The 64,739-nt window shown below is 42.3% G+C and overlaps 1 protein-coding gene across 3 annotated transcripts; it reads left to right on the forward strand.

The window, feature by feature from the left end:
• Positions 1-522: 522 nt before the first annotated feature.
• On the forward strand, positions 523-44,523 carry LOC110493725 (homeobox protein OTX1 B). Of its 3 annotated transcripts, XM_021568145.2 has the most exons (6): positions 523-718; positions 941-986; positions 38,045-38,163; positions 40,175-40,350; positions 40,864-41,066; positions 41,970-44,523. In XM_021568145.2, exons 4-6 carry the CDS (start codon positions 40,254-40,256, stop codon positions 42,759-42,761), a joined length of 1,092 nt encoding a protein of 363 aa, XP_021423820.1. In that variant the 5' UTR covers positions 523-718; positions 941-986; positions 38,045-38,163; positions 40,175-40,253; the 3' UTR covers positions 42,762-44,523. The 3 variants fall into 3 exon arrangements, with proteins under 3 accessions (XP_021423820.1, XP_036805621.1, XP_021423821.1); XM_036949726.1 differs by lacking the exons at positions 523-718; positions 941-986 and adding an exon at positions 37,739-37,832; XM_021568146.2 differs by lacking the exons at positions 523-718; positions 941-986 and having other exon boundaries at positions 37,839-38,163; positions 40,915-41,066.
• Positions 44,524-64,739: the final 20,216 nt, after the last annotated feature.

A 64,739-nucleotide genomic window follows, 5' to 3' on the forward strand; every position in this document is an offset into this window, starting at 1 on the left:
CCCCACATTGCACCTCTTTGCGTTGTTTTGGGGGTTGTTGCCAAAGCTCATTTGGTACATTGTTGACTGAATTCGCTCTACTGCAGAGAGCACTGTTCATTTTCTTAATCATGTTTCTCAGATCTCTATGTTGAGGGACCCAGTCTTCCCTCGTGTGACATTACAAATCACATTCCCTCTGTAAAATGTTTGTTCTGTTCCTCATGAAGAGTGTGCATCATGAATGCACAACCACCCCTACCATTTGCCTCCATGTTGTCTACCCCCAGCCCCCTGTAACCCCTCCAGCCTCATCCCCCCCCCCCCCGCCGTCCCGCCGCCATATCATCGGCACACACACACGCCACATCATAATTAGGCCGTGTACCGAGTTCCCCGATAACATGTACAGTTTATTTCCCCGTCTTAATTCCTTATCAGATGCATTGATCGTGCCGCGCCTGCATTGATCTGGGGCCACTGTCTGGAGAGCAGCGATAAGCGGTGGCTCGTCTCCCTCTCCCCGCGCCTCACCCTCGGTGTTCACCGCGCCTCCGCGGGCCGGAGGGGGGAGCGGAGGCCCGGGATTAGCACCTTATTAGCTTCACAGGAGGCTTCGCATTTTTTTTAAAGCTGACACCTCGACAGCCGCGCCGAGGCTACGTTACCGATGGGGAAACATGCACACCGGCTCGACTCCATGACAATACGCGCTTCAAAAGGCTCAGAGGGATGAGAGGTTGGCTGTTTTTCATAGACGTTTTTTTTTTTTCCTCTTTAAAGATGTGCTGTATATTTACATAGAGTGACACTTCAATACGGACACAAACCTTTAGCAACTATTGTCATTCTACCTGTTCTTCACCGAAGGCAAAACATGTATTAGCAATTCAAATTCTAAATGCTTTAGATGTTGATCTCAGAGCGATATAACCATTTGCGCTTATTTTCGTTGTTGCAGGATTGTCGGTGGCACGGTCACACACAGCGACAAGAAGACTGCTTGGGTGAGTGTCATTTCAGACCTACTGTCCATGAAGTGCTTGTTTGCAATAAGCTTTGCTCTTGTTTGCCATTAGTCTTAGACCCGGTGAGAACAGGTGACGTGTATGTTTGCGTTGAAAGGAAGTGGTGATAAGTGAGAATTAATGCACAAGCACACTCCCCACACTATTTGTCACACACACACACACACACACACACACACCCTCTGTCTCTCTCACACACACACACTCATGCACCAACACAAATGCACAATCACTCCTATCTGATCAGCGAAAGATGAACTAGTGTCATTCAGGCCCCCACAAGACAGAGGGGTTTGTTGACGGTTGGGTTTCTCTCTGTCTATGCGTTGTAACCTGCCTTCGTTAAGCCCCAGCTAGGCCTTAAAATGCATCCGTTGCTCCCCGAGGGGAGGGTTGCACCACCAGAGCCTCTGGGCTAATGGCCATGAGCGGCCAGCCCATTAGGCCCCTGTTATTGGGACTCCCTCATTAGCATCTGGGCCCATTGTGTGGCCAAACAATGGCAACAAACAAAACATTAACATGGAAATGGGCGAAATGTACCTAATTAGTTTTCTGTGCTTGTATTGTTAAGCTCTAAAAAGATAGAGCTAAATTGCTTTGGATTTCAACGAGCTTCCAAAGCCCCCCTCCTCCGCTGTGGTTTCTGGAAAGTCACAGAGAAAGAGAATGGTGTGTGTCAATCTCCACTGGTCTATGACTATTGTAAGGACAATGTAGCAACATGTCATAAAAGGAAAGTACATTTAAAGAGTGATTTCTGCATAGTCCATTTCCTGGTTGTAAAAATTATAATGGTTCGCCTAATTTCAGTTTATATGACTTAACAAGAAAGTATAGTGCAGAGAATCATTGGGACCATCTAAACCGCAGTGAAATCTATTTTTCATAACCAAAAATATTGTATTTTCAGCTGTTTGAAACTGGTGTACAAAATCGAAAGTAAGCAAAAAAAAAAAAATGTAAGAACGGGAAGCCTATAAATAGTGCACATAAAACAGATATACCACTTCTTAGACTTGCTTTCAATGCAAATGACAGATCTATAAAACACATTTCTATGTGAATTTGCTTGGGTCGCCCAAAAAGTTACATATGGCAGCTTTAAGTGTTATATATGTGAACATATTTCTTATACATAGTATTGGCATGGCTATTAATCACATCACATCTAAATGTTAGGTCTTACTGGCAAGATGAATACAAGGACTGTCTTACCTATATAGTATAATGCTCCTGTGTATTATGTTCCTGAAGTGTTGTTTTTAGTGTGCATTCATTGGTCTGTGCTTTATACAATTGTGTTTGTCATTGTCTTTGTTCATGTGAAGTTCTTGGGATGTTCGAAGAAGATAACTTTCTGTCAGCAGTTGCTATTTTATGGAAGACCTTTATAAGAGTACGGTAAGTCAAGAGGGCCTTTCTCAACAGCAGTCCTTGTGCTGAATGAACAACCTTTTGGTTTGTGGAATGAATGACCTCCTTCCTCCCAAACGCACCCTGGGCATGTTTATTGAATTTCTTGTCGGCCATCTTTGTTTACATCGTTAAGGCAAAGTGGGAATCCCTGGGCTCACACAGAAAGGGATTAACGACACTTCGCCCATGACCAAACCAGACCGGTGGTACAGAAGAACGACCAATCTTCATAACCATGACCAGCCCTGTTTAGCATTCAGCTTGGAGACTTGGCCCGTTTCCCTGATCATGTTTTATTTTGACCATCTCGCTCTTGTTTAGTGTTGTTTTGACTGTCACTATCCGGGATAATATTCCCTCAGTACATCACAAAAAGGTGGCTGTAATGAGAGAGAGCAGAGAAAATGATTTCTCACTAGCTCTATTTTTGACGTTGTCTCTGGCCTCCTTCCCATTGAAATAGAGACGCATTGACTGACAGTATCAGCTTGTTAATTAGTCGTTATTGGTTGTCCTGAACAAGCTCTTTGACTGGGGAGCCCTTACCAGTGACCTTGGTAACCCCTGGCCATTCTACCTCAGACTCCAACACGGTGGATGGTCATCATTAACCGCTCGTCAATCACCGTTAACACACTGCTCTGCCAATCTGCCTGCCACTACACAGCCGGCATCCACACTCTGCTCTTTTTGTTAGCGCAGTCTGCTGTATGGGCCAGTTTTTTTAACCCGTTTTTACTCTTTGATTGGGCCAGTTTTGGACCAGTTTAAACTCTTAGATTGGGCCAGTTTTGGACCAGTTTAAACTCTTGGATTGGGACAGTTTTGGACCAGTTTAAACTCTTGGATTGGGCCAGTTTTGGACTACTACCAATCCTATATTTTCCGGATTGCTGACTGTCTGGACAACACCAAGGTAAGTCTAAAAAAAAAGGTACAACTTTATTTTAGTTTTACTATCCTTTTAAGTGTCTTGGATTGGACCAATTGGGACACGGCTTTCCTGTTATTATCACCTACTAGCCACCTGGATTATTCTATTGATTGTTCTGGAGCCTTTGCATCACTTTCCTGTGGATCCCAGCAGACCCAGCTGATGATGTCTTTAACTCTCCCTAACATCATACACGAATCCTGGACCCAGTCAACCCATTTTCCACCCAATCAACAGAGGATCATATCAGTATCATATGCATGGTCTTCATGATCCCCTCTGAATGATATTCAATACCTCCAATTGAAGACTGTGCATATCATTACAAGAGGCACCCCTGAGTGATATGATTCACGCCTGTTCCTGTGTAGACACTGGACGTTCTTAACCCCCTCAGATTGCTCCACTACTCTGTGGTGTTTGCATCATTAGGCCTCCAGAGGGCTTGGGGGAATTTAAACAAATACCATTTGTTTGAGTGGCCTCTGGCACCCGAGCGCTTGAGCCAGAGGTTTATCTCCTATGCCGATGAGCAACTGACTGCCGGGGAAGGTTGCAGTGTATATTATGGTTTTAGATTAAAGAGCAGCAAAGCTCAGGAACAAGGCCTAATCCCACTCCTCGGTGCAGCTCACGGAGCAGTCGTGTTGACCGTGACCTTTTTGGAAAGGGACGATTTGGTTGAAGATGCCCCCAGGATTGTGTGTGGGGGACAGGCTGCCAGTTAATTGATTTTAAATGTAGAATATTTTTTTTTTGCTGTCAAATCCCAGCAGGCTGAAGATCGAAGTCTTCCTCTCGCTCTCTCTGTCTCTCTCTGTCTCTCTCTTTGTGCTCTAAATAAGGACAAAGCTCTTTTTGTTGCCGTTTTTTGTCACCATGTTGATGGTGTTATATTTAGATGTACTGTAGTTCCCTTTCCCCCGAGATACACAGCCCGATTCTATGCAAAGTCTTAGGGCCTTGAATGTTTCTTTGTGGGGTTTTAGGGCTAAAGGAGGAGGATAAACAGCTTCCCTGTCCCCAGGAGGAATGGGTATCCCCATGCCCCTGGAGGCAAGAGAATGGGGCTTGGGGAGAACCCTCCTCCGCCCTCCATTGGTGATTGTTCCTATGCTAAGGGCCACTGCTGTTGTTATGTTGTAGGTTGCATAGGGCCTGATAACTGCCTGTGTCACACTGCAGCTCGCCTCATTAGTCACGCACCCTAGCCCCAGCGTGATTTACTATCAAAACACATTGGTGTGTGTGTGTGTGTCTGTGTGAGAGTTATTAATGTTCATCGTTAAAATGAAACAATTGCAGCTGCTTTAAATGTGGTTTATTGTGTTAAGAAAACATAGTAGAACAATTGTAATTGATTCAGTTCAACTACCGAATTTACATGACAGTGTTCAATTTTGTGAAGATACATCATTGAAATCATTACAGCCAATGCTATGCCAGATCCTAGGAGCCATCCTTAGTATCTCCTCGGGGAGATACAGCAAGGTTAGGGAATTTCCCTACCTGCCCCAGTGAAGTGGCACAGGGTTAATAGGTGTTCAACCCTCCCATTATCCAGGAGCGTTTGTGAATTACCAGCCGAGTGATGTTTACCATTGATATCATATATATGCTAATTTCGCCACTTAATTAGTGGGGAGGGGCCGGCGGGCGGGGCAGCAGGAGGAGTGAGGGAGGGGGCGATCATGTGTAAAATTGATTTGTGAGGGGTGATATTTGATAGACCGCAGGGGAGTGGAGGCTCTTTGGAGAGAGAGCAGGCAGGGGGTGCTGCCATGGGGAGTGGGCTCAGAACAGAGACTCATCATAGAAGAAAGTCAGACTTTTATTTAGGTCTTTCCTCCATCCATGACTGTTGAGGTGTAGTTTGGCAGAAACAAAGTTGTGTATCACAGTTAAACCTATTTTTCTGCCTGCATGAATATGATATAAAAAAAAGATGACGGTATGAGGTTTTTGATTCAGGGCTAAGTTGAGTGATTTAACATTCTACTTTACATAATTAAGTAGGTTTTTGCACAATTGCCCTTTAAGGGTATTGTGGCTGCTTTTGTTGTCCTCCATATTAAATAGTAATTGGTAATAGTTCAATTTCCTAATCGTTGGTTGGGGAATTCCCTCTCTAACTACCGTTAATTACAGTAGTGCCTTAACGATGCTCACCAGAGAGCTCAGAGCAGCCAGCATATTTAATTAACTTGTTAGTCTTTCATCAGGGGTTACTGGAAAATAGCACTGGGAAATAATACTATTAGAGGTATTCATAATTGTGATAACAAAACAATAGTTGAATTTGCTAAATGCCAGATTTGGGGGATTGTATTTTTACTACAGAAACACACACACACACAAACACACACACACACACACACACACACACACACACACACACACACACACACACACACACACACACACACACACACACACACACACACACACACACACACACACACACACACAGCAAACCTTTCATGGTAGACGGACATGTCCTAACCTCTATATGCAATAAAATAAAAACACTTATATTAATAAAATTTTACACAGGCCCTCAACTTAAAAGTTTCCTAGATGACTCTCAGGTTTTTACTTTCTATCCTTATTTATTTAAATTCTGTTTGTTTTTTGCATTCGTTCTCACAATTTAAACTGTGAATATTATGTAAAATAACAACTACATGAGAAAAAATACATATATTGAGCACGAATATGTTTTGCTTTGATAAGTTGAAAATGCACTTCTTGTGCCAGCCGGCGTGCTCATTGTCAAGTCCCTGGTTTTAGCCAAAGGTTTAAGCCGCCGTACGTGAGACGCATGGCTAAATGTCTGCTGGCTCTGAAACAAACAGCCCGCACCCAGCTTTAAGTATATTATCAGCCAAGTTCCTTTAGGAACGTATTGCTAAAGAAGCTTACCATTTAATTAATGTAAGTTCGGCACAGATTACACCCAGGCCAGTCTTGTAAGCGGAGGCTAGTCTTATTGACCTCCTATGCAAGAGCTTAAAGACACAAGAATGGCATTTTTACTGAACTTTAATGGGATAACTAGTATAATCTATCCGAAGTAAGGGAGGAATAAAGTGTTTTAAACATAATACCCTTCCAAGTTGTGAGTGGAAGAAGGTCTGTGATGTGAAGTGCAGGGCTGACATAGCTACTTGTTTATTTGGGCATTAACTAGATATTTGACATATTTTTGCCTGCCTGGGATTTTCAGTTGATTTGTTTTGTATTCATTTATCTGTGTCACCATTTTGTTTTTAAATAATGCTGACATTGTTGGGGGGAGCTTTTTTGGAATTCTTTTTTTTTCGATATTTAAAAACTCCTTAATTAACAGGCAAAGTTGGAGATGAAATTACAGAATGTTTATAGATGCTCATTTTGTCTAATGATTTGATAATGTTTTGTTAGAAGGAGATACCAATATCGAATTGTGAATTTATTAAAATTAGAAGGGAAAATCATACAGACAGACAACATAAGAGATGAACATATAGACGTGTTAATAGAACTGTAGAAGTTTGAAGAAGTATGTTTTATATTCACTGGAATGACATTTAGTAAGATTAATAGGGTTTGGTATTTTTGGTATTACTTCAGCATTGTTTGGCGGACACACAAACTCCACAAACGCCAGCATTTCACACGGAATGCAATACGCAAATTATATAATCTAGAACGAAAGCCGTTTTATTTGTTTATTTGCAAATTCTCCACCCATCCCCCCCTCCCCACCCATCCATCCTCCCGAACCCATTTTACCACAGATGTTGCTGTGATTTTTTTCACTCTTCTTTTTTTAGTTTCGATGTCACCCTTTTCAAACATTCTTTAACAGTGGGATAAAGGGATGGGGGATAGAGAAGATTAGGCAACGGGATCCTCCAGGCATTGTCTGAAAATCTGCAGATAAAAAGCATTGGTTTGGTGGAATGGGAGGGGAGCTGGAGGGGGTGGGACTGGGACTGGGAGGGATCCGTAGCGTACGGGGGCAGGTGGTGGTGGGGGCGGGTATTTTGGGGGTGCTTAGAAGCGATAGAGCCAACTGAGAAAAATTATATTGATATTTTGATATAGCAAGCCAACCAACCCTTATCATAAGGACCTTGCATTGCATGTGAGGCTTTCTTCAGCTGCTGAATATTGATGTCAGCAATAAGCTGGTGGAATTTTGGCATGGTAACAGCACATTGCCAAAAATAGGACAGTGATTGGAGCTCATTGTATCATCTTAATGGAACTATTGTGACAGGATTCTTCATCTTTTAATCTTGCAGCATCTTCTTCAGAATTGACCATATTGTCATAGATAGGAATTTCATACTAGGGTTTTCAATGTCTATCAAATCTGTTTGGCAAAGGATCACTGTTAACAACAATCCAGAGCATTTTGTTCAAGTCTCCAATGTTTTATATAAAAAGCAGGCTAACATTCCCCCCCATAGTATTGATGTGCTTTATGAACAGTCCATGTGTATTGACGAACCCATTAGCACCCTCATTTTAATCAATTGAAAGGTGATACTGTTTTCCTAATCTTGATAGTCCGTTCATTGAATCCACATTTGTTTCCTCAGTGTTTTTTGGGAGAAGGATTACACATTCTGCCACATCTAAAGTAGAAGAAGCCAAAGCATAGTGTATCATTAGGTGAGGACAGGGTAACTTTGCCAAATTGATCATCATTTTGTTTACAAATTATGTATTTGACAGTGTAATTGAATTTGATTTATGTGGTCCATCAAGGGATCCATTGACATGTAAACTGATCAAGACGCTCATATCAGTTAATGGTCAATGACTGGGAGCCTGCTAATGATGCCCCTTCATTGACTTGCTAAACTAGCCATTCCATTCCTTAAGTAGTTGTTATTTCCTTTAGCCTAGAGTGGATTTTGACTGATAGACATCCAGACTCCAGGAATTGTAATGCAATTGATCGTTTTCTTGTAAACATATTCACATCTTTGTTTTGCAAGGCTATTCTTGGTGAGCAGGCCAAATGTTAAACTATATTTATTACTTAAATTTAACAGTTAACATTCAAGTTATTTATTTTAGGTGTTGCCCCCCCCCCCCCCTCCCCTCCCCCCCTCTCCCCATTTGATAAGTATAGCACCAGGTACCTTGCCTTTCGAGCCAGGCCCATGTTGGTGCAACAAGCAGCTAATACCAGTTAAACCAGCACATTACATAAGAGATAAGGTAATAGGGAAGGAAATTACCCTCTTGTATTTTGGGAAGAGCTTTTGCCTTCCCCTAGCTATCTCTAAACAATTCAAGGAGATGGAAAAAGGAAAAAAAAACTCCCTGTTGGAATTCTTCCTCCAGATGCTTTGCCGTAGACTAATGGTGTTAGCGCAGCCATTAGCACGGCAGATTCATTCATTAAGCTAATGTGAGGCTAACCCTGTCGGCCCTGCTGAAACGCGTGCAATATGACACTGCTCAAATTTGTTCTAACACATGCCCTGGGGAGCCAAACAGCCTGGTGCTAATGGGGGAGGCGGAGCCAATTATGCTAATTAAATCGGTACTGTCAACAGACTGTAGTAGAACTGACTGACTAGCTATCTCTTCTTTCCACCTCTCTGCTTGCTTGCACTCTCGCTCTATCGCTCTTTTCCTTAATGTCTTTTCACCTCTGTTTTCGCTCCTCTTTTCATGTCTTCTTCTTCCTCCTCTCGTTCACTTCTCTCTTTCTCCTCCACTCGTTTCCAACTCTCTCTTTTCCCCACTCTTTTTCTCTCTGTGCATCTGTAGTGCGATGGGAAGTGTATGGCTTGTGCTAGGAGAGCGATAAGGCCTGTTTGTTTGGGTGTGGGGATGGGTGGTCTGAGTCTTATTTACCTGCAGGGTGAAGAGGCTTTTACATTCAGGTCTCTGCAGGCCTATCTTTACATTGTGTTCCCTGCCGTTCTGTCAGCACTCATCTGGAGCACTGTTGAATTAATAGTCTGCAGCCTCACACCAAGGGCCCTACACAACATATGGCCACCGTCCCCAATACACTCTCCCATGGACCCTCTCACAAGCCACGGCCAGATGAGCATCAGTAGAACCACCTTTCTGAGGAATACGTGTGAGCTAAACTCAAATTTGTTGTAGTAGTAGAATTGCTTTGAAGAGGTATTTGTTTGCTAGAAATTGACAAAAGTAGTGTATAGTCATTAGCCAGTTGTGATCAGAGGCTTATAGACAGAGTTGCATTAAGTCTACTTGATCACTATTGGTGTCAATCTAGCCAACGTTTCCAAACTCTTGCTGCATCTGGTTGGCTGAGGCAGAGGGAGGCCTAATCTGGTGGCTGGCCGGGCCTAGATATGTCACGCAGGTGCTGCTTCTTCCCCCCCGGAGCCCAACATTCTTCCATAGTCATGTGTGTCTGGGCAAACCACGCATACGAGGAGCGTCGTCCCACCGCTGACTAATCAGTGCCCCGGCAACATGCATTGTTGCTCTATGCAAATCCATTGGAATAGGGGTGGGGGGGGGGGGGTCCGAGCTCAGGCAACAGAGTTGGATAGAAAACTGAGGCCAGCCAATAAATGAAAGTTTGCCTTAAATCCGTGGGATAATAGAAGCAGGGTTGGGGCCGAGCCTCGAAGCCGAGATAAACAGAGGGATTACTCCTCGGTTTTGCATCACTCGCTCTCCTCTGGGTGGCCCTTAACCGTCAAGAAAGCAGAGGGGGAGAGAGGGAGAAAGAAAGAAGAAGAAGAAACGTTTAACGCATGGACATTCACACAGCACATGGGGGAAAGGAGTGAGCCTAATTCCATCAAAGACTGAGAAATTAGCAATTAATTTATTCGAGCCTCCTCCCTTCCCCCCACCCTCCCTCTATTTTAGGCCCAATTGTTGGTCAGTTCTGCGACATCTGGTCCTGAGCAGTCCGTGTAGCTGACGACTGATGGCCTCTCCACTAAAGTAGCAGACAGAGAAATCGCCCCTTTTTCATTCATTTCTTTCCCCCTCGGAGATTAGTTAGGAACGAGGAAAGTAATCATTAAAAATGTTGCTCTTTTTCCAGGCCATGCATAACCACAGGCGGCGACTTTATTTGCAATTGTAATTTAAAGAATAATTAAAATAAGTTAAATGATTCTGTAAATGTAGAACAACTTGAGTCTTTGTGCTCAAGGGTGCATGAACCTCCCTCCTATGGCTGGTTGCTCTGATAAACTCGCTAATGAAAGGATGTTGCTCGACACTAATGACAATTTTTAAGTGTTTTTGGATTTGCCTCATCCCTCCGTCCTCCGTGCACTTTCTCTCTGATGGTGGTGGTGGCATGCCTTTTGTAATGGTGTTCAGGGGACAGCAGTTCTAATGCTGGGAATCCTATTTATTTGATTTGCTGTAAACATTGATGAAACATTATTGTAATAATCATTCAGAAATGTTAGCCTTTAAAGGCCCAAAAAATCGTTAACTTCTGAGAACATAGATTGTGTATTACAGATAAAGATAGGAAAGGGAATGAACCCTGTATTGATGCATGTCATGTCTGGTGACTTTAAAGCCTTTTTTTTTATTTTCACCTGGAGCTAATGCTGCTCAATCAAATGCAGATTGTCAAGGGGAGAGGAGATGGCCTGCATAACGATACCAGAACGTTTTTTTTTAATTCAGTGTTTGAGATATGGGCTTTTGAGCAGCAGCAGATTATAGCTCCCTCCCAGCTCTTGTGGAAATGAGCTGTTGACATTCTTTGGGGTCATTGTCCAAGATAGCTGGGCCAACCACCAGGATTTAGTAGATAAACCCTTCCACTGAGACCTTTATCCATTTCACATTTCACCACAACTTGAAAAGGTTAACAAAATGATGCTTGGCAATGTACACCTCCATCGTCCTATCTCCCTCACAAATATTGACGTCAATATGCTGTCTGCGTTAAATAAATAAGAGTTCTGTCAAGCTATTCGAAGGTAAGTTTATATATTTGCACGGGTAGGCCTATGTTAACACGGCTTCTCACATTTATCTTGCTTTGCCTGCAAACCTGCCTCGTATTTTGTCTGATATTGGACCCTTTGGAATAGACCTTCGGCCATGCTTGTCCATCTTGCACCGTTGGCAATTTTGACTGATCTTGGCTTCTCTTTATGATACACATAAGGCTATAGGACCATATATCGCAAAATGGTGTGAAGAGGAGCCACAAGCATTCACTGAAAGGGACTTCTTTAATAATTTGGAAACAAAACCCAAGGAATTTCTCATTAAGAACGCAGTCAAAGTACAGGAAGGCGATGATGTTATTGTTTTTTTCCCATGATCCTTTTGGCAACCTCGGGTCTTAGGAAAACAACCCAGACGACATGACAAAAAAAGAACTTGAAAGGACACAAAAGCACAATGAGGGACGAAGGCAAGGCGCACCACTGGCGGCTGTCTCGGACCCAGCGGAGGAGTAGGCCTCGCCATACAGCCCCGGCCACTCCAATTCTGAGCCGATGCTAATGAGGCCGCTCTGATCCCTCCGGCGCTTCCCATGTTTTCAACACCTTCAAGGACCACATGGCGCTAGCAGCATAAAGACAACTAAATGAGAAATCGGAACATTTTTTTGTGGAGCCGGGACTCTCGGTGGCGGCTTGCTTTTCAGGCTCGGACTGTTCATTGAATATTCCCTCCATGAAAAGAAAAGATAAGAAAGAGGTGCAACAGGGGGTAAGGATGACTAAACTTCTACAAAAAATGGACATATTTGCCGATAATCGATTTATGGGTGCACAAGGCACTGGAGCCACTGATGAAGAAAGAAGAAATTATCCTGAGATTTGAAATCGGAAAGAAAGAAAGAGAAAGAAAGAAAGAAAAGGGAGAAGATGGTCAAATTTTGGCGGGTGTTTCTCACAAGCACCATAATGAGATCACTAACATCTTGAGTCGGCCTCAGCTATAGTGGGCCAAACAACAGCCTGGCAGATGAAAGGTGAATGGGCCCTAGGTTCCCGCTGGCTGTTTTAGACCCCCTTTAATAGCACTGAGCCCTATGAAAGGCTCCTGGGCAGTAGCTCATATTAGCGCCCAGGCACACTGGTTAATAGGATGATGCCTTTTGGCTTTTGTCATGAGATTATTAAGGGTTCTGTTGTCACCGGTGCCTGTTGAGCACAAGCCCCTAGAATCGTCTCCCTGCGCTCATTGTCTGGTTTATGTGATAAAAGGGGTCTTTTGATGAGACACCTCTCAGGGCTCTATCAGGTGAGCTCTGCTCAGGGGTCTCCCATCTACTACACCCTCAGGAAAATCTCAAGTGCTCGGTTCCCCACTAAAGACCCTTGAATCTGTCATCATCTTCGACAAAGCCAAAAGCTACAGAAGGTAGGTAGAGGCCGGAGGAAAAGGGAAATGAATAAAGCGATCTCTCTCGGTCGTAGAAAAATGAAAAATGTTTGAATGAATGAATTCATTTACCCTCTTTCCCTTTTCCTATGTAGTATACTAGGGCTATACAAACTGAAGGAGAGAGGTATAGAATGTTGAACTAAATTGAATCTGGTCTAACAACTTTACATTGTAGTACATCATTTGAAACAGTGAAAGGTTTTAGTAAAGAGGAAAATCCCCTCCTGTGTGTGTGTGTGTGTGTGTGTGTTTGCGTGCGCGCGCGCGCGTGTGTGTGTGTGTGTGTGTGTGTGTGTGTGTGTGTGTGTGTGTGTGTGTGTGTGTGTGTGTGTGTGTGTGTGTGTGTGTGTGTGTGAGTATGCCTAAATGTATGTACAGTGAGGGAAAAAAGTATTTGATCCCCTGCTGATTTTGTACGTTTGCCCACTGACAAAGAAATGATCAGTCTATAACTTTAACTAGCTTCATGAGGAATGCTTTTCCAACAGTCTTGAAGATGTTCCCACATATGCTGAGCACTTGCTGGCTGCTTTTCCTTCACTCTGCGGTCCAACTCATCCTAAACCATTTCAGTTTGGTTGACGTCAGGTGATTGTGGAGGCTAGGTCATCTGATGTAGCACTCCATCACTCTCCTTCTTGGTCAAATAGCCCTTGCACAGCCTGGAGGTTTGTTCGGTCATTGTCCTGTTGAAAAACAAATGATAGTCCCACTAAGCGCAAACCAGATGGGATGGCGTATCGCTACAGAATTCTGTGGTAGCCATGCTGGTTAAGTGTGCCTTGAATTCTAAATAAATAATTATAAATAAATCACTGACAGTGTCACCAGCAAAGCGCCCCCACACCATCACAACTCCTCCTCCATGCTTCACGGTGGGAACCACACATGCGGAGATTATCCGTTCACCTACTCTGTCTCACAAAGATACGGCGGTTGGAACCAAAAATCTCTCATTTGGACACCAAAAATCCCAAATTTGGACTCATCAGACCAAAGGACAGATTTCCACCGGTCTAATGTCCATTGCTTGCGTTTCCTGGACAAAACAGTGTTTTAGAAATGTTTTATTACAAATAAATGTATCTCAAATAAAAAACTGAATTAACTTATTTACATAAGTATTCAGACCCTTTGTTATGAGACTCGTAATTGAGCTCAGTTGCATCCTGTTTCCATTGATCATTCTTGAGATGTTTCTACAACTTGATTGGAGTCTACCTGTGGTAAATTCAATTGATTGGGCATGATTTGGAAAGGTACACACCTGTCTATATAAGGTCCCACAGTTGACAGTGCATGTCAGAGCAAAAACCAAGCAATGAGTTCAAAGGAATTGTCCGTAGAGCTCCGAGACAGGATTGTGGTGAGGCACAGATCTGTCTGCAGTATTGAAGGTCTCCAAGAACACAGTGGCCTCCATCATTCTTAAATGGAAGATGTTTGGAACCACCAAGACTCTTCCTAGAGCTGGCCGACCAGCCAAACTGAGCAATCGGGGGAGAAGTGCCTTGGTCAGGGAGGTGACCAAGAACCCGATGGTCACTCTGACAAAGCTCCAGAGTTCCTCTGTGGCGATGGGAGAACCTTGCAGAAGGACAACCATCTCTGCAGCACTCCACCAATCAAGCCTTTATGGTAGAGTGGCCAGACAGAAGCCACTCATCATTAAAAGGCACATGACAGCCCGCTTGGAGTTTGCCAAAAGGCACCTAAAGACTCTCAGACCATGAGAAACAAGATTCTCTGGTCTGATGAAACCAAGGTTGAACTCTTTGGCCTGAATGCCAAGCGTCACGTCTGGAGGAAACCTGCCACCATCCCTACATGGAAGCATCATGCTGTGGGGATGTTTTTTAGCGGCAGTGACTAGGAGACTAGTCGGGATCGAGAGAAAGCTGAATGGAGCAAAGTCCAAAGAGATGCTTGATGAAAACCTGCTCCAGAGCACTCAGGACCTCAGACTGGGGCGAAGGTTCACCTTCCAACAAGACAACAACCCTAAGCACACAGCCAAGACAACGCAGGAGTGGCTTCGGGGCAAGTCTCTCAATGTCCTTGAGTGGCCCAGCCATAGCCCGACTTGAACCCGATCGAACATCTCTGGAGAGACCTGAAAATAGCTGTGCAGTGATGCTCCCCATCAAACCTGACAGAGCTTGAGAGGATCTGTAGAGAAGAATGGGTGAAACTCGCCAAATACAGGTGTGCCAACCTTGTAGCATCATACCCAAGAAGACTCAAGGCTGTAATCGCTGCCAAAGGTGCTTCAACAAAGTACTGAGTAAAGGGTCTGAATACTTATGTAAATGTGATTTTATTTTTAATACCTTTGAAAAAACGTCTAAAAACCTTTTTTTTGTCATTATAGGGTTTTTTGTGTCGATTGAAGAGGGGAAAAAACAATGTAATACATTTTAGAATAAGGCTGTAACGTAACAAAATGTGGAAAAAGTCAAGGGGTCTAAATACTTTCCGAATTCACTGTATATATACATAACTTTTTAAAATATATTTCCTTTATTATTTTCCACTACCCCTACCACCCCTCCCCTATTTGGAGTAAACTAATGAACAACAACACTTAGGCTTTTACTTCCAGCTTATACACACTATATACCTTTTACGGACATAATCTATTTGACAATAGTTCTATTTTGTTTGTTTTTAGTCATGTCCTTCCTCTACCCTCAACCTCTCCCATGTATTTCTGATGTCCATCCACTTTCTATTTGCAATATATTTTCAACTGTGCTGTGATGCTTCACAAAAGTTCTGATCCTTTCTATTCTCATAGTTTCTACAAAATTAAAGATAAACATTTTGTATTAGTGATGCACCGATATCACATTTTTGGCCGATACCGATATCCGATATTTTCCTTGCCAAAACCCCGATACCGATACGATAACCGATATAAAAAAATGTAGCATCCTTTTAAGCATTCTAGTACAGTTAAATAGTTAACACACATACACGGACGCAGCGGTCTAAGGCACTGCGTCTCCGTGCAAGAGGCGTCACTACAGTCCCTGTTTCGAATCCAGGCTGTATAACATCCATTGGGAGTCCCATAGGGCGGCGCACAATTGGTCCAGCGTCGTCCGGGTTTGGCCGGGGTAGGCCGTCATTGTAAATAAGAATTTGTTCTTAACTGACTTGCCTAGTTAAATAAAGGTTACACACACACACACACACACACACCACACTGACCAAAAAAGTATTTTGTTGGCATTTACGTATGTCCCCATTGCCAGTAAAACAATCAAAACATATTTATTTCACTTACTTGCTGTGCTGTTTCGTTGTTCATTTGTTCTGTCTTTCATTCTCAATCAGGATTTCTATGGAACGCCGTTTGGGTCTGTCAAAAAAGATACATGTCAAATAACACTATTTGATGTGTCAAATAAGCTTGTTGACCAATCAGGATCTGAATATGACTGTCACATAATTATTTTACGCGTTCATAAATGTTTTACATAGTTATTACGCATTGATTACACTATCACTCGTATTTCATATGTCACAACGATTCATTGATATGTATGCTATGATGCTGGTAAAGTTGTCTCGCGCACCTACAGTGCTGGTCACTTAAAAAAAGCTAGCTAGCTAGCTCATGGACGCAAACAATGTTCTTCCCCAAAAACATAGCTAGCTAGCTAACTAACTCTATAGCTAGGTTTCATCACCTTAAATAACCCTAATTTATAAGACAGTTCTTATTTGATTAATGGTGGTTGGACCCATTTATGTGGAGCTAGCCACAATAAGGATTAGCCACAATAGTGGACTTTGTGGTTCGCCTTCAAAATAACATGTCATTGACAGTGATACACATAATACACATAATAGAATGATGCCATAATTTAATAGATCATGCTAAACGAGGTTGGAATGTTGTTATATAAAATTAACAAAAGACAATAATTTGTTAATTTGACAAAAATCTGTTGAAATCACACTGGATGTATTATACTTTAGAATTGCATTGGGGGCATACTTATTTCACTGTACAGCCTTACCTATCAAATCAAACTTTATTTGTCACATGCGCCGAATACAACAAGTGTAGACTTTACTGTGGAATGCTTACTTACAAGCCCTTAACCAACAGTGCAGTTCAAGAAGAGTTAAGAAAACATTTACCAAGTAGACTAAAATAAAAAGTAAGACAATAAGAATAACAATAACGAAGCTATATACAGGGGGAGCCGGTACCGAGTCAGTGTGCGGGGGTACAGGCTAGTAGAGGTAATCTGTACATGTAGGTGGGGGTGAAGTGACTATGCATAGATAATAAACAGCGAGTAGCAGCAGTGTACAAAAGGGAGGGGTGTAAATGTAAATTGTCCGGTGGCGATTTGATTAATTATTCAGCAGTCTTATGGCTTCAGGGTAGAAGCTGTTGAGGATCCTTTTGGTCCGAGACTTGGCGCTCCGGTATCGCTTGCCGTGCAGTAGCAGAGAAAACAGTCTATAATTTGGGTGACTGGAGTCTCTGATGATTTTATGGGCTTTCCTCTGACACCTCCTATTATATAGGTCCTGGGTGGCAGGAAGCTTGGCCCCAGTGATGTACTGGGCCGTTCGCACTACCCTCTGTAGTGCCTTACGGTCAGATACCGATCAGTTGCCATACCAGGCGGTGATGTAACCGGTCAGGATGCTCTCGATGGTGCAGCTGTAGAACCTTTTAAGGATCTGGGGACCCATGCCAAATCTATGGATTGTGGATCATTGACATGAGGTATCAGTCTACCCAGTGACACCCAGAGAGCATTCACATCGTAGCTCTTTTTGCGGGACTCTGAAACAACTGTGAATTGAGCCACATTTATTGTCAAACTATGTGTACTGAACACTATTCCCAAGGAAAAACAATGGATGTTTTGGAGTCTGATAACTCTGAGTAGGACGTTGGGAAAAAATATATTGGGTATTGAGTAAACTGTTACCCATTTCATTGATCCCCAATCCTTAGGTAAATTTGCACAGTGTAATATGAATGTCAATACACACAATAGGCTGACTGGGAGGTGATTTCACACAGTCACGGTCCAGTGATAAGAGCTACAACACACAGTTGTGTTCTGTGGGTGTCACCGAGTAGACTGATACCCCATTTCATTGCTTCACATTCCAACCTTGTTTAACTTTATCTAGTCTAAATATGGCATGATTCCACCAATTGTAACCTTCTGCATCACTTTCAAAGAGGTACTTTTATGTTGAAGGCAAACCGCAAACGCCACTATTGTGCCTAATCCTTATTGTGGCTAGCTTCACAACACATAACCCGGTCGGGTCGAGCCTCACTAGCCAGAAGAAGCTAGCTGGCTGCTTATAATGTTAGCTTTGGGCAACAGGTTTAAGTAGCTGGCTAGCTATTTATTTTCTTGAACTGAAGTTACATTTCAATAGGCAAACAACAAGTGGCTACTTAGCTAATGCTTACTCACAAGGATTCCTAAATAATTTCTAAGAATAGTGAAAATGACTGAAGTTTCTACTGGTCATTGTTTTCAGGCTGGTTGTATTGTTGCTTTCTAGGTACCAAGCTAAAGCTAGCTAGCTACCTCAGAAGTTGCGGTCGAACAAATAATGCTTTATTACCAACGCGGTATTGTAAACACATCGTTCATGGCCGGTGTTTGCTTGTTTGTAGACTTTTTTGTACATATTTGACAGTGCTACTGATAGTAGTGGTGGCACTTGGCTTGCACGTGCAAATTCACACTGAAATGTTCTTATTCTTTCAAATGACTACTCGACTTGTTGACTGCTCAGTCCACACAGCAGACATTGTGGTCTAGGTTAGGAATGCTGTGTTGCACATGTAGCGCAACATTTTACGTGGCGTCTTTTCGTCCTGTACCTACATTATATAAGTATGCACATCAGCTTTGACATCAGTTTTTCACATCGGCGTTAAACTAGACATTGGGCCGATGCCGATGTTGCCATTTTTAGCTAATATCGGCCAATTCCGATATGTTAACCAATATAACGTGCATCCCCATTTTGTATTGTAAAATATTTCCTCAAGCTCTGTCATGTTGGTTGTTGATCATTTCTAGACAGCCATTTTCGAGTCTTGCATAGATTTTCAAGATGATTTAAGTCAAAACTGTAACTATGTCACTCAACATTCAATGTTGTCTTGGTAAGCAACTCCAGTGTAAATTTAGCCTTGTGTTTTAGGTTATTGTCCTGCTGGATGGTGAATTTCTCTCCTAGTGTCTGTTGGAAAGCAGACTGAACCATGTTTCCCTCAAGGATCTTGCTTGTGATTAGCTTTATTCCATTTATTTTTATCCTGGAAAGCTCCCTAGTCCTTGCCGATGTCAAGCATACCCATAACATGATGCAGCCACCTCCATGCTTAAAAATATGAAGAGTGGTACTCAGTGATGTGTTGTGTTGGATTTGCCCCAAACATAACACTTTGTATAACGATAATTTCTTTGCCAAGTTTTTTGCAGTTTTACTTTAGTGATATATTGCAAACAGGATGCATGTTATGGAATAATTGTATTCTGTACAGGCTTCCTTCTTTTCACTCTGTAATTTAGTTTACTATTGTGGAGTTTACAACAATGTTGTTGATCCATCCTCAGTTTTCTCCTATCACAGCCATTAAAGTCTGTAACTGTTTTAAAGTCACCATTGGCCTCATGGTGATATCCCTGAGCAGTTTCCTTCCTCTCCGGCAACTATCTTGCAGTGACTGGGTGTATTGATACACCATCCAAAGTGTAATTAATAACTTCACCATGCTCAAAGGGATATTAATTGTCTGTTTTTTTTTTGTTTTTTTTTACCCATCTACCAATATGTGCCCTTCTTTGCGAGACATTGGAAAACCTCCTTGGTCTTTGTCGTTGAATCTGTGTTTGAAATTCAGTGCTCGATTGAGGGACCTTACAGATAATTGTATGTGTGGGGTACAGAGATGAGGTGTCATTAAAAATAATGTTAACACTATTATTGCACACAGAGTGAGTCCATGCAACTTATTATGTGACAATTCTAAGTAAATATTTACTCAATAACTTATTTAGGCTTGCCATAACAAAGATGTTGAATACTTATTGACCCTAAACCTTTCAGCTTTTCATTTGTAATTAATTTGTAAAAATGTCTAAACACATGATTCCACTTTGACATTATTGGGTATTGTGTGTAGGCCAGTGACACAAAGTCGCAATTTAATACATTTTAAATTAAGGCCGTAACACAACAAAATGTGGAAAAGGTCAAGGGGTGTGAATACTTTCTGAAGGCACTGTAATTACGGATAACATTCTCAAACATCTGTCAAAATGCCATATGTAGCTTTTTCTCATTTTTTAAGAGATTACACAATGATCTGGATAAAGGGAAAATAATTGAGCAGAACTTGGATAACGGTTATCCAGGTTGATGTTAAACAATGAACACTCTATGTCCATTTCGCAATGAAGAACCTTTCAATCACAAGTGCTTTATACCTCGAGATTAGTTTTGGTGACTTAAGGAGCTAGACTACCTCGGTATACCCCACCATCTGCCCCCAACTCCAACCCCTTCACAGAAATAGCGCAAGGATACTGCCAGCCTTTTCACTCACTTCTTAACAAGAATCCTCCAAACACAGGCCCACTTCAAGTAATTAAATCAATCCCTTTGTGCTTCTCCAATATTCTCCTTCAGTGGGTGACTGCCCCACATCTGATTATGGCTCTTCATGCATATTCAGGGTGAAATCCGCTCGACTTCGTCCATAACGAGCTCTTACTTTTATGTTTGTGTCATGAGCTGATCATGTTTGCCAATTTTTCTTCTCCTTTTCTTTTTGGAAATCTATCCATCTACCTCTTAGTCTGCAGTTTGTTTCAGTGAGCCGTTAGACTGTGAAACGAGGAGTGGTCACTTCAAACGGCCATGTAGAGAAAAAAACGTAGATGAGGAGAAGTTAGGGTCGAAGCCCGATAGACAAATTGGATTAGTGAGTATTGGATTAAACGGAAAACGGAGGTATAACAAACAAGAAAAGCTGGCTGTGATCACAGGGTTTAATATATTTATTTTCCTCCGATCCCTTTCTTCTCCCTCCCCCTTTTATTTCTTTTCTTTTGGGGTAAAGACCCCTTGGCTTAAGACAGACTTATTAAAACCCGGGATTAATTTGTAATGCTTCCTTAAACCTTCGGGTCAACTGAAGATTTGTTATCTAAAGCAAACAGGAAAAATTGTACTATAACAAGCTTTAAGTCCATTTCTGTGGGTCTTTTGTGAGATTTGAGGTTTAGAGGAAGGTGTTCTATTTATTTGAACAAGGAAAACGAACCCTAGGATATTTTGGATGTGTGTGTGTGCATATTTGTACAATGTAAAGCCTTGATAGTCCATCCTTAAAATTTTGAAATTGTGCACCTCATGTCTCAATGAAAATAGATAATATAATTTCCCAAACACACCCATTAAAAAAGAACTTGAGCCATATAATACTGAACATATTGAAACATTGAAATAGGAACAATAAACCAGAAACAACAAAGCAGAATCAAGCCTAATTCTATGAGCGTATTCACAAAAGGCCATCATTTTTAATCAGCCGAAGATCCAAAGTAGTAGAATTGAGACACTGGGCCACTCTCATTAGCTTCATCTTTTTAATGTAGCAGTGGCTAAAATGGTAATCTTAATCTTATTTGGTTATTGAGGCTCTGCTCGGGTCTCCCTGGTTGGTTTTTGAAGGCCTTTGGGGACATAGCCCAGTCCCCATAAGCCCGAGCCCCACAAACCACCAACTGCTGCCTCAATCCCTGCCACAGCAGCTCAACCTATTCCACAAGGTCGTAGTTCAAGGGGCTCAAGGGGTTGAGCTGAGGAGCAGGGGGACTGCCTGGGAGTAGTAGACCACCCTCCTCAAAGATCTCCTCTGGAGAACCAGACCTCCGAGGTCTACCGCCGTCCCTGAATCATACGTCAGTCAGTCCAAGCTGTTTCCAGGCCAGTGTTGAGTATTCAGAAAGCAGCTCAGAGTGGGAGTACTGATATAGGATCAATTTGACCTTTTTAGATAGTAATGGATACGTTTACATTGACAGGGCGGGTGGACCTGATCCTAGATCAGCACTCTTACTCTGAGATGTTTTATGAATACCCTAAACTCATCATCTACGATCAAACATTTAGCTGTGATGACCTTTTATTTCCATTCAGGGAAGGCTAGTTAGAATACTACTCCATTTCATTACCTTCTCACTAGCACAAAAACTAGTACAACAATTACATTTTAAAGGGTTTTATTTTTATATAACATTTCACATGACATTGTTCAAACAGTGAGGGTTTTTGCCAAGAATCTGGAGTGGGACAAGAAGAAACGTCCTGAAGGCCGCCTAAGGAGGGAGGCCTCAGTGGGGTTGTATTCAGTGGGATTTTGTCTTGCTGCAAGATACAACAGATACAACCCCACTGAGACCTCCCTCCTTAGGCGGCCTTCAGGACGTTTCCTCTTGTCCAGCTCCAGTTCTCCGCAGTCCTCTGGCTTGTCTTCAGAGCTGTTGTGTATGATTCCATTTGCTCTACCTATCCAATGCATTGTTTTAACTCTTTCATATTTCTGCCTTTACATCGTTTTTTTTATACACTTCACACCTGAATAGGAAAATGCGTTCTGTTCTATTACACGTATATCACTGCCTCTGCAGCCTCTTCCCAGGAAGCAGAAACTTCATACCACTCTCCCACCTTCATACTGAATAGTACAATGACATCTAATGGTATTTGAGTTCTGCTATCTATCTGAGCATGTTGTTATGTGTGTGTGTGTGTGTGTGTGTGTGTGCAAATGCATTCTCTGGTGATGCTACTTCCCACTTGTGCCTAGCAAAGTCACACACCTGCTCTTGCAAGTGCAGTAATCTAAGCTGTTTGCCCAACAAAGAAATACCAGTTTGTCTATTGACATGGGCATCGTCCTAAGTGTCTCGTGTTTGTCTATTTAATACACATTTAGCACACGTCCTGTGGTGCGCTGTCAATCACAGGTGTTCAAACAAAGTCCTCTGAATCACAAATAAAAGTCATCTTTATCAGAGGGCGTGTGTGTGTGTGTGTGGGTGTGTGTGTGTGCGCGCACCTGCCTGTTTACGAGTCTGTACTAGTGCTATTAAAATTGGATTGGGTTTGTTTGCTACAGTGCCTCAGAAAGTATTCACACCCTTGACTTTTTCCACATTTTGTTGTGTTACAGCCTGAATTTAAAATGGATAAAATTTAGATTTTTTTTGTCACTGTCCTAAACACAATTCCCCTATAATGTCAGTGGAATTATGTTTTTAGAAATGTGTACAAATGAATCAAAATAAAAAGCTAAAATGTTTTGAGTCAATAAGTATTCAACTGCTTTGTTATGGCAACACCTTTGTTATAAAGTTTGGATGCTGTATCAATACACCCAGTCACTACAAAGATACAGGCACCCTTCCTAACTCAGTTGCCAGAAAGGAAGGAAACCGCTCAGGGACTTCACCATGAGGCCAATGTGACGTTTAAACAGTTACAGACATTAATGGCTGTGCTAGGAGAAAACTAATGATGGATCAACAACATTATAGTTACTCCACAATGCTAACCTAATTGACAGAGTGAAAAGAAGGAAGCGTGTACACAATACAAATATTCCAAAACATGCATCCTGTTTGTAACAAGGCACAAAAGAAATACTGTAAAAAATTTGGCAAAGAAATTTCACTTTTTGTCCTGAATATAAAGTATTATGTTTGGGGCAAATACAATACAACACATTACTGAGTACCACTCTCCATATTTTAAATCATAGTGGTGGCTGCTTCATGTTATGGGTATGATTGTAATCATTAAAAACTGGGGAGTATTTCAGGATAAAAAAAACAGAATGGAGCTAAGCACAGGCAAATCCTAGAGAAAATCCTGGTTCAGTCTGCTTTCCACCAGACACTGGGAGATTAATTCACCTTTCAGCAGGACAATAACCTAAAACACAAGGCCAAATCTACACTGGAGTTGCTTAGCAAGACCGTGAATGTTACCGAGTGGCCGAGTTACAGTTTTGACTTAAGACCTTGTCTAGCATTGATCGAGAACCAATTAGAATATTTAAAAGAATAATGAGAAAATGTTGCGCAATCCACGTGTGAAAAGCTCTTAGAGGCTTACCCAGAAAGACTCAAAGCTGTAATCGCTGCCAAAGGTGCTTCTACAAAGTATTGACTCGAGAGTTATATTTCTGTATTTAATTTTCAATAAATTTGCTAACATTTCTAAAAACATGTTTTCACTTTGTCAATATGGGGTATGGGGTAAATGGGTAAGAAAAAAAATTATTGAATCCATTTTGAATTCAGGCTGTAACACAACAACATGTGGAATACTTCAATAGGTATGAATACTTTCTGAAGGCACTGTATATTGTAATTATCAACTATGATTGTTGCCCAATTTTCCAAGAACCTGGTGGTCTTCACCATTGGGAAATTGAAAAAATACGGAATTACCCAGACTCATCCTAAAGCTAGCCATCCAACCAAACTGAGCAACAGGGCAAGGATCTTGATCAGAGAGGTGATCAAGAACCCAATGACCACTCTGACATAACTACAGAGTTCTTTGGCTGAGATGGAAAAAGCTGCCAGAAGGACAACCATCTCTACAGCACTTGACCAATCTGGGCATTATGGGATAGTGGCCAGACAGAAGCCACTCCTGAGAAAAAATAACATGACGGCATGCATGGAGTTTGCAAAAAGGCATGTGAAAGAGATCATAACGCAAAAGAGTCTGTGGTCTGATGAGACAAAAATGTAACTCTTTGGCCAGAATGCAAAGAGCTATGTCTGGAGAAAACAAGGCACATCGGCCATTTAACACCATCCCTACCGTGAAGTATAGTGGTGGCAGCATCATGCTATGGGGATGCTTTTCAGCAGCCGGGACTGGGAGACTGGTAGGGATAGAGGGAACAATGAATGGGGCCAAATACAGGCAAATCTTTGATGTGAACCTGCTTCAAAGTGCAAATGACCTTAGACTGGGTCAAATATTTACTTTCCAACAGGACAATGACCCCAAGCATACATCCAAAGCAACACTGGAATGACTTCAGAACAAGAATGTGAAAGTCGTTGAGTGGCCCAGCTAAAGCCCAGACTTGAATCCCATTGAAAAATCTATGGAAAAACTTGAAGATTGCTGTTCACCGCCACTCCCCCATCTAACGTAACAGAGCTTGAGAAAATCTGTAAGGAAGCATGGGAGAAAATCCCCAAATTCAGATGTGCAAAGCTGATACAGACGACTCAAAGCTGTAATCGCCGCCAAATGTGCATCTACAAAGTATTGACTCAGGGGTGTGAATACTTATGTAAATGAGATATTTCTATATTTCATTTTCAATCAATTTTCAATAAAATCTAAAACATGTTTTCACTTTGTCATTCTAGGTTATTGTGTGTAGATGGGTGAGGAAAAAAAATATTCAATCAATTTTGAATTCAGACTCTAACACAACAAAATGTGGAATAAGTCAGGAGACATGAATATTTTCTGATATTTTCCCCTTGGTATAGAAAAGCAGTTACAAAATCAATCAAAGTGCATTCCAGTTCCACAACAAAAAAAGGCAGAGTCATCATGCAAAGTGGTTAAACTAGCTGTGTTCTCTTCCCTGTTAAGAGAAAGTGTGATCAATTTCTCCTCTCATCTATTACTATTGGTAATCCCTACCCAAATTGCCCTCCATTGCAGTTTGTGTATCAGCTATTTGCAGTGGATTAATGCGAGTCACTGGTGGCAAGTGTTCAAATCAATGTTTATTAATGGTTTCTTTAAGTGTTTAAAGATTAAGTAATTAACATATTGATGAACTTTTCCCATGTTGCCCAGGGAGAAAAGAGCTTGTAGTGGAGATGCTGAACTGAAGCCAGTTTCAACACTGAGGTGGAGAGTCAATGTTTCTGGGGGATTTCTTAAAGAATGCTGTGCCTGTAATATCATTATTGCTGAATTTGTATCATGTCATCATACAGTGGTAAATTTAGTTAATGATAATTACAACAAAAGCTTCTGGGTTAGACTCCAGTCTTTGTTGATAATGTGTAGCTCTTAGACTACATATTTATCTATTTGTAAGAAAGTAGCTTAGGCTTTTCTCCATCTTTTTATAACATCTGCGATTTGTGTTATATCCCTGTTACGTTGAATCAACGTCGCCTGTGTACATTTTGCATTCCCTCCCTGCAATAGGGAGACGGGTACAGTCAGTCACTCAACGCAGATTGATTTTGCCATTCGACGGCGACCCACCACAACCCTTTGGCTCGCCATGGTAATTCCCTCTCGCACCTGATAAGGTACCCGATCCATAAGAAATCAATTGTAATTAGTTTGGGGGGGGGGGGGGGCTTGGTTTAAGGGACTCTGCGCTCTCTCTTGTGTGTTTCTTTTCTCTTTCTGCCGTCTTTCGGCGTGCTTGTTTATTATTCCGCCGACAGTCATCTGCACACCTGATATCAGTTAATCTCCTGATTATTAAGTGAGGATTATTGATGGAAGGTGGAACAGCTGTATTTTGTTCTGCGCTCCTATCAAGGACCTAAGGTTCTAGATCTATCTATCCTCTGAATAGCTTTTCTTGGCTACTCAGTGCTGCTCCTGTCATTGTGTGTGTGTGTGTGTGTGTGTGTGTGTGTGAGACCCCCCTGTTCGGACTGATGGCTAGCTGTCAGCCTGACAAACGTTAGCGTAGTCGAAGGGAGGCGAAGGTGAGACTGACTCCGCAAGGTGACAGCAAACAAACACTGAGGTGTCGAAAGTTTGTCAAATAAAGTCATTAACATACTACTTAGGCTACTATTCTCACTACGATATATGAAGGAGAGTCTGAGTCACATTACATCCTTACCTTAGGCTGGCAAAGCGACATTCTTGGTCCGCAGCTCAAATTGATCGTAAACATCACCGTAGCCACTAGCCAGTAAGCACAAACTATTCAAAAATGACATAAACTTTTCTTCTAAAACATTACACTATGGAATAATGCAACAATTCACTAGCATGTATGTGCAAACAATTAAAGGGTTATTTTCTACGTCTGTAGGCTACACTCATTGCATTTTAGCTTCAAGACCAAGGCACAGAATTGCTATAACAGCATGTCTTCATCACGTTACGTTAGCCAAACAAGAATTTACGATGAACCATCAAATACAAATATAAAAGTACAGTAGGCCTACCTTACACCGTTATAAAAGACCAGACTTCATTTTTATCAATATCATGCAAATCATTACATGTGTTGAAAGCAAATTGCGACTGAAAACGTGGGTGTATGTGAATTTCACCCAACAAGCTGTTTTATATGGAAGCCCATAACCGCCACCCAAAAAATGTAATACAATTTCCCTTATGATTTGTCAACGTGCACAATTAGTCTGTGCTTCAGTCTGATCAACTGTAGCCTACTGATAACAACCACAGCTGCAGGTAGCTAAGAGAAGCCTGTGCGCTCTGATCCTATCTGGGCCAAGGGGAGCATAGCGTCATGTTTTTAATAGCTTAAGCTATGTACTTAGAGCCTCAAATAGGCCCATTTATTTGTGTTCTGATAAAATGTGAATGTGATCAAATTTGGTTTTCATTATATTCGTATATTCACACTTCCGGTGGCTAGGCTACCTTGGCCTTTTTAATCCAAAATGATTGACTGGAATTTATCAATCAACATAATAGTGATGACATAATGAGTATCTTTTTAATTACAGATGCAAAGGCCTATACCATGCAACCTTGCATACAGCAAACTCAGCCCTGTTTGTTTTTTATTTGTTTTTGGCCAATTGCAGTTGTTCTCTTTGTCTGTGGGAAGGGTTTTAATGTTTTCATCCTCCCTATGGCCATGGAATTTCTTTTAACCATATGTTTAGAAGAGCTATCTGGTCCCACCATAGCTCATATAAAGTCCATAAACATTTGTATTTTTTCTGCTGATTTATTACAATGTCATAACTACAACTAGGGGGTTAGGTTAGCCTACTACCAGATTTGGATAAACTCTGAGCCCCAGAAAAACAATTCCCCCCCACACCCTCAACTACTCTGGGACCTGTGGTGCTACCTCTAAAATCATCCCTCAATGTTACAAATTAAGGGAAAAAACGAATCGTATTTGTACATTTGACATGTTTTTGGTGGTGAGGATGAGCTTCCATAGTTTTATGTGGCTCAGTGCAGCCGGCAGCTACTGCAACAGTTTCAGGTAAAAACTCAAAACAAGTCTAAAATATTATGAAAATGTCTGCACATTTCAGCCGTTTCAAAAACATTGCTCTGCTAATACCATTCCTACTGTATGCTCAACAAGACAATACTGTTTTACACTGCCCTGCTTCAAGGGAGGCAACTGTCTGTCGAGGGTCGTACACTACCTCCAGATGTAGCGGCTGAGACGTAGCAAGTATGCAAGTTTTCATTTGAGTAATATGTGTAACCACCATATTGACCTCAAAATGGCTCCGGAGGGGAGGGGTGCCGTTTTATCGGCTCTTAACCAACCATGCTATTTTTTTTTCTTTTTTCGTGTCGTTCTGAACTTGTTTTGTACATAATGTTGCTGCTACCATCTCTTATGATCGAAAAGAGCTTCTGGACATCAGAACTGGGATTATTCACCTCAAATTGGATGAAGAGTTCTTCTTCAATGAGTCAGATGGGAGGGATATACTACTACAGACACCCTAACAGGCCCAGATCCCCCGTGATTCACTGGAAAGGAAACTGAGGTTTTGCGGAAGGAGATCAGGGTGCCTTGTGAGGACGAGTGGCTAATCTGCCCTTGCCTTCCATCCTGCTAGCTAACATTCAGTCGCTGGAAAATAAATGTGACTAACTTGAAAGCACGTATATCCTACCAACAGGACATGAAAAACTGTAATATCTTATGTTTCACATAGTCGTGGCTGAACGGCGACATTAAGAACATACAACTGGCGGGTTATACACTCTATCGGCAGGACAGAACAGCAGCCTCTGGTAAGACACGGGGCGGGGTCCTATGCATATTTGTAAACAATAACTGGTGCACGATATCTTCGGAAGTCTCAAGGTTTTTTTCACGATAAGCTGTAGACCCCTCTATTTACCAAGAGAGTTTTCATCTGTATTTTTTGTAGCTATCTACATACCACCACAGATCGATGCTGGCGCTAAAACCGCACTCAATGAGCTGTAATCCGCCATAAGCAAACAGGAAAACGCTCATCCAGAGGCGGTGCTCCTAGTGGCCGGGAACTTTAATTAAGGGAAACTTAAATCAGTTTGACCTCATTTCTATCAGTATGTTAAATGTGCAACGAGAGAAAAAAATTCTAGACCACCTTTACTCCACACAAAGAGACGCGTACAAAGCTCTCCCTCGCCCTCCATTTGGCAAATCTGACCATAACTCTATCCTCCTGATTCCCGCTTACAAACAGAAATGAAAGAAGGAAGCACCAGTGACTCGGTCTATAAAAAAGTGGTCAGATGAAGCAGATGCTAAACTACAGGACTGTTTTGCTAACAGAGACTGGAATATGTTCCGGAATTATTCCGATGGCATTGAGGAGTACACACCATATCAGTCACTGATGTACGTACAGTACATACATACCCAAACTAGAAGCCATGGATTACAGGTAACATTCACACTGAGCTAAAGGGTAGAGCTGCCGCTTTCAAGGAGCGGGACTCTAACCCGGAAGCTTACAAGAAATCCCGCTATGCCCTCCGACGAACAATCAAACAGGCAAAGCATCAATATAGGACTAAGATCGAATCGTACTACTCCGGCTCTGACGCTCGTCGGATGTGGCAGGGCTTGCAAACTAATACAGACGACAAAGGGAAGCACAGCCGAGAGCTGCCCAGTGACACAAGCCTTCCAGATGAGCTAAATCACTTCTATGCTCGCTCTGAGGCAAGTAACACTGAAACATGCATGACAGCATCAGCTGTTCCGGACGACTGTGTGATCCGCAGCCGATGTGAGTAAGACCTTTAAACAGGTCAACATTCACAAGGCTTCTGAGCCAGACGGATTACCAGGACGTGTACTTCGACCATGCGCTGACCAACTGGCAAGTGTCTTCACTGACATTTTCAACCTCCCCCTGTCTGGGTCTTTAATACCAACATGTTTCAAGCAGACTACCATAGTTCTTGTGCCCAAGAACACTAAGGTAACCTGCTTGAATGACTACCGACCCGTAGCACTCATGTCTGTAGCCATGAAATGCTTTGAAAGGCTGGTCATGACTCACATCAACACAATTATCCCAGAAACCCAAGACCCACTCCAATTTGCATACTGCACCAACAGATCCACAGATGATGCTATCTCTATTGCACTCCTCTCTGCCCTTTCCCACCTGGACAAAAGGAACACCTATGTGAGAATGCTATTCATTGACTACAGCTCAGCGTTCAACACCATAGTTCCCTCAAAGCTCATCAGGACCTGGGATTAAACACCTCCCTCTGCAACTGGATCCTGGACTTTCTGACGGGCCGCCCCCAGGTGGTAAGGTTAGGTAACAACACATCCGCCACGCTGATCCTCAACACGGGGGCCCCTCAGGGGTGCGTGCTCAGTCCTTTCCTGTACTCCCTGTTTACTCATGACTGCACGGCCAGGCACAACTCCAACACCATCATTACGTTTGCTGATGACACAACAGTGAGACAGCCTATAGGGAGGTCAGAGACCTGACCGTGTGGTGCAAGGACAACAACCCCTCCCTCAACGTGATCAAGACAAAGGAGATTATTGTGGACTACAGGAAAAGGAGGACCTAGCATGCCCCCATTCTCATCGACGGAGCTGTAGTAGAGCAGATTGAGAGCTTCAAGTTCCTTGGCGTCCACATCACCAACAAACTAACATGGTCCAGGCACACCAAGACAGCCGTGAAGAGGGCACGGCAAAACCTACAGCTGCACCATTGAGAGCATCCTGACGGGTTGCATCACTGCCTTGGATGGCAACTGCTCAACCTCCGACCACAAGTCGCTAGAGAGTAGTGCGTACGGCCCAGTACATCACTGGGGCCAAGCTTTCTGCCATCCAAGACCTCTATACCAGGCAGTGTCAGAGGAAGGCCCTAAAAATTGTCAAAGACTCCAGCCACCCTAGTCATAGACTGTTCTCTCTGCTACCGCACGGCAAGCGGTCCCGGAGAGCCAAGTCTAGGTCCAAGAAGCTTCTAAACAGCTTCTTCCCCCAATCCATAAGACTCCTGAACAGCTAATCAAATGGCTACCCGGACTTTTTGCAATGCCACCCCCCTCTTATATGCTGCTGCTACTCTCTGTTATTATCTATGCACAGTCACTTTTATAATTCTACCTACATGTACATATTACCTCAATTACCTCGACACCTGTGCCCCCGCGCATTGACTCTGTACCGGGACCCCCTGTATATAGCCGCGCTATTATTATTTACTGCTGCTCTTTAATCATTTGTATTCTTATCGTTTACTTTTTTGGGGGGGGGGGTGGGGGGTATTTTCTTAAAACTGCATTATTGGTTAACGGCTTGTAAGTAAGCATTTCACTGTAAGGTCTACTACACCTGTTGTATTCTGCCCTTCTGACAAGTAAAATCGTATTTTATTTAATTTGAAATGCAAGGTGGAGTTGTAGTGATTCCCTGCAACAAGGCGCTGCTACCACACCTCACCCCTGGCCTTTGATTTCGCTCGCCATTTTTTAAAGGTTTTGGTTCATGCTCGGGGTCTCTGTATTTGAAAGTTGACGCTCCTGCTCTTAAAGGGGGATTCATGCACAGACTACTGCCTACTTTTGTACTGCGTCTCAGGTTTTGTATGATAAATTGTATTTTTTTATACATTCAAAATCAATATGTAATCCTGTGCAGGGGATTATCCTGTGCACTAGGCCATTTGTGAGGCCTCTTTGAGCTTTGTTACAGGTCTTCTGGCAGCTCTATGCCATAGATTGATTAGGTGCAGTGCCAGAATCCTATCAAATGGCCAGCTCTGATGATGGTGCAAACTCTTTCAGGGCCTCTAGTTGACTGGAACTGGAGATAAGGCTGGATGGCAATTCCCTTCCCTCCTGCTGCACTCTGGGTAGAGAAAAAATAGTGTTAGTATATGTTGTAGGAAGTTGTGATTTGCTCCTGTGCTCCAATTGCACTTTTGTAGCTATTTTCAATATTTGGAAATAATCTTGTGTTGCATAGCTCATCTCTGCTTTGCCTAATGTGAAGGCACTTTCACCCTCACAAATGTCAAATGTTAATGTAACAACTGCCCTCCCTCCCTCCCTCCCTCCCTCCCTTTGTTAACCAGGTAACCCTGTGGTTGAAAGTGAATCCTTTTTCAACAACTCATTGTACATCGATGAGGAAAATCCACCTCATCTAAAAAGTAGGCCATCCTAATGGCATTTGAATGACCAGAAAACAATATAACTAGATTGGGCTGGTAAGGGATAATAGAATTCTACAGGTAATTTGTTACCATGGGAAACTCCACCCTTGCCAGTGTGGCGTCATAAGTTGATTATCTTGCTTCCCAAATTATTTAAGCTATCTCCGGCAAAAAGTAAAAGCACTGAATTACAAGTTTGATTCCAAAAACCATTATGATTGGCTTAAAATTAGTCATTTTTGGTTTGGTAAATAAGCAACCCAAGTCTCTCTTCCCTCAAGCTGCTGAGAAATGCAGTGTTGCCTTCAGTATATTTTCCTCCTCTTTTTTTCTGTGCATAGGGAGGGTCACGGGGAACTGAACCTGTGCATTCTTGTGTGGCTTGCCAACGCTCACATGGTTACCACTGGTGCGCATTGTTAGGGATATCTGAATGAGCACTGGCCATGCAAGTTTTAACGTGATTGCCCGGGGGCAGTAGAGTGAAAGAGAGGAGGAACAGAGTGAGGGAGAGAAAGAGAGGGAGGGAGGGAGGGGGGAAGAGAGAGAGAGACTAATCCTAAAAGGATTGAAAGTTGCCCTACTCTTTGCTCAGGGTCCCTCCCCCTCACCCCCTCACTCACTCTGTTTTTGGGGGATTGCGATGGGGGTGTATGTATGGTGGTTTGGGTTGGTTGGGTGACTGTGGGCTGTGGGATCTTTAAGCCGGTGTCTGATTTCTCCCTCCTGCTCCTCATTTGTTCTGCCATGTCTCTCATCATTTCTCCTCATTGTTTACCTTCCTAATGAGAGGGGCGGGAAGGCCCGATCCTGTGACAGACAGCTACATGCTCCCCTCTGCTCTCTCCGTCTCTCTGTTCTCTACCTCTCTCTGCTCTCTACCTCTCTCTGCTCTCTACCTCTCTCTAGTTCTGCTCTCTCTCTCTCTCTGTATCTCTGCTATCTCTCTTTGCTCTCTCTCCCTCTGCCCCCCCCCCTCTCTCTTTCACTCTTCCTTTTCTGCCTCTCTCATTGTACATGTATGACTGTTTTTCACTGCTATGTTCATGACACATTATAACTTCCTTTCTCGTTCCTGTTTAGTCATGTGAGCTGTCAAAAAATGTAAGTTACAATGTAGCCTAATATTTGCACTCACTTGACAGTCAATTCGGAAATTGACGCCATGCCAATACCACAAAGAGGGCCTATGAAAATAAAGTGAACGTCAATTTTTTAAGATGATAAATTGCATAATGTTTTGATGTTCGATATATGAAGTTCATTTTAAGAGATGTTAAAAAAAGGTATGACACGTTGCACTCTCAATACTTGGGTCTTGTCAGATTCTTTATTAAAGCACTAACGGTTTCACCAACACCAACTTTGGTAATGGTGTCTTCAAGACTTACGTTTAAATGTAAGTTCTGTGTCTCATGTCAGGGACGTCATGCCCACTTGTCCATTTGTGCGCAGAAAGAAAATTAAGAAATTGTTCACTTCACTCACAAATATCAAATTGGTCTATCTCTTAAAAAAGATTAGGTGCATGGAGCCTCTGTCTCGTGTTTTGGTCTATGGCAGCTGAGTGCCAGACTGTTGAGTTTTGGTCATTCTCCTTTAGGTTAGACTAGGTAATGATACAGTGTTGTTGAATGCAGAACGTGCTGGGCACCCTGGCTAAGTGACTACCCTTGACTCCCCCATTAAGTGCCAGTGTGGGACAAAGAGAAACTGAGTGCCAGGACAGAAGACAGGCCTTGCGTGATAAGTGCATGGTCCTCAAAATTGCTATCCTTCTGGCTGTGTTATTCAGATTACATTACAGGAGAACCTTTCTTTTTTTTTAAAAATCAACCACCTACTGTATGGGAAAACTGTAGGTCAACTACCTTTCAAACCTCTACATCTCATCAATTATTTTCATGGGGTCATTCCTTTACTTGTCAGTTTGAAGCAAAATGATCACCATTTTGGAATGCATATGCTAGGCTACGGTTACCTTTGGTTGTAGGCTAGCAGTTATTTGCAGGGACAGTGAGTAGGCTAGCTACCTGTCAACCCATCTGACCTCCCAGTGCCCTGTTGAAGGCTGGCGTGCCTAGGACTACATGATGCTCGTGCCTCCATTGTGAGGAGAACACCAGGTGATATTTCAGACTGGGAAACTAGCTCTGTATGAAACAGTACAGTACATCCCTATCCCACGTGTTTACATTACCGCACAGTATCAAGCAGCAGAGTCTCACAACACATCGCACTCACTCACCCTGTTGGTCATGTGATCTCTAAGCACTTGTGGCGCTATTGCATAGCCTAATAGGTCTGTTTCTTGTGATTGATAATAAATCATGTAAGATGGTTAATGGAAAGGATGCAACAATGATATATTAGTCAAAAAAGTCAGTTGATGAAAAGAGACTAAAACTAACAAAAAAATGCATCACAAATATGTTTTCAAGTCTCCTGAGCACCTTCGATAATGATTTTATAGTGCATTTGCCATAGATATGGACTTTACTGTAAACAAGATTTAGTTTTGTTCATTTCATGTGGTTTAATAATTTGGCATGTTATTGCAATAGTAATAGGTATGGGAGTTAATGACCCCCTTTCACCTATGGTATAGGCCTACAATTTAGAGGAGCAGTCTAGGCTAATAACAATGCATTCATCATTTTTATATCTTAAAAATCATACAGTTTAGTTTGATTTTTCTATGCATTTGAAGCTAAACTGATATGGGAATGTTTTATGCATTCTGAATGATTAGGATTCCAACATTGATTAATTTTCCCTATGATGTTTTGCATCAAATGTTTTAAGTGTTTACATGTTCTGGACTTATTTCCACTAATTCTGTAAATAGAGCCGAGATTTTGAATTTCACGATTCGAATTTTATGGTTTTAATCAGAAGATTATTCATATGGGTTACTATTTCACAACACAAGTTCATCTATAATAATGTGTGGATGGAACGGAATGCATAGCACCAGTCTTACTAATACGTATTATCATGTGCATATTGTTATTCGAATAGACGTTTTGACTTCTGTGGTCGGATCTCATTCAGTTTCAGCTCCGTCAAAGAAATGGCACGGCTCCACGTACATCAATAATATAGTCATTTAATCTGCATGGGAGTTTTCATTGTAGTAGACCTATACTCCATTGACTAATGTCGTGGAAATATCTCAATTGAACGTTTTTACAGTAGTAGCCTATAGGCTACACCTCGGTGAAAGAATGTTTGAAATACTTTTGAAAAAATATTGCCTATTTAAAACTTTCCTATAGGCCATTTCGTTATTAATGGCATAGATAGGACTATGTTATTTATTGAAAACAATGTTCACCATTATTTCGCAATGTGCAGTTAAACCTGCTGTTATGGAAATCTTTCAAATACAACATTGAGCCTCAAAACTCAAATTCCATGTGCACGATAAAATTGTGCATGACAAACCATGATCATTTGATGACTGTCTCCAACCAGAGTTCCGCATTAAGGTAACCTTACCTCTGTATTTCCACCATTGCGTAATGCTTCACTTTTACGCGTGTATCCAAAAAAGAAAAGAAAACAGCCACTCAATCCTTGACACCGACTATAAACCCATAGATAAAGTATTTTTGAGTTTAAAAACTTCATACTTAGGTGCTGGTCTCCTTGCGTAGTGCTATAGCTGTAGCATACAAGCCATAGGTATCTTTCTGGGAGAACGGATTGCCCCCCTATGTATTGCAGATGTGCAAGCTTTGAGATCTGTTGCTATTACCGCGCATGCAGGTGTTGATCATGGGTGGATTTTGCAAAGCCAGTTCCACAGCCACAGGTTTTTCTTACAAAAAGCAGAGGGAGAGAATACCGACTCCGCGTGCCCATGCTTTCTGACAACTTGGGGGATTTTATGCATCATCGTTTTAATAAGCACCGACAACATACGCGACCTTCTCCAATCCTGCCAGCTAAAGAGACAAACCTTACACCCCCACCCCTTGAGTTGCCCTGATCCCTGGTTTTACTGGCTTAGCATTAAGAAAATTCTACTGCAATTTGGGATTAAGTCCAATACTCTGTTCACAATGGGATTTTGCTATTTGATATCTTTGATACTTGTGTGTGATCGATCACATTGGCTTTGACAGGTCTAGGCCTATATATTGGGCGCTTGAGTCATACAATAGTTGGAGCAAACGTGTAAGATTAGCCAATAAATATCGCATTTTATATTTTTTCCTGGCCATCGTAATGCATTGGGCCTGTTTGGCCCTGAAAAAAAACTGAATTGACTTGCCTATTGGAATTTACCTTGAATTATTAATATTAGCCTTATTTCGTTCATAGCCAAAGCCTACCATATAAAATGGCACCCATAATTTGTGTGAATAAATGTAAAGTGTAAAGTGCAAACCTGTTGTCATTCGAAACGCTCATGATTTGCCTCCAACCATTAACGGCTATTATTTTAGCGCTGTTACGTCGTTGTTTCGATTAGGCCATTCTAAAGATCCAAAGAGGATGTTAAAATGCCTTCGTTTGATATCACATTTAGTTAACTAATGTTCTTGACAGTCTTTTGATTATTTGCTCGTGATTGATTATTGCAGCTCCGGCTACAATTAGAGTTTATTTTAATATGAGCTCGACAAAGCACCAGCCGAGGCGGTAGCAGTGGAGACAGACGCCTCATGGACGGTCTCAACAATTAATCCCGAATATAAATATAATTTGTATTTTCCATTCTTTATGCACATTTATCTATTGAAAAATGTTTTTTATGTTTTAATTTTAGGTTATAGGATATAGATAGATCGTCGATTCCACCTCCAGTTTAATTCATATAAAACTTTATTTGAGAGGAGAGCCTCGTTTGGATGAACTGCACTATTATTCTGAAATGGAAATCCAAGTGAGGATTATGTCATTCATTAATATTCATGAAAATATATTACACGGTTAAATCAGAGCCTATTTACCACGTTTGGAAAGTATTCCGCTGCTATGGAAAAAAAAATCTCAAATGTGTATAAACGATGGTGTTGTTCACAAACAATTACAGGCAAAATGACAACGTTGAAAGGTGATTTTCTCTGAAGACCCACACAGGGTTAAAAAATGCATTACTACCGAGGGCAAGCAGTTTTCTTGTTATTTTAATCAATCACATAGGTTACACTAAAGCTATATTCGGTTTTAAGGCATTACATTTTGTTTTAGGTAATCTAATTTATTTTCTTAGTTGGCATTTTTTCATGTGTTTAAAGATTCTCTCAAGAGTTAGTACTTTTCATGAGCGAAATAAACATTGAGACCTGCTTAAATTGACCTTTTACGGTAGCCTACATATTTTGTTTTTATGCAAACGCTCAATCTACTAGATGCACATGAAATGAAGAACAACGTAGGCCTACACCTAAGTAGAGCATTCAATGTAATGCTTTTTTTTTTTATTAAGTATAACTTTTTCCAATTGTGGGCTCTCACGTGGTATAGATTTATTTAAGCATTTGAAGGGGAGGGGTTTTCTTGCAATCCTCGCAATTGACTGGTTACCTCTGTCGCCTGTAAGGGAGCACGGGCGCTTGGATTGGACGAGGTGGGCCGTTCTGCATGTGTTTTACGTTCATAGAAGGGCAGGGTAAGCAGAAGGTGATCAATCTCCATCGGTCAACATTGGCAATCACCTTACCACAGTGCAAGACGCACAAGATAATGCGATTGATTTGATTTTTATTATATTTTTTTCTAATTGTGAAATTTCCTCTGAAACACACAACTGGGGTTCAAATTGGAAAACTGCGTTGGTTGATGTAAACTCCTAATTTACAGTTTGCGTATTTCTCATCCATTTGTGTGCGCAGCTTCTTATGGTTGTCTCGCTTTCAATAACATTTCCTCCATGTGGATATTCTTGATGTACGGGATCTTCTTGGTTTGACTACAAATAAAGCAAATAAGAAAACAGGATCCCAAACGCAAGGTGAGTGGTAAATGCAAAGTTTTCGTTGTCTTAATAGGCCTATGTAGTCCGTTTAGGCTACTTCCTTCTGGGTTGTTATTCGTCATTTTGATTGAATTATTTATACTATTGAGGTTACTGTAATCTATTCATATTATTTTATAAACGATGTATTTGTATTTGATAAGACTACGAAGTTTGTATTTAGGTGCAACTTGCGGTAGAAACTGTTGTGCGCTCATTGAAAATGGTCATTGTAAATGGTCGTTGTAAACAATTACGCTCGTCAGGGGAAGCTATCAAGAATTACGTGACAGTAAACTCCCCATTGGAAATTCAGTTTTTATAGTAAATTAATATCCTAAATGCTACTTCTGGGTTGGTTGTGCACTTATTATTTGAATGGAAAAACTCTGAGGCCTGACAAGACACATGGAATGTATATATTTGAGGTGTTGTTAATTAATTTTGCGCATAAGACCTTTTCTTATAATGGTGTCCCTGGGGCTCGCATCTGAATCGCAATAGAGTTCATTTGCACAGAGTTTTTCGCCATTTACATTTGCTTAAACTCCTTCCTGCGGTTATGGAAATACAGTGAAGTATTTACGCCTCAATACAAATCCATCAGCTAGTCCGTGTCCACAGCATGGACCCAAGTAGGTCTATTTAGAGGCCAAATACATTGTAGCCAGTCAATGAAGTTAAAAAAAAACAAACCTATTTGTTTCAACCGTTACATTAAGGCACCCGTCCAATTACTGAAACGCATCTACATATGATATCATATATGCCATCAGGTCTGTTGCTTTGATTTGAAATCTAGATCTGCATATTTTTCTAACTTGATACGCTTTGGAGCATATTTCATTCGGATACACATCTTATACACATCTTATTATCAGGGTATAACCATGTAATAACAATGATAACCACGATTAAAATGCATTAGTGTTATTTCATGTATTTAAAAATAAATCTAAGTTACAAAAAACAAGCCATTTGATAATATGTGACATCTGGTCTCTGCTGAAAGAGAATGTTCCATTAGGCAGTCGTGTAGAACACACCCCAGAAGATGTGGATATTTTATAGGCCTAGAATAGTTATTTGTCAAATATAATGGCATGCAATAATTTGACAAGCAGCCAACTCCATTTTCATTTCAACATGAAACTTTGGACAATTTGTTATTTTACGCAGGCGTAGCATGTCGGCCCTGTATAGCCTATAGGCCTAGACAAACTACGTATGAAATAGTCTAGAGTTGTGCTGATTATGTCATAAAATGGCTTACATTAACAGTGAAATGGATTATAAGGCAGTGTATGTGTAGTTTATGCGTGCATCTATAATTTATGCAGGCTGTTATGACTCTTGACATGTTTGTGATCTGGGTCCAAATGCATTCTTTATTTTATTGATCAAAGTCATTAATCTTATCTCGCAGGCCTCTCTATGCACCGAAAATGTGCGTAATGGCGAATGTAATGTTTTTAACAGTGGATGCATTTATCAAAACAAGGGTTTAGAGGTTGGCCATAAGGAGTCATGCGTCAAATGGAATTAATACACGACTGGCGACAGATTTCATCCGTAATTATTTCTTTACTGTAGTGATGGATGACTGCAACCTGAGTTTATAATTGGATATCATTTAGCCACGTTAACGCGTCATGTCATACTTTGTTTGAAACCTTTGTAAACGGCTAATCTTTGTATTTTTGGAGAGGGAATCAGCTTTTTGATTCCCTTTTGATACGACTCGGATGAAAGTTGGAAGTCTCAATCAAAAAGTCCTATAGGCTACTGAAATTTAGCAACGTTTTGAAATTGGAAATATAATTTGGCTTTGATATTGTCTCAGGCTAGTTCCAATTGAATTAACCATAATTTGAATATAGGGCCATTTTAAATTATTAAAATCAAATGTAGTTTGCTGATTTGCTCTTTGTAGGCTACTAAATATAAATGAGTAACCAACAGAAATATATATTTTCACATTCTACTCACAATGCGTTTTCAATTGCAGGATTTCATCAAGGGACTGCAACATCGGGGGAATCGAACTTTTCCGCACCGACTTTGGTTTCCCCGTTTCCGTTTCTAGTATGATGTCATACCTCAAACAGGCCCCGTACGGCATGAACGGAATGGGGCTCAGCGGTACGGCCATGGACCTACTGCACCCATCAGTGGGGTATCCAGGTAAAACGCCCCCCAAACACTTCACATTAACTGTGCCAAATCCGAATCACCTGTGACGTTATATTGGATAGTTGTCTGTTGCTCAATACAGAAAAATATGGGAACGGGTAGCACACACGGCTCTCCGCCAATACATTTTATGTGCATTATCACACTTCCAAATGCACGAAAAGGCATAATTAAACATAAGTTGGTGTCAACTTATAGGATGGTATGATTTAATAACAAGATTCATTCCTTCGCACTATTTTCCGTTTCCACATGTTACATGACTAAGTAACTGTTAGACCTAGTGTGATTACAGTGAAGGCCTATTGTAGTGCAGAATATTGTGTGATTTAAACCTGTTATATATATAACATTCACAGGTTATTTTCGTTTTGAAGAAACACTTAACTTTGAAGCTAGCTATTTCTGAAATATATGAAAATATGAGATGGAAGCTTTGAATACTTATATTGAACCTCGTTTGTTTTGGTGAACAATGTTTTTTTCATTTCGTTTTATTATCAGATCGAAATGGCTTCGAAGAGTTTCCATTGACAGGTTTCTATTCCATTTCAGCGCATCCGAGGAAACAGCGGAGAGAGAGGACAACTTTTACTCGCACTCAGCTGGACATTCTGGAGTCCCTTTTCGGCAAGACGCGCTACCCAGACATTTTCATGCGGGAAGAAGTCGCACTGAAAATCAATTTGCCTGAGTCTAGAGTCCAAGTTTGTACAGAATTGCAATTATTTAGTTACTACTGTCTACACTTGTTTGTGTGAACTTGTGGGCCATTTGTGTGAACTTTCTGAACTTGCAGTGCAAAACTGCAACGACCTGGACAAGGCCTATTACTGCACCTTTCAATCAATACTTTACCTTTTATTTAGGATTTGAATGAGTTTCAACACAGTTGAGTATTTATTTGGGCTAAATGTTAAGTAGCCTACACTGCAATTCAGCTCTTAGCTGCAATTGTATACTACACGAATAAACAATATGCATCATCTGTTATCATTAACTGGTTATGATAGTTCAACAAATACATACAATTCCATGTTTTAAAATATAATTTATGTTCAGCTCTCAGCTCTCTTAAGAATTTCTGAGCCCCCTTTTGAAATGGGTGTGAGAGCCTTTATGTAACCAGCTTTTGTACCCCTCTCACAGGCTTACTGCAATTATGGCAGCTTCCTCTAGAGTTTCACTGATTTAGCTGAGAAATGTGCACGGTATGCAGGGTAGGCAGCCAAGCCTGTGCAGAGGTAGCCTGCAAGTCGAACACTGACTGCACAACAGTTTCATGCCATTCCCAAGTGTTTGCAATGCCTAAAATGGGATAGGAGAATCAGTGAATAAAGAATAATGTTGTTTTGTTGACCTACAAGAAGATATGGCCGATTGGATGATAGAGTTGATATCAGTTATGCATTTGCAATGAAGTACTATGTATGCCACTAATTGTACAAATTACAAAGCATTCAATATTATCAAATGGAAATAGTTATTCAGTTTGTCGCAAGTTGGCATGACCAGTTTGACAACTGCTTACTCAATCATTGTTTTGCAAATGTGTTTGGCCGGATGACAGACAGCATTTTAAAGTTGACCATTTGCCTCTTGTTGTGCAGGTATGGTTCAAGAACAGGAGAGCCAAGTGCCGTCAGCAGGCCCAGAGTGGAAACAATGCTAAAGTCCGGCCTGCCAAGAAGAAGTCCTCTCCAACCAGGGAGAGCACAGGCTCAGAGAGCAGTGGTCAGTTCACCCCTCCGGCAGTGTCCAGCACCGGCTCCTCTTCCTCTTCCTCTGCCTCGTCCGGTGGCTCTCATCCCTCCGGCCATGGAGGCCAAGGCCTGAGCAGCACTTCTACCTCCGTCACTGCCCCAGTGTCCTCCATCTGGAGCCCTGCTCCCATCTCCCCGGCCCCCGCACCACCCCCTGTCCCCGACCCCGCTCCCCCAATCAGTGCCTCCTGCATGCAGAGGTCTGTGTCAGGTACTGGAGGCACGTCCTCCTACCCGGTGTCCTACAGCCAGACAGCGGCGTCCTATGGGCAGGGCTACCCCGCCCCGGCGTCAACGGGCTCCTACTTCGGAGGGGTGGAATGCAGCTCGTACCTGGCCCCCATGCACTCTCACCACCACCCCCACCATCCGCACCAGCTCAGCCCCATGACGGGCTCCTCCATGTCTGGCCACCCGCACCACCATATAGGGCAGACCTCAGGGCACCACCACCATCACCACCCCCACCACCACCAGGCCTACAGCGGGGCCGGCCTGGCCTTCAACTCCTCAGACTGTCTGGATTACAAAGAACAAACGGCCGCGGCCGCAGCCTCTTCATGGAAGCTCAACTTCAACACCACCGACTGCTTGGACTACAAAGACCAGGCCTCCTCTTGGCGGTTCCAAGTCTTGTGACTTTTTTTCCCCCTTTCAAATAAGTATTTTTGTTTAGTTTTTTTGTTGAAGAGCTATTTTCTTCAAAGCATTAAGAAGTTAACTAATAGTAGAGACAATTATCAAGCCTTTTTTAAGTTAATGATTGGAAAATTCAAGTAACGGACAGTTGAAAAAGCCTGTCCAGGTGGCTTCTTCTTTGACCATTTTATGAATCAACAAGCTTGAATTGGATCCACTTACCCGTACTTTGGGACATCAAGGAATATTTTTCTACACATGAACTCTGAAAACTGCCCTCCAACAAGTTCAAAGTATGTAGTTTATCCCTTTGAGTTAGAATAGTTTTTTTCAGGATGGAGCAAGAGCACTGTGTTATGGATTTGCCATAAATATTCCCAAGAACGAGCAATTGAGGGCGAAACTTTGTCGCAAAATTTGTTTTATGGAAAAATATGATATTTTATGCTCATGTATTTGATATAGGCCTACCCATTAGAGACCATTTAAAATGAGAAATTAAGATGCTGCTATTGTTTTCAGTTTGCTGATATTCAAATTTATGTCAATTCCAACTTGAATATTGTTCATTGTCCGGACTGTAGTGTTGTATTTTGGCAGTTTAATTGCAGCACTTGTTTATAAGGTCAAAGATTTTGCTATTGTTCTTTACGAAGAAAATGTGAATTAGACACGCAATGTCAGTATTCCAATGAAATTTAAAATGTACATTCGTGTCTTTATAATAAAGATTCGTTAAAAACATGGTTGGTTTTTCCAATGCAAAGAGTGTTCTTATCTGAATGTAGTGGTGCCTAGTGGTTCTTTTGTTGGCAGGTTTAGATTACATTCATTTAAATACTTGGACGGCCCTCAGAACCTTATTAAGGAATGAACATATTTTAAAAGTAGTATATTGTAAGCAAATGTAATTTTAAATTCTAAATCCAAAGGCTAATAATGGACTTGGCCTAAAGATGGTTTAATTTCTTTATCCATGTGCCACTATTACCATTGTGATTAGGGCCCTGTGTTTTGTGCAGTCATGTGACATGCCTTGATTTGAACGTGTATTTATAGCCTTTGTCATCAAACTATCCTCTTTTCATGTCAGATATTCCAGCACCATCCTTAAACAATTGCTTACATTTTGGGCGGATTTCTCATTTCTGCATCAAGCTTAAAATGCAGGATAACATCTTGCTATGTCATATGATCACGCGAAACACAGGGCCCTAACTATGATATATTTTCATTATCCCCCTGAGAGAAGTCGTCATTTTTATATGAATGTTGATGAGACAAAGTAGCACAACACATTTTTACCTCCTGTTCAACCCGTCTCCATTCATGTCAAATCGAAGACCGACAGGTATGTTATTTTGACTTAACATCCGGTGAACACAAAATAAAATAACCAAAATCATGCCCTTAGATTATCCCATTTTATAATAGGCCTACTTCATTGATATAAGGTATTCATTAACAAGTTTGTCTTTTTAAATGGAAGTGCGGCCTCAAATGGGAACGAAATGGGCCTACGAATAACAATTGCAATAGGCTATCGGTTCTTATCATTTGTGTTACATAAAGTCACATATTTGTAGTGATCCTTCATCACAAAATGCATAATAACTTTCAGGTTTTGCATTTATTTGTTTTGAGGAGTGGAAATTGTGTGTATTTCCCAAGAGATCTGTAATTATAACCCACACTAAGACGTCAACCTCCATTATGTATTCTCAGATGTATTTAATAACACCCAAAATTATGTTCATGTTTATTTTGGTCTCTGTGATTTAATTTGAGGGACTGTCAAATGTGTGTGTGTGTGTGTGTGTGTTTGGTTTTACTATCCTCGTGAGGACCAGAAGTCCTCACAAGGATAATAAAACATGGAACATTTTGGGGGACATAAAAAAAAAAAGGTTTAGGAGTTATGGTTAAGGGTTTGGGGTTAGGGGTTAAGGAAAATCGGATTTTGAATGGAAATCAACTGTTTGGTCCCCACAAGGATAGTAAAATTAGTGTGTGTGTGTGGGTGGGTGTGTTGCAAAACTATGAATGTGTATATGTGGTGCAAGTTGTAATATTCCTATACTTAGAAAAGCTTCTTTGCATTTCCACTTCCAACACAACACAGGACATTTTTAACACAATCCCTCCAGTGGCCCAAAGATGCATTCTCCTTGGCCACCAGCTCAATGAGGAAACTTCACATAGGTTCAATCAAAATATATTCAGATTAGCAAACATGTATCCTGGCATGCTGAGCATTTATCTTTGCATGTTGACAGTAATGGATCATTTTGTTGATCCAAGACACAAAAAGAGGACAAATCACGATTTTAATTAACAGAAATCCCTGCTCTTGCGGTGTTCCAAGCCACAGTCGACCAGCTGGACAAACAGGTTTGGGTAAACATGGCGACCAGGAGGAGTAGCCGACATGACGTGTGTTTGCCTGGCTGTCTCCCGCTGGGCAGTGCCAGTATGCCGCCACCAATCCCCCCCCCCCCCCCCCCATGCAAACAGGCCTGAATTTACTACATTTGCATCCAACAAGGAAGAACTAATCTCCAGGCCATGTTCAAGGAATCATGGCAGTTCATTTTTCTGAGCCGTCCCTATCTCAAACACCTGTTCTGATGTCCCATCACTACAGCAGCCAACTGCTCCTATGAATGTGGGCAGTATTGTTCAGATGTGGAAACTTTGACAACACAGTGTGGGGACAATGTGGGGACAGTGTGGGGACAATGTGGGGACAGTGTGGGGACAGCGTGGGGACAGCGTGGGGACAGTGTGCTCTCTTGTCCTCCTAGACTCACGTTGTCCTGTTAGATTATCCCCGTTTGATAAACACTAACGCTCGCTTTGATGGTATACTAAAACGTGCGACTTTCAGAATACTTTGCTGCTCATGATTAGAATTTAAGTCGCCATCTAAACTCTGACTATTCCTGCCGTCATGACTTGGGGAATCTACATGGATCTACAATCAATCTACATTTGTAATACATATCAAGCAACCTTCACACAACCAAAAACAGCTAAGTACAGAAAGCGGTTATAAACGTGGGTCAATTCAGTTGACATTGCTTTAAAGGGGATATCCCCAACCTCACCTGGTTCTTACCCTCAGTAACCCCTCAAGTAGACACTCTTGAGTCCTATTTCAACTAGGACCAGGTGACACTCTGACCTTGGCGGCCTAACTCAACCTCGGTCTAAATAATTCACAGAGGATGTGGCAGCCAGCAGCGAACGGAGCTACTTCCTTGATTGCCTTGGAACCTGCCGGTGACCTGGGTGCTCGTAGACGAGGCGTCTGTCCGCCAGCTGAACCGTGACAGTTGTCTAAAGTTTGCATGTGGAGGGCTGGCTGAGTTTGAAGGAAGGAAGATCCGCAGAGAGATGGCTGGATACAGGCCCGTCCAGGGCTCAAATAGTATTTGAAATCTTTCAACATCTTCCAAATACTTTGAGCATTTGCTTGAACCTGCCTGGAGTCCCATATGGGCGAGGTTTGAGGTTTTGGAATATGCCATTGGTTCCTTTGTGCCAGACAAGCTCAAGCACAGCTCAAGTATTTGAGTGATTTGAACCCAGGTCTGATACAGGCTGTAGCAATTACAATCAGGTGCAGTACAGGAGGCTTCACTCATGCCATCTGATTGTGGGCCTCTAAACAACAGCTATACTCAAAGCCATAATTTAATCTATGAATGAGTATATGAATCAAATATATCTGTGAATCTCTGTCTGAAAGGCTAACAGCTATACCTCGATGTTTTCCAATCTGATTTGACTTGCTCCTCCCTTGGCTACAGAAACTTGCCAGCGTGTTGTTGTAACTGTGATGTAACTAGGTAGGAGAATGTTCAGAAGCAGTTTGGTTGGAGTTGATTTGCTAAGATTTGAAGTGCATTGAATTGTCTTCAGAGAATCATATTTAAGTGATGAGGTCTGTCGTGTAATGTACACACCCCACAAATGGTGTTTAACCATTTTTTTTGCTTTCTCTCCACCACCTTGTCAAACCTCCGTCATACCCTAAGGCTGACGAACCTCTACAAGATCCCCCAACACGCTCTTAATATGTTTATCTAAGAGGAAATACAAAATGGAGGGCTCCTTTCCATCCGACCACATCTTCCTCAGTCACAACCCTGTGAAACACCAACACACAAAACAACACAACAGCAGTGCTTCTGCATCAACGAAACGCCACAGAGGGGTGAAAAAAAAAAGCCAAATCATGGCTTCTGATATTGTGCACTTTGCCACTTCCAGTATATAGCCTCCTTGTGTATATTTTCATATGGAAATCCCCTTAGCATGCCGGGTAAATAGATTACGATACAGTGGGGGATTAAGGATCGCCGTGCGCCGCAGTCTCGCTAATCCCAAGAGCAGACTGTCAACAGCCCCTGACATGTCCGGGACGGGACTCCTTCTTCTCACACAAAATGGCTCCTTCCTCCGCTACTTAAAAAGCAAATCTGGGGCCTTCCCGTCATGAATATTCCCCCACTTGTTATTCTATCACGAGGAGCTGAGGACGGTTCACGATTGAAACAATTATTCACTTGTGTGGTTTTGGGCGTTGTAACTTTGTGGTAACTTTGTTGATATGGAATTAGAAGTTTAGTACACTCAAATGTAGTATGCATGAGATGCAATGTTTTTCACGTAAACATCCTTCACACATACCACAGTGTTTCAGTTCAAATACAGTGCATTTCAATATATAGTACAAGAGTTCAGTGTATCAGGACAAAAACACAGTGTGTATCATGAAGGATACCCTGACATGGAAGCACTACCTCCAAGTGGCTCTTCCAGCTATCTGTGAGCTAAAGCAGGGCCTCTCCTTGAAACAAACGGCGATGGGGAATCTCTTTGTCGGGCCGTGCCTAAGCCTAATCTAATGATTCAGATGACTGGGGGCCGTACTTAGTGGGATAGCCAGTGGCTCGGTTCAAACAAAACCCATACGGGTGGAAGTTTCCCAAGGATGGAAAAAAAAATAATAATAAAAAAATAAATAAACGTTTTCAATTCTAGCACCTTCCAGGCGACCCCCATTAACTTCAGTCTTGGAGTGCCAGGAGGAATGTGAGAGCTGGGCATTTTGCTGAGCTTGATTGAAGTCAGGTTTAAAGGGACTAATTCATGACACTACACCCAAAAAGAGCTCTTTACCGGTGTTGTATTTGGGGCCTCGATCATTTAAACGTGGTAACCAAATAGCCTCAAATAAAACATCATTTCCCTTATCAAATTTCTGACCATGTTTAACGTTTTAATACATTTTTAAAAATCCCTTCTGCCTCTTCAGATAAACGTACTTACAGAACATTTGATTTTGGACTCCCTTTAAACCAGGTTTCATTGACTTGGGCTTAGAGTGTTGACATTACTCCCACACACCACATGCACTCCCGGGGCTCCTGAGTGGGGCAGCGGTCTAAGGCACTGCATCTCAGTGCTTGAGGTGTCACTACAGACAGCCTGGTTCAAATCCAGGCTGTATCACAACCGGCTGTGATTGGGAGTCCCATAGCGCGGCGCACAATTGGCCCACCGTCGTCGTCCGGGTTTGGCCGGGGTAGGCCGTCATTGTAAATAAGAATTTGTTCTTAACTGACTTGCCTAAATAAAGGTTCAATTCAAAATGAAGAAATAATAATTACGCCCCGTTGAAGCTCCTGATAAAATGTCAAATTTTGTTGTTTGAACAGGTGAATTTTTCTCAGAAACTGTTACTCATGAAGTACATTAACCAGTGGCAGTGCCTCAAGTTTGCTCACCAGACGTTTGGCTGATTTGATTTTCACTAAGTGACTCATTATTTTCCTTCCTGGAATATCAATGTGCTGTATGTGCAGTGTGCGCTTGAGTGGGCCTTACACAATTGTCTTACACTTAGACATGCGAAAGAACGCTCCCGTCTTTCTCACAAAGGAATCATAGAAGTTTTTTGTGGCAAAAAAAGAGAGGACAGGGGTGAGATCTTTGATAGGAAGTAACAGTTAGGGCCTCTTTGGGCCTAGTTGTAAGATGAAGCCTAGCTCTGTGATTTGCCTTGTGGTCACATGGACTCCTACGGGATCAGTGGACACCTATGTTACGACTTGCCGTAATTGACACTGTGTTTAACCAGTTATTTAATGATTACAGTTTCTAAGTCAGTATCTCAATGTGTTAGTAACATCGCTTTTAAGGTATTCTACTTATCGTGACATGGCAAAGAGACAAATCAGTATTTGTTTCTGGTTGACGTTGTTTAGTTGTTTTGTGGCGTGTCCTCACGTGTGGGTGCGTCCGGATCTGAAGATGCCCTTCGGTGGTGGTGTCACCATTTGATTGACAGGCCAGCGCAACACTAGAAACCTGGGATTAAGGTTGGCCAAGCATAAACAAACATGGCTATTTTAGGGGCCCAAAGGCAGCAACCAACATGTCCAAGAGACATTTGACTACCTTCATGTGTCAATTGTACTTTTCTCCACTCTTGTTTAGGTAAAGCCATTGTAACACATTGGAGTTTGACTACCTAGCACCCTCTCAGGGTTTGAATAACTGCTTTGCCCAGGGTTGTAAGGCTCATGTTAGGGCAACCCCATAAAGGTTGAGAATGTTTCCATGGGTACTCCTAGAAACGGTGGTAGTGGTAACCACTATTTTGAGGGCATCGCCAAAAATGTACGTACAATTCGAACAATGCATTCTCAATTGACATTATCAGTTGCTTTCTGTTGTTTGTCAATGGACATTTGAGTTTACTTTGGACTTGGAAATCAGTGTCACTAATGTCACCCATTCCCTTTGAGGATAGTCTTTAGTGTTTGGTATTTAGTGTTTGGTCTTTAGTGTTTTTAAGTCATGGATTTACCTTCAAAAGCTGCAGATTAGGATGAGATTTATTTCCGATTAAACCATAACCTCTCCTTGTACCGAGAGGATGTCATTGCCGATATGTAGATGAGAGACAAAGACAGAGAGATGGTAACAGAGACAGAGAGAGAGAGAGAGAGAGAGAGAGAGACAGCGAGAGAGAGACACAGAGAGAGAGAGAGAGACAGAGAGAGAGACAGAGAGAGAGAGAGAGACAGAGACAGAGACAGAGACAGAGAGAGAGAGACAGAGAGAGAGAGACAGAGACACAGAGACAGAGAGAGAGACAGAGAGAGAGACAGAGACATAGATATGGGAACAGAGACAGAGAGAGACACAGAGAGACAGAGACAGAGACAAAGCGAGAGAGAGGGAGAGACAGAGAGAGAGAGAGACAGAGACAGAGAGAGAAACAGAGACAGAGAGAGAGAGAGAGACAGAGAGAGAGAGACAGAGACAGAGACAAAGCGAGAGAGAGGGAGAGACAGAGAGAGAGAGACAGAGACAGAGAGAGACAGAGAGACAGAGAGAGAGAGAGAGAGAGAGACAGAGAGAGAGACAGAGCGAGAGAGACAGAGCGAGAGAGACAGAGCGAGAGAGACAGAGACAGAGAGACAGAGACAGAGCGAGAGACAGAGACAGAGACAGAGAGAGAGAGAGAGAGAGAGAGAGAGAGAGAGAGAGAGAGAGAGAGAGAGAGACAGAGACAGAGAGAGACAGAGACAGAGACAGAGACAGAGACAGAGACAGAGAGAGAGAGAGAGAGAGAGACAGAGAGAGAGACAGAGACAGAGAGAGCGAGAGAGACAGAGACAGAGAGAGAGAGAGAGAGATATAGGAACAGAAGAAGGAGAGGAGACAGAGATATAGGAACAGAAGAAGGAGAGGAGACTGTTTAGATTAGATTCGAACCATTTAGAGTGGATAACGAACAATAATGCCGCTCATGAGAGGATCAGATATGACTGCTCTTATTCACAAATGTAACACGGGATATGCACTAATCTTATTTATTTAAGAGCTTTAAAGGCTCACAATGAGGGCTTTAGGCTAAGGAGAAATCTGCTCTTATCATTAGTTTAGAGGGAAGGCCGATTATGAGCAAATTATAAAACAAAGAATTAAGTCAGGGAGCCCAATCTAGATGAGATCTCGGTTAAATAGAATCAATTTTGAAAAGTGCACCGACATATGGACTTCACCCCGGGAGACGCTAATGCACAGAGACACACACACACACACACACACACACACACACACACACACACACACACACACACACACACACACACACACACACACACACACACACACACACACACACACACACACACACACACACACACAAACCTAACCAAGGATGAATGCCCTTGACTCAGCAATACACTATACTATTCTTGCACCTTCACACTGATTTCAATTTGACCATCATTCTGAAGGTGGTTAAAAGATGACCTTAGGCACAACTCTCCATTAAGCATAAAAACCATATGTAATTACATTGCCCACCGTTGGCTCTTCTATGACCAAGCTACTAATTGAACCCACTATCTGCCACTCATCCTCAAAGAGCCATTAGGACAATGGAATCATCAAATCAAATCTAAATTAAATGTATTTATACAGCCCTTCTTTCATCAGCTGATATCTCAAAGTGCTGTCCTGAAACCCAGCCTAAAACCCCAAACAGCAAGCAATGCAGGTGTAGAAGCACGGTGGCTAGGTACTACCCAACTCCCTAGAAAGGCCAAAACCTAGGAAGAAACCTAGAGAGGAACCATAACTTGGTTAACTTGCAACTTGTACAGTTTCGGAGGACTTTCGGGCACCTTTTGGGGCCCTCATGATTATCCACATTTCCGATCACAATGTGTGCTACCCCTTCATTCCCCTCTGGAATGTCATCATCGTTATTCAAAACATCGCAAACGAACAAGCAACCCTTCCTCCTTCCCACACCTACCCCTCTCTCCTACCCCCCCCCCCCCCCCCCCCCCCCCCCACCTCTCTCACCCTAAAAACACAGTTTCTCTTGACTTGAACAAAAACAAACACTTCTTTGGATTGGTCTCATTGTTTCTGGGAAAACAATGGAATTGCATAGGGGCCAACTCTTTGGGTTTACCTACCCGACCCTGCATGATATTGGATGGGTGGTGGTGGGGGGCTAGATCTGACTGAACAAGAATGGGGTACCCCCTGTACCTCTCCCTCTGTCCCCCTCCGGGTCGGTTAATTTACCCTCAGTGGCTAATTAAACGAGGGGGGCGGTCCTTTGGGTGAAACGTCAATGCCCCCAACCCCCTCGTTCCCTCCTTGCCCCTGTCGCCGCCCCCCTTTGTTGTCTTAAAAGTGGCCGCGGGAGTGTTAATAATTTGTCACTCTGTTCTTTTTTCCCCCTCTCTCTCGGTCACTCTCCCTCTCCTCTCATGTCTCTTAAGTGATCGGGATGGGGTCCTTTTAAGGCCTCCCTCCTCCCTGTCCTCTGTCTTTCCATTCTATTCTCTCTTTCTCTTCTCTCCTATTCTATCCTCTTTCATGGTCCAGGGCCCCTGGCCCCACCTTTTCAATTTGGCCTGCTCTGCAGTGGCCCTTGGAGGGGGAGTGGACTAGAACTGTTGCTATCTCTGTGATGTTCTGTGATTTGGTGGTTGGTGGTTGGTGGTGGGATGGGGGGTGAGGTGGGTTTTGAAAGGGTAGCACACATTGTGATCGGAAATGTGGATAGTCATGAGGGCCCCAAAAGGTGCCTGAAAGTCCTCAAAGCTGTACAAGTTGCAAGTTATGTCTGTAACCTGGAAGCTATACTAATTCTAAGGAAGTTAGAACTAGAACTTGGCAGAATATTTCTACATGGGAATTCCATCCTCTCCTAAATGAGCCTGTTTCTCCCGAAACCAGGCGTTTCTCGGCTGCTTCAGGCAATGTAGGCTAGGCAAAGCAGCCAGCTAGTCGCAGGGCTGCCAAAAATGGAATTAAGTCAGTTGCCAGACTGGATAAGGAATTGGATTCTCTTTCTCCTCTCTGTTCTGTTATCCCCCTGGACCAGATCCTGTTGCCCCTGGGAGGGGGGGGAGGGGTTGAAGGGGGGTTATTGGGCCAGGTGGCAGGGTGCTGACAGAGAGCCACAGAGAGCCAGACCTCTGCCAGGTCTCCTACCCTTTGGCCCCTGACACCGACTGGAGGCCCAGGGCCCACGTCGAGACACACCTGCCCCAGAAACGCTGCTCCGTCTTGGGGTTGCCAGCTGCAGCTGGCCTGGGCCCTCCGTCTGGATGCCTGGGTCTTGCACTTTGGTGGTGGGGGCTATTCATCTTCACAGGATGCGCCAACTGGCTATCATACACTCAGGATGTTGATATCAGTACTTAGTGATATCAATAGCCTATAGCCCTATTTTGCTGGTAGCAACTTACGTGTGCCTGTCTGGTTGTTTCATGCAGGCACAAAAATATTTAAAGGGATTCCATGAATATGTATGATGACCAAACGGTCCTGAATTTATCAAAAATCCCCACATTTAATCATGACTAAATTGACAAATTCCATTTTTTCCCCCCCATTTTTCATTTTCTTTGTCTCTTAGTTCTTGAGTTTGAGTATTAAACCCATCACTGTGCTGGTCCCGTGGGAGTGGGTTTGGGCCTTGGCGCTAAGGACCATCGGACCCAAAATACACCCCCCCCCCATTATTTTTTATGAACATTATTATGTATTCCACCCAAGAATGATTTGGAATTTAAATTCCTCTATAATTGGGCCTATATTTTCACTGTCTGCCATGGTTCTGCTGCTATCAGTGAGGGGTAAGAATTAAGACCACATAGGGAAACTCAATAACATTTTTTTTTAAAGCCGGGAGACTTAAGTAGAAAATTGGCTTAGCATGCAGATAGCAAACTCAACAATAGGAACATATATATGGAGCTCAGGAGTGATTGAAGTCCCTGTCTTTCTGATGAACAAAGTGTTTGATATTTCGCCACGGCTCTTACATAAACTGCTAACTTGATTTCACACCGTCGGATCCGAGTGTGACAACAAACACTTTAATTAGGAGGGAGATGAGGGGACGGGGACTTTAATGTTCCTGAAGGGAACGAAGAAGGTGACAGACTGTAATAAATCCACAGCGCACTCCAGACAGCCTAAATATACTGTACAGCCAGAATGCTGCCAAAATATATACATTTCCCTTCTTTTGCTCTACCCAACTTTTCATATCTTATTATTTTTCCTCTTTCTCCTCCTCGGCTTGGGCGGTGCATATTTTTGCATAGATTTAAAGACACAGTGATATCTCGCCTGAACCTATGTGGTAATTTGCATTGTGTGTTTTTTTTGGTGACCCGTAATTAGTGGGTATGAGATTTGGGCAATGGGGTATGTATGGCCTCTATCAGTTTGTGTGTGTGTACCTTTCGGGTTTGTGTAGTGCCGCCACTAGAACCCGAGTGACATTTTCAGCACCTTTACAACCCCACCTCTCCGCAATCAAAGATTAGCCCCTTTCAAAGTGGTTCCATTCCGAAGTAATTGTTTTACGCCGATAAAAAGGAAATAAAGAGTCGAGAGGAAAGAATGGAAACAAAGAATGAAAAGCACAATGGACGGACACCTCCAACCCAGATTCCACTCACATTAGCCGCCTCTCGGACCTGATCGCAAAACCAGATAAACTTCCCAATAAACGAGCCAATCAAGACTCCCTTTCTTATTCTGACTGCCGACTCCCAACTCCCAACACCTCTAACCCAGTTTGGATTTATTGGTCAGCAAATAATCAAAGCACTTTTTCTTTAGGGGATTAGAGAAGGGGCTGAGCTTAGCCCGCTGGACCAAACACTAGCGGGAGGCCAGGGGGTCCCCTTATCAGGGCCCGGCTTCTGGAGCCAGCTTCACTACAGGACAGGTTGCTTTCATATTCCCTCCGTCTGGTGGAACAACAAAGGCCTGACAGCACCCGGCAATACTGCCCCAAAACGTCTGATGGGACGTTAAGGATCCGCTCGCCCCTACGCCGCCTTTATGCCTTCATGTATTCATCAGTAGGATGAGTCGGTGAGTCTATGAGATCTCCCCTCACCACCCCTTCTATTAAACAGGGTTCATTTCTTCATCTCGCCTCGTTTGCCTCTTCTGTTCAACGGGGAAAGGCCCAGGTCAGTGCCTTGCAAAAGTCTTCAGACCCCTTGGATTTCGTCACGTTTCATGACGTGGGATTAAGATGTATTTAATTGTAATCTTTTTGTCAACAATCTACACAAAATATTCTAATGTCAAAGTGGGAGAAAAATGCTAACATTTTTTAAAGATGAATAAAAACTAAGCAAAATATAGTCACTGCATAAGTACTCAGCTCCCTGAGTCCACACACGTTAGAAACACATTTGAGAGCGATTACAGCTGAGAGTCTTCTTGGGTAAGTCGCGAAGAGCTTTGCACAACTGGATTGTGCAATATTTGCCTATTATTCTTTTCAATATTCTTCAAGCTCTGCCAAGGTGTTGGGGATTATGGTTAGATAGCAATTTTCAAGTCTTGCCATAGTTTTTAAGTCAAAATTGTATCTTGGCCACATCGAAACATTCACCGTCTTCTTGGTAAGTGACTCCAGTGTAGATTTGGCTTTGCGTTTTAGGTTATTGTCCTACTCAAAGGTGAACTCCTCTCCAAGTGTGGTGTAAAGCAGACTGAACCAGGTTTTCCTGTAGTGTTTTGCCTGTGCATAGCCCTATCCCGTTTTTTCCACCCCTGAAAAGCCCCCCAGTATTTTCCGATGTCAAGCGTACTCATACCATGATGCAGCCACCACCATGCTTGAAAATAAGGAGCCAGTTGCTCAGTGGATTTTCCCCGAACACAGGGCCTTGCATTTGGCCAAAAAAGTGTATTTATTTGCCATGTTTTTTTGCAGTATTACTTTAGTGGCGTGTGGAACTGATGAAGGGTTAGTCATTTAAAAATGCTGTAACTTTTTACGGGATTTGTTACAACTAATTTTACTCCTCAACTCATTTTGGCCTGTCTAAACAAAGGGGCTGAATACTTATGCAACAACTCTATTTTTGTTATTAAATGTTATATCAATAAAAAAAAATTATTGTGTGTAAATTGTTGACAATTAACTCAATTTGAATCCCACGTTGTAACACAATACAATGTGAAGAAATCCAAGGGGTAAGAATTATTTTGCAAGGCGCTGTATACGAATATATGTGGACTGATCGCAAGGTGTTCATTTCTCCATATCTCTCTCTCTTAAATGGGAACAGCCCAGGTCAAGCCTGTGTATATAGATATCTATCGGTTGGCCTATTAAACAGGGCTAATTTAGTCATCTTCACTCATTTTCTCTTGAATGACAATGGCCCAAGTCGAGCCTATGTACGTGGATGTAAATGATCCGTATATGTGATGCGATGTATATACCACAGTCTGATGAAGGAGAGTGTCCTTCACCTCGATAAGCTTCACGAGACAGGCTTGACCCCGCCCTTCACCTGCGCGCCATCTCTCCGTCTGTCATCGTAACACTGCTGAGTGGATGTATTGAGAGAGGAGAGAGGCGAGGACCTGCCTATTTGGCCCCTCCCCCATAACCCTGGATGTGTGGAATAGGAGATATTGCCACTGCTTCCCATATAGAGAAACATATAATAATACAGTGTTGCATGTCCTTAAGTACGGCTTCCTCTGTGAATGAGGTGGGATGGTTGGAGCCTGGAGTCTTTAAGCAACTAAGCCTACGTCTAATATCATCATTGTTCGGCTGCAGAACAGAGTTTCCTCCAGTAGCTACGGTCGACAGCTCCCCCGCAACTCCCTGATTCAGAGGGTTTGGGTTAAATGGGGAAGACACATTTCAGTTGAAGGCATTTAGTTGTACAACTGACTAGGTGTCCCCCCTTTCCCTGTCACTCACTGGCGAGGTTTGACATTTGACGTGGTTGATGTGCTTGAAGCCATTCAAGTCAGTGAATGGAAGTACACGCAAGCCTCGTTCCAATGTCCACACTAGCATACCAGTTAGTACGCGTGCCCAATACATTGCCTCATTTCTAAGTCGTATGCTAGTAAGGATATTATCAGAACTACTGAACAAGGCAGAATGGCCGACTGGTTGTCTGGCACAGCCAGGTTGAGAAAAGGTGTTGGACGGTGGGGCAGGAAGTATGACTGAGATTACCCTGAGACTGGAGAACAACAAGGACAATAGAGAACTCTGTGTTGTAAAGGAGGGCAAGCGGATGAGGTGTGGTGTGTGTGTGGGAGTGCGTGTGCCATCGCCGTGGCCCAGTCTCCTCACTTACGTGACAGTGTGTGTCTGTGTGTAATGGTGTGTGTGAGAGTTCAAAAGAGGGCTCTCTTGTTGACATAACATAGCATTGTCTAAGCTACGTATAGCGTAGCATAGTTCACACATACTATTCATGTAGCCTATTCATGTGCCATATAAGCATGTGATGCTAGGCTTGGCGAGGCTATGCTAAACTGGTGTGGTATTGTTAGGGATAGGTGCGGAATAGCGGGTCATTGAGACTGATGGGGCACCTGTTCTGGGCTGTGGGACCCGTTTAGAGCCGTTGTGAGTGCCAGGAAATCCCTCTAGTGGTAGCTATGAATCACCACACTTCTGGCTGCTTTATTTTCTCTTATTTTACATCTTTGACCGGTCCGACTTTTCTTCTAGTCACTACTCCTCATGGGACAATTACCCGGACCCCAATGATATTGGAAGCTTGGCTCCAATGTTGCCTCTCGTCATTCAGCTCCTCTTCGGTGAAGATTTTTTAAGGGGGATACACAAAGGATTGACATATTGCCTTAATGAGGGTTGCAGGAATATTCATATTCAGACCTGTATCAAGAATATATTCAACATGATGTCATTTCTGCTGTTGCCGTGTAATAATAGCTCAGTGCTGCGTATGTCACTTGCCAGGATAAATGACGTCAAATTGAAAGTGTCATGAGATCTTTTGGTGAAATGACTGCTGTACTGGGTTAGGAACCAACTGTGTGCCTGTTTGTGATGTCTTGCCAACTCCTCTTGTCATTGTCACACCAATGGCACAAACAGATCTGGGACCAGGCTAGCCGGCAAGGGCACATTCAACTATAAAATGTTCAATATGCCACTGAAAATATCGAAAGCTGCAATTCATTTTATGATACCGGAAACTACTGGAGAGTAATTCAAAGCTAAGTTGGATGCAAAAACAACTTCTAACCTATTTGTCCATCTGAGGGTTCTTGTTTCAAACACACACCATACCATCTTTAAAGGTATATTTTACCCAGAATACAAACTAACAGGATTTTCCATCTACCTTGGCTGTAGTTTGTTCAAGAAGGAAGTTTTGGGATATTTAGTTTCCTTTCAACACTTAATAGCCATATTTTGTAACTGTTAGCATTCTCAGTAAGACAACATTAAACTGTTCTTATCTCTGTGTAATAAAACTGTAATTACTTTTGGAACATTTTGTTAGCATGTTGTTACATGATACGTAGGTAATTACATTTGAATTGCATAGCAATGAGCTGAGAGTTTCTGTAACTACTGTACACAAGAGGAATAGTGACTGCACAGTAACTCCATTATTATGCAATTATAAAACCATTTCCAAAGTCCTATGTAACAACAATGTTGCTATTGTAATAATGACAAAGTTACTACACATGTATAAGAACTTGATGTCGAGTGTTACTGTATTACCTTATGTCTCACTCATTATGAAAATGTGTTTGTTAGTAATTTTCAAGCTTCAAAAGTGGTCTACGCTAATGTTGAAGTGATTCCACGTCCCTCATAGACAGTATTTCATTCAAGGCTATAGGCTATATTAAGATTCATATCTACGAGCCATCCAAACCATGTGCTTATGATCATATATTTAGACTAATTCAACTAGCTGTTGTATTTTTGGGTTCTTCATCAAATAGTTGGCAGCCATCAAATACAATTTTGGGGGGGGTTTCAAATAACTTGCATACATTGAAATAAATATGAATATGATTTGTTTTTCTGAGAGGTATTCAAAATACTAATAATAGATTTTTGTTGTTGTTGCTGAGACCTGTATTTCAATATTAAAGAAAATACACTATATGGCCAAAGGTATATGGACACCTGCTCGTCGAACATCTAATTTGAAAATTATGGGCTTTAATATGGACTCTTCTGGGAAGCTGTTGGAACATTGTTGCAGGGACTTGCTTCCATTCAACACGGGGGCATTGTCATGCTGAAACAGGAAAGGGCCTTCTCCAAACTGTTGCCACAAAGTTGGAAGCATGAAAAACAGCCCAGACCATTATTTATCCTCCACCAAACTTTACAGTTGGCACTATGCATTCTGGCTGGTAGCATTCTCCTGGCATCCACCAAACCCAGATTTGTCCGTCAGGCTGCCAGATGGTGAAGCGTGATTCATCACTCCAGAGAACGCTTTTCCACTGCTCCAGAGTCCAATGGTGGTGAGCTTTACACCACCCCAGCCAACTCTTGGCATTGCGCATGGGGATCTTATCCTTGCGTGCGGCTGCTCGGCCATGGAAACCCATTTCATGAAGCTACCGAGGAACAGTTATTGTGCTGACGTTGCTTTCCTGTGGCAGTTTGGAACTTGGTAGTGAGTGTTGCAACAGAGGACAGACAAATTTTATGCGCTACGCCCTTCCGCACTCGACTGTCCCGTTCTGTAAGTTTGTGTGGCCTACCACTTCGGGGCTGAGCCGTTGTTGCTCCTAGACATATCGACTTCACAATAACATCCCTTACAGTTGCCCGGGGCAGCCCAATCAGGGCAGAAATTTGACAAACTGACTTGTGACTGTGACCTATGGCGGTGCCACGTTGAAAGTCACTGATTTCTTCAGTAACGCCATTCTACTGCCAATGTTTGATTATACACCTGTCAGCAACAGGTGTGGCTGAAATAGTGAAATCCACTAATTTGAAGGGGTGTCCACATACTACAGTATATATAGTGTAGTTGCTTATTAGTTGAGACTCTATATAAACTATGTTTGACTACCTTCAGTATTTGAAAAGTTCTTCTTTTCAAATAAACTACAAAATGCAACTATTTCCTGCCCAGGTCTTCAAGAGACACAGAGTACCAAACTGCCACTCTCGTCACAACACCGTTTTAATTACTGTCTCCATACATCCCCAGGCAGAGTATTCTCTCCAAGATCACAGCAAACAAATATGTCGTGCAGAGCAGTCGACAGGTGACAAAACTCATTCAATTCAAAATGTTGACTTGCACAAGTGTCTGTGAATGTGCCCTTTGGTCTAGTTGGCCTTCACACCTAGCCCAGGTGGATAGGTAGATTGCTGTATCACTGCGTTCTTTAGAGTCTAATGCCTGTAGTTTCATCAACATAGGTGTTGATTGACTTGAAATAATTTATATGATCATTTAAATTGACACGGCCAGAGACAAATGTGCTGTGCTCTGCAAAGTCATGTGCTATACTTTTGGTCTATGGCAAACGCGTCGAAAAAAGGGTTATTCAGCTGTCCCCATAGGAGAACCCTTTTTGGTTCCAAGTAGAACCCTCTGTGGAAATGGTTCTACATTGAACCCAAAAGCGTTCTGCCTGGAGCCAAAATGGTTTTACCTGGAACCAAAAAAGGATATTCTACAGGGACAGCCGAAGAACCCTTTTAGGTTCTAGATAACCCTTTTTTTTCTAAGAGTGCAGAGAAAAAAGCTGGCATCTAACCCCAATTTGCATCACACTAATTCTAATTCCAAGTTATCATACTTTCTTGCATTCTCTCTGTTGTCTTTTTTTGTCCTCTCTCCCTCTACCTTCTCATCCCCCACTTTTTTTGTATGAGCCCTCAGGGTAGCCGCTCATTGAGAGAGGAGAAGAAAGGCGACATAAAGGAGAGAGAGTAAAAGCTGAGGAGGTGCGGGGGGGACACAATGCTCTCCAGAGGAGACAGTCACACGCTCCCATTGAGGAGGGGACAGGGACAGAGTGGCGCCAGGGCTCAGGGCGGACACATTCATAATCACACATGGCAAGGGAGAGAGACAAAGAGAGATAGAAAGAGAAAGTGTGTGTGTGTGTGTGTGTGTGTGTGTGTGTGTGTGTGTGTGTGTGTGTGTGTGTGTGTGTGTGTGTGTGTGTGTGTGTTAGATTAAAGATCACAAACTAAGGTGAGCTGTAAGTAATACATTACTGTGCACAGGCGTGCCTGCATACCTGCACATGTCTGTGATATGTCCTCAGATTCATCACATTGAATACAACAGAAACTAACATAAACCACAGGTCAAGGAGGTGAGTGAGGTTGATTGGTGCTGGTGCGTGAGAGTGCGTGCACGTGTGTCAGTCTGTCCGTCACTCACACGGTCGGACCCCAGTCTACTTCCAACATGGCCGCAGGGCTCTTCAACAGATCGGCATGAGGTGACATGGCGGCATAGGCATGAGAGACCGCCAGCCGTCTTAAAAGGTCACTGAGGACAAATCCTCCACCCCATCTGACTGCTGTTGTCCCTAAGGACAGGTCAAGAGTTGAAAAGTTCACCCACGGAGAAAGGTGAGGAAGCCAGTCATGCAAATATGAGAAGGTGACACGGGAGAGGATTAGTGAAACTAGGTGAAAGAGAAAAAACCAAGATGAGCACAAAACCCTGTCCTGTGATAAGTGGCTACAGAGTAAACTGAGATGTTTTATGTTTTTTGTGTGTGATTATTCTAATTTGTGAAACAATGTAATCAGAATTGGAGTGTGGGTTGATGGTCTCAGAGGCCAAATGCAGCCATTTTATCTCAATTCAATCTCAATCAAGTCATTTCTTGGTAACATTTAAGTACTTTACTGTGATTGTTTTAAATGAAAATGCTCAAAAATAAACTAAAGAAGCTTCTTAGCAAAGAGCAATTTCTCTAGGACTGCTAGGGGAGTGTTCTGAGTGGGAAAGGGTAAAACTAAAAACTAGCTGTTATTGGCAGAGAGGTTTGGAACTCTCTTTCTTATTGGTCTGTTAACTAATTTACCACCTGGTGATGTCACCAAGCAGGCCAAAACTCCATTCCACCAAAACAGGCAGAAATTTCAGGAGATCTTTTCAAATAAGGGCATTACTATAATTTTCACAATTTAACAGAATTATTCCAATGTCATAGTGTGGGAATATATTCAAATATAGGAAAATCACGTATTTTACTGCACTGTGTCTTTAATTATGTTTCTAGTTATTATATTATAAGTCTAGTTATTATTAGAGGCTGTTAATAATGCCTAAGGCCAAATCTAATTGTTATGTATTGGCTAAGTAATGCTTTATTCATGCTGAATTACAAACTTAGTAATGGTTTAAACATGTGTTATTACAGACAATTGGCTAAATAATGGTTTAATCATCCTTAATTACAGTGCCTTCAAAGTATTCACACTCCTTTACTTTTTCCACATTTTGTTGTGTTACAGCCTGAATTTAACATGGATTAAATTGAGATGTTGTGTCACTGGCCTACACACAATACCCCATAATGTCAAAGTGGAATTATGTTTTAAGAAATGCTTACAAATTAATTTAAAAAATGAAAAGCTGAAATGTCTTGAGTCCTACAATTCTCTGTAAGGTCCCTCAGTCGAGTAGTGAATTTAAAGTACAGATTCAACCACAAAGACCAGGGAGGTTTTCCAATGCCTCGCAGAGAAGGGCACATATTGGTAGATGGGTGCAAATATAAAAAGCAGATATTGAATATCCCTTTGAGCATGGTGAAGTTATTAATTACACTTTGGATGGTGTACCAATACATCCAGTCACTACAAAGATACAGGCGTTCTTCCTAACTCAGTTGCCGGAGAGGAAGGAAACCGCTCAGGGATTTCACCATGAGGTCAATGGTGACTTTAAAACAGTTACAGATCTTAACGGCTGTAATAGGAGAAAACTGAGATGGATCAACAACATTGTAGTTACTCCATAGTACTATCCTAAATGACAGAGTGAAAAGAAGGAAGCCTGTACAGAATAAAACTATGCATCCTGTTTGCAATAAGGCACTAAAGTAAAACTGCAAAAAAATGGGGCAAAGAAATTAACTTTATTTCCTGAATATAAAGCATTATGTTTGGAGCAAATCAACTCAACACATTACTGAGAACCACTCTTATGGGTATGTTATGGGTATGCTTGGCGCTGTGTGGGCGAGCAGTTTGCTGATGTCAACTTTGTGAACAGAGTTCCCCATTGTGGCGGTGGGGTTTTGGTATGGACAGGCATAAACTACAGACAACGAGCACAATTGCATTTTATTGATGGCAATTTTAATGCGCAGAGATGAACGTGACAAATCCTGAGGCCCGTTGTCGTGCCAATCATCTGCCGCCGTCACCTCATTTTTCAATACACAATTCCTGGAAGCTGAAAATGGCCCAGTTCTTCCATGACCTACATGACCATTACCAGACATGTCACCTATGAGAATGTTTGGGATGCTCTGGATCGATGTGTACGACAACGTGTTCCAGTTCTCGCCAATATCCAGCAACTTCACACATCCATTGAAGAAGCTTGGGACAACATTCCACAGGCCACAATCAACAGCCTGATCAACTCTATGCAATGGAGATGTGTCACGCTGCATGAGGCAAATGGTGGTCACACCAGATACTGACTGGTTCTCTGATCCACACCCCTACTTTTTTTTAAGGTATCTGTATTCCCAGTCATGTTAAGTCATGTATTTCAATTGACTGATTTCCTTATGTGAACTGTAACTCAGTAAAATCTTGTTGCATGTTGCATTTATTTTTTTGTTCCGTGCACAGTCCAAGTGCGCAAAGCTCTTAGAAATTTACCCAGAAAGACTCACAGCTATGATCAATATCAAATGGTGATTCTAACATGTATTGACTCAGGGGTTGTGAATTCTTATGTAAATGAGATATTTATGTATTTCATTTTCAATAAATGTGCAAACATTTCTGAAACACACGTTTTCACTTTGTCATTATGGGGTATTTTGTGTAGATGGGTGAGAGAATTTTTTTTTTTTTTTAAATCCATTTTGAATTCAGGCTGTAACACAACAAAATGTGGAATAAGTCAAGGGGTATGAATACTTCCTGAAGGCTCTGTGTGTACATGCATAGCAATGCTTCACCACAATGAATCGATAGGACTCATTTGTCGTTCCAGTTTCAGATTGGTTGACTATTTCAAAGGTGAGAGAAACTAAAAAGTACTTTTCCATTGATGATTATGTGTTCCATCACGGGGCCATTGAATCCATTCTCAAGGGTTAAGCAGTGGCCTTAACTGACTCACAGGTTTATCCAACGATCCTCACGCCCCAGCTAGCACGGCGAACTGATCGGGGCCGACAGAGCCCAAATTCTTCACATTGTTCCATTCATCTCAGAGAACATGGCTTGTCTGTCAAAGATGCTCCCTGGAGAGAAAAACCTTGGTCTAGAAGGTAGAATCTGCCTTGCTCCCATCCCTTGCTCAAATCCAAACCTTATAGCCATCATACGCTATAGACAACAACCACCTTGGCTGGGAACCAGCACTTCAGGGCACTTTCTATCAGCAGCGTTCCAGGCAGATGGGGAAATGAGTGTGATTGGCAAAGAGGAAAGGAGGAAGACGAGGCGACTGACTGAGAGGATACTGTTGCCAAGGAGGCGAGGGTTGGGTTTGGGGGGGTTGTGGGGCGTGACCACTCTTAATTATCCGATATGGTTGCCAAGCGTTGGCACGGGGACATGTTCAGAAATCGAGTGACAGGTTGCCAGCTCGGTGGGAGAAGAGCCAATAGGTGCGTTCTCTGGGTTTCGAATGACAAGCGCCAAGTGACTAATGCTTTTGGAGCATTGGATGGGGGCCTACGCGCCATCAAACACGCACCAATGGATCTCCCCACAGTCGTCAGTCATCATCACATGCAATACAGAACAGCAGTTGAGCAACAACACCAGTCAAAAAGACGGGACTGATGCCGACCGTATCTGTTTGGTTGTGAGGCTTCCCTATCAGTCCGATCTGAATGGCCCCACACTTTTAATCCTTGGTTTAGATTAGTTTCTCGCTCCAATCCCTTAAATCC

The sequence above is a fragment of the Oncorhynchus mykiss genome, chromosome 17 (assembly GCF_013265735.2).
Source record: "Oncorhynchus mykiss isolate Arlee chromosome 17, USDA_OmykA_1.1, whole genome shotgun sequence".
Classification (NCBI taxonomy): Eukaryota; Metazoa; Chordata; class Actinopteri; order Salmoniformes; family Salmonidae; genus Oncorhynchus; species Oncorhynchus mykiss.

What these genes read in the sequence shown, in the direction of transcription:
- LOC110493725 (XM_021568145.2), top strand. Translation starts at nt 40,254, where the DNA reads ATGATGTCATACCTCAAACAGGCCCCGTACGGCATGAACGGAATGGGG. An exon ending in CCCATCAGTGGGGTATCCAG is followed by an intron (nt 40,351 to 40,863) that starts GTAAAACGCCCC and finishes TTTTATTATCAG; the next exon opens with ATCGAAATGGCTTCGAAGAG. An exon ending in TGCCTGAGTCTAGAGTCCAA is followed by an intron (nt 41,067 to 41,969) that starts GTTTGTACAGAA and finishes CTTGTTGTGCAG; the next exon opens with GTATGGTTCAAGAACAGGAG.